This window comes from Rhineura floridana, chromosome 2, assembly GCF_030035675.1.
Source record: "Rhineura floridana isolate rRhiFlo1 chromosome 2, rRhiFlo1.hap2, whole genome shotgun sequence".
Classification (NCBI taxonomy): Eukaryota; Metazoa; Chordata; class Lepidosauria; order Squamata; family Rhineuridae; genus Rhineura; species Rhineura floridana.
Genome location: NC_084481.1, coordinates 89,238,534 through 89,310,622, shown reverse-complemented (window position 1 = coordinate 89,310,622; position 72,089 = coordinate 89,238,534). Strand labels below are relative to the sequence as shown.

The 72,089-nt window shown below is 44.2% G+C and overlaps 1 protein-coding gene and 1 long non-coding RNA gene across 3 annotated transcripts; both read left to right on the top strand.

The window, feature by feature from the left end:
- Nucleotides 1-17,921: 17,921 nt before the first annotated feature.
- IGFBP5 (insulin like growth factor binding protein 5) lies at nucleotides 17,922-69,922 on the top strand. The gene is made up of 4 exons (XM_061609234.1): nucleotides 17,922-19,070; nucleotides 60,570-60,799; nucleotides 61,781-61,900; nucleotides 63,522-69,922. Exons 1-4 carry the CDS (start codon nucleotides 18,740-18,742, stop codon nucleotides 63,651-63,653), a joined length of 813 nt encoding a protein of 270 aa, XP_061465218.1. The 5' UTR covers nucleotides 17,922-18,739; the 3' UTR covers nucleotides 63,654-69,922.
- Nucleotides 38,125-46,235, top strand: LOC133376666 (uncharacterized). 2 transcript variants are annotated; one of them, XR_009760546.1, is made up of 3 exons: nucleotides 38,125-38,181; nucleotides 41,255-41,337; nucleotides 44,965-46,235. It is a non-coding gene; the product is annotated as an uncharacterized LOC133376666 (long non-coding RNA). The 2 variants fall into 2 exon arrangements; XR_009760545.1 differs by lacking the exon at nucleotides 38,125-38,181 and adding an exon at nucleotides 40,954-41,064.
- Nucleotides 69,923-72,089: the final 2,167 nt, after the last annotated feature.

Below are 72,089 nucleotides of genomic sequence, written 5' to 3'. Positions count from 1 at the left end.
GTTCCCCATTCTTGACTTGCAGGATATCCCGACTCTTAAGCTAGATAGACCCATGTTCTGACTCAGTACATGGCAGCTTTCTGTGTTGTAAGAGTGTTGCTTTCAAGTTCTAAGGGCACCATCATAGCAGGTGGGGGACTGAAGAGGATACTGTAGCCCAGGCAACTACCACCTTTTATGATTTTATTTGTTATATTCATACCCTACCTATCTTCCAATGAGTTCAAGGTGGTATACAGGATTCTAACACACACACACACACTATTTTATCCTCACAACCATCCTGTGATGTAGGTTAAGCTGAGAAACAGTGCCTGGCTCAAGATCACCCAGGGAACTTTGTGTCTAAATGGAAATTTGAACCTGGGTTTCCCTAGTCTTAATCTGACACTCTGATCACTACACCACACTGGACCTTGCAACTCACCATGCCAAACACAGCTCATAAGTTAAGTACAGTGACCCATCAGGCTGCAAAAACTGGCTGGGAAAAGGAGTGTTTGGCAGGCTGCTATGCATGACCATGTGGCTTTCTGGACACATAAGTTGGGCTAGTTTGCTATAAGCAAAATAATACGTCAGAGACTTAGAGTGCAATCTGATACATATCTGCTCAGAAATAAGTGCCACTGAATTCAGTAGGTGTCACTCCCAGGTGAGTAAAGGGTTGCAGCCTTAAAACCGATAGGGTTATATCCAACTATTCATACTCAGAGTAAACCCAATGAAGTCAATGCACATTACTCAAGTTGTAACCTCATGTAGATTGCCCTGAGCTGCTTCCAGAAAGAGCAAGATAAAAATTGCAGCAAGTAAAAGTAAAAAACACTTCCACGTCAAATATCAACATGAGAATCAAGCCTTTGGGGGGGCAGATTGACACCGAGCCATGATTGCAGCTTGACTCAAGAGCTCCCTACAAGGCCACCAAAATGACAATTTATTATGACAACATGCAACTTTAATGTGAACACAGTATGAATGATAGCAGAGATTGATTCTTGGGGGTATTTACAAAAAGTCCACACATCAGAACCACCATTTACCCGCTCAGCTTCTTTCCTGTTAGCTCTGCTGTCTAGGCCACTTTACTGTGTAGCACAAACAAGCATAATAGCAGAGGGCAGGAAACTACTAGAGCCCTTGTCAGTTTCACCACACTCTGATATTTTACAATAAAGAGTGGCAGATATCAAGCATCTTAAAACTGGTCTTTGGGGTGTATGGTCCGAAAGGTTAAATTCAATTGAAGAAAAGCTGACCACAGTAAATGATAAGACTGAACATATTACTAGGACAATGAAAATGGCATCTAAACAGGCCACCAGAAATACTGCCAAAATAAAGCATCTTGAAAAGCTTGAAATGGATATCAAATTAAAGTTTGAGGATTTGGAGAATCAGGCCTGCAATTGAATATTCACATCCATGGGGTGGTACAAGGGGCAGAAACTGACAGCATGCTGAAATTCCTTGAGAAATGGTTGTAACAATTGGTTCCAGACATTGCACTTACTATAGAAGATATCAAGAGCGCTCATAGGGAGCTTTTGACCAGAGCAGCTAAGGACAGGACACCAAGATATATAATAGTTTGCTTTGTGAGGTACAGTTTCAAAGAACATTTGCTGAAAGCTTTTTGGAAACTACATCCCATTAAATTTACTGGTGCCCCTGTACTATTTTTGCAAAATGTTAGGGCAGCAATCCTACAACAGATATGAAATCTGCATCCTTTTACTGCTAAATTATAAGAAGCGAGGATCAAATATCGATGGGAATTACCCTTCAGACTGCTCATACAAAGAGAGGAGGTCACTTACTCTGCAACAAATAAAGTAAAAGCTGCTCGTCTTTGGAAGAAGTGCAGATCAAGAACCCTATTGACATAGATCCTGAGAAAGAGGAGAAAGACCATGACTCCAACACAGATAAAGAAGTGTCAGGACAAGGCCCTCCATGGGAACAGCTGGAAAGGAAAAATGTAACTGGAATAAAGGGAAGCAGAAGCAACCACCCAATAACCCTTCTACTGTCAATGCACAACTTTGGAGTTCCACAACCCCAAGTTCCATATTATACTTTATATTTTGTGTCAACTGAAAGAGATATGGAATTAACCTTGGTGGAAAGCAGCATACCCAGGGGCCATTCGTTGTGATGATGACCCCTGTCACCACTAGCTACACTGTGATTGGGGCATGCCCTGATCTGATTGGTTCAGGCATTGAAATACCCTCCAAATTGCTGTCTATGTGGCAAAAAATAATATTGAAGTTTATCCACCAGAGTGCCTGACCTAGACTTTTGAAAAACGTTCTTTATAAGAATACCAGGCAGGGAGGTTGGTGGGAACCTTGCTTAGCACACTATCATGATGCCGTCCAACTCTGAAATGTAATTGTTTATGTGCATGACTTAATTGACAAGCTGTGGATGTCAACTGAAATCTCTAACTCTGAAAAACCAGTAAAAAAATAAGCAATTCTAGATCGTCAATCATTCAAATTTTTGAAAGACATTCTGAACCCTTTTGCTAAAGGTACCCTTCTAGTATGGAAGAGATGGAGGTCAAAGCTCATGAATGGAATTTCTTCTCTCATTCTAAAAGTGCTCCACCCTTCTCTTTATTGCACTGACAAGTTGGCACAGTTTAAAGTAATGGAAGGACAGAGGTTTGTTCTCCTCGGAGACTTTTATAACTATAGGCAACCTTCAACCAACGAGGGACTACAAAATAAATTGCAAAGTCTTCCTCTCAGTTGGCTTCATTTGCACCAATAACAACTTTTTATTACTAGACAATCTACAACATAATACAGCAGGATCTTACCAGGTTCAAGCATTTAATCTTGGAACATGAACACAGCACAAGGGGTCTGATTTCAAAACAATATCTATTATTAACTGACGATAAATCTCTCGATCCAAACTACCACCTCTTTTAGCATTCTGAGGGAGGTGTGGGAACATGACCGTGCAGGCTATTTCATGGATGAAACATGGGTTAATGTATGGACTACAGTTTCAGTTTAGTGTCAGTTAAATCTGTATCAGTGATGGTTAGGGAGTTATTTGAAATGGGCTCAATGTTGGTACAGTAGGGCCCCGCTCATACAGCGGGTTACGTTTTCGACCCCCGCTGTAAAGTGAAAACCACTGTAAAGTGGATCCCATTGACTTACATTGACCAAAATGGCGCCCAGCGGGAAAAAAACCACCATAAAAGCGGAACAAGCGCTGTAAAGCGGGGCCTTTCTACAATTCACAACCGCTGTATTAGCGGAACGCTGTAAAGCTAAGTGCTGTAAAGAGGGGCCCTACTGTACCTTACTCCCTTACGTTTGGCACAAATACCTGGCTCTCGAGGCTATGATTGTTGGAGGGGTTACAAGATTCGTGGTTGTTATATTCATATGTGCTGGTTTTGCCCCATAATTCAGTCCTTTTGGTCTACGGTCTTCAATACAGTTGTAGTTATTACAAACCAAACTAGGGCCGTGCATCAGATTCTGCCAAGGCCTGAACCAAATTGGGCTCACTTGGACATATTTGGGCCTCTCTGACAGCCAAGGATCACTGTGGACCAGATTCAATAACCCAGAGTGACCCGGGGCTGGCAGAGGGCAGGGCATCAGGCAAGAAGAGATAGCCATGCCTCTGCTTCCTGCCTGATGAGCACAGGTAGTGATCCTCCAGGTGCTGTTTTAAAAGGGGCTTTCCTGCAGGATAACTCTTTGCAAAACAGCATCAAGCTGGACAAATTGATTCCGCTCTCGGCCACCCTTCTCCCACCCCACCATATGCTTAATTAAGGTTTTTTTACCCTGAACCTATTCCAGAGTGGCTCCCAGCCATTCTGTGTACACTTTGATTGGCACTTCTGAATATCTGGGAGGGGGGTAATGAAGGCTTGCACTACAAACCACTGATATCTTTCCTATTACTGGTTGCTTGAATGGAAGCAGCCAAAAACTGAAACCTGGCGGAACTTCTCATGCACGAGACCTGGCTGAACAGACTGTGGCATATAGCCATGGTGGAAAAGTTAACCTTTACCTTGAAACTTGCTAAGGCAAAAGGCAACCTCTGGACTTTTTTGCAACCTGGCATCTGCTGAAGGTCTATATAGAGGCAAGTTGGCATACACTTACTATGTCAAGCACCTTTCTTCAACTTTGGGATAAGGTTTAATATTTCAACATATCACTGCACGAGATAAACTATGAAGGAATCTATGCTTATTCTTATTCCTTGTTGTGATCGTACCTTTCTGCATGGAGATGTATTTCTTGTTGTATTTGTTTTATATCAGCCTTTCCCAACAGGTGTGCCTCCAGATATTGTTGGACCACAACTCCCATCAGCCTCAACCATTGGCAATGCTGGCTGAGGCTGATGGGAGTTGTGGTCCAACAACATCTGGAGGCACCCTGGCTGGGAAAGGCTGTTCTATATATCTGGTGGACTTTGGGATTTTCTGGGGGCTGTTCGGGGAGGTTTTATGTACTTACCTTTAATTTTTGCTTGGTGTTCTCTGTATACTTAAAATATCAATAAACGTATTTCAAATAAAAGTAAAAAGCCTTTGTGGGCTGTGTTAATCAGTTTGGGCATTCTTAGATTCTCTTGCCAGTAAAGACATTCCTGGGAATGGGTGTGTGGGTATGTAGTCATCTAGTAAAGATACTGGACTGTATTTGAGAAAGTGCAAATTCAGTTTTCTTAGTGAAGTATAAGGGTATTTCTCATCAGTAGTGTAGTGGCAATTCAGCAGTACAGGGTCTCTTCATGTTAGTCACAGGCATGCCCCCCCCTTTTGCTGCTGGGTTAAGAATTAGAACCTTTTAAAACCTTCTCGCACAACAACATGAGCCAATCAGCATGAAAGAGAAGTGTGTCAGCTGCTGAGAAGAGTCTTATCAGTGGCTGACTCATCTCCTTTCACTCTGATTGGCTCCAATCAGCAGGAAAGAACAAGGAAGCATGCTAGAAGACTCTTCTCAGTGACTTACGCACTTCCCTTTCATGCTGATTGTCTCATAGGATGCTGGAGACATAGGGACCCTGCTGAGACCATGCTCCAAAAAAAGTAAGGGGTCTAAAAAACCCCGAGACCCTGGATGACTACACCCATTTCTTATATTCTACCAGCAGAGTACCGGATCAAAAGAATCCTGATTTCCTATCCTTTTTTTATATGAATTTAGTCGAAAGAGAAGTATCTCCCAACAGTTTGTTTCACTTGAGTGAGAGTCCAAACTACACAGTGAATCATGAGTGCAGTGGTTCTATGGTGCTAGTGACCAAACATCAGTGTGTGTATTGGGAAATTCTAATTATGTATGTAGTAAAGCTGATACCTTTCAAGTTACATATTAGTAACCCAAACACTGTCTTCATGGCTTGCTTTGCTGTGTTTACTTGTAGCCATGCATAATGCTGCTTGCAAAGACATAATTGGATTCACCATAGTGTGTAAGGCTGGATAAGAACTTTGAGTTGCAGCTATAGAAGTTGTGATTCCACGATGCCCCCTAGCCCTCATCATCACGATTACACTACGAAAGGCCTAATAATGCTCCTGCTGCAAAGTGAAGGCTTGCATCATGTAGATATTCTTTGGTTTGCTTCAAGTATTAAACATACAAACACAGAGAGAAAGAGCAAAAGATGCAGTGTTTTCTACAACTGTTAGGGTTAGTAAATACAATTATGCTTTAAAAATAAAAACAGCAAGCAAAATGTGTATGGTCAGGGAAGCTTTGGTTGTTACTTTTTAAACCAGGGCATAAAGTGGATTAATGGAGATATCTGAGTAATTGATTAATTTAAAAATGTCTATTATTATCAAATTTTTCATTTGCAAAAACAGACCCGTTACTCATGATACTTTTATTAGACCAGTGCTCCAGTCCTGTAGGCTGGTACATTCAAAATGGCTCAAGATGTGAACCCAGAGCTCCACTGAAGAAACAGCTCCTTGTCTTCATTGTCAGGGTGTATTCTGGGAATGAGTGTGCAGATTAAAGGGCAATCCCTGCATACATAGAATTCCGTGCACACATCTGAGAACCTCCTCAGCTTTGCATCATAGCCCATATAATAGTTTGATGCATCTGTGCAATTCAAAGAATGCATAACAAGATCTTTCTGGACAATCAGATTTCAGTATAATAAGTATAATAATAGTCAGCCATTTGTATACCCAGAGGTCTTTCTTTCAAGCAACTTTTCTGTTGCAGTAACACTTCAGTTTCCCAAAATTGGGTGCATTATATTTGTGCCCCTGGGGAATGCAGCCCTTCCCTCAGTTACTATATCCACTGCTATTGACAGCAAGGCTACCAGGTTCCTGCACAGCAAGGCTAGCACCTCCCCACTTCCCCATCAATTACTCCTATGACACCAAAACTAGCTATTCACTCTTAAGCAGCTGGATTAGCCTGAAGTGTTTTCAGAGATTTGAACACAATGTTTTAGAGCAGTCATTGCCAATAGTACACATTCATTTGTGTGCATAAATCCCATTATGATATCTGGTCAAACCAGTTTTCATAGTGCTTGAAGCTGTAAGCAGAAAGTCAAAAGTAGCCCCCAAGAAGCATGGCTAGCAGTCTTGCAATAGACATTGTGGTAGGCCATTACTGACATATTTACAAAAGACTCAAATTAACCCTTCAAGAAAGTTACATAAAACAATGCAAAGCAACCTCTCATTTTCAGCAATGCTCCACTGTGCAAGAACTATCTGTGTTTCCCGTTAGTTGTTCATTAGGGGTACACCTGGACCAGAAGCTGCTTGTGTGATCTGGCCTGGTCAATTTCACCACTCCATTGCCTTGCACTGGACATGGGGAGGCAGCTGCAATCAGGGGAATGGAGCAAACTGATTTTTTCCCTCATCCTTTCCACGAAAGTTGTATAGTTATAAACAACTACTGATGTTGGATCACAGCAGTTATCATCATAGCGATGAAGAAATAGCTCCTGTTGCTTCATATAAATAACTATCTGCATACACTTGTGATGACCTTCCAAGCAATAAATGATTTGTGTTCCTTAGCTGGGGGTGAGGGACAATGTCACATTCATTCAATATGCTTTAAATATGACCTGGACTGAATACCCTTATACCTGGTTTCATTTCTCACTTCATGCATTCACGGTAAAAGCAGAGGTTGCCAAGGTGATGCCTTCCAAGATGTTGTTGGACTACAACTCCCATCAGCCACAACTAGCATGGCCAAAGGTCAGGGATGATGGGAGGGCAACATCTGGAGGGCATCACCTTGGCTACCCCGAGTAAAAGGAAGCTGCTGTACTTATAAAGTATCTTAAATAATTTATAAAGCATTCCAAACTGAAAGGCATTAAATACCATTTTGTTTGTTTTCTTTTGGCCCTGTCATCAAGCTTAGCTAACTGACTTCTGATGGTCAATCCATTTTCTTATTTATTTTCTCCTATCATTGTCCCCTCTTTTACCCTCACACACTGGCACTGTGGTCTGGCATTTCAGGGTCCAGTTATTTAAAACTCCAAGACACTTTAATCCTTGCCTTTCTTTTCCATTGCATTAAAACTTTCTTTTTCTTTTTCTTTTTTTCTTTCTTACGCTTGTAAAACGTAACTTTCCTGAGCAAAACCATTAAAAAATATATTCAGTATTATTCTTATTCTTTCCCTTTTACCAAGGTAACTGGACAGAATCCCTTCCAGATAAAGTCAGTTTTTACCCATAAGTCATCCATGAGCCTTTCTGGATGCCCCGCATAAAGAGTGATGTGTCAAGTGGCACCAGAATACCCACATCAAGCCAAGCTGTCTAGAAGATATAAGCTTTATCCCTTCATCTCAAGTTTGGAAAGCAAACACTTTTATGCATTATAGCCTGAAGCTAGTTGTGGAGCATGCAGCAGATGAGGTATACTGAACACCAGCCATTTCCCCATAACTAATAAACAGGCCATCTGTGATGCAGAATGTGACATCAAATTAATCTAGTCCATTGCCCCAGAATCCCATAGTTTAAAAAGAGAATAAATGATTGTGCAGGAGCAAAAAATAGTGAAATGAGGCCATGTGCTCATGTCACAATAACCCTTTGTCGCTGGCCTATCATCATTTATCAGGAATGAGCCACATGCTAGTGCATGCAGTCTTCTCACTCTGGCTTTGTTCCTCCCTCAGTGTAAGTGGGAGAAACAAACCAGGAAGCTGCAGTTAATCATTGTGCCATCCAGAGCCGGGATCGCTAGCCAACCTTAAACCATGGTTTGTTGTTGGCTTACAAATCCTGGCTTGTTTGGGAACAACAAACCTGCCTTCAGATGTCACAACAAGCTGAGCTTCATTGTGGCTTTCTGGCTTGTTTCTCCTCCTGCGGAGGATCAAAGTGGAAGCTATCAGGCTGTGTGCATTAGCACACTAAACCAGCAACTTTAGGTTTTCATGACTTATACACGCTACTCTAGGGATGGTTTCAGTTCTCTCAGGTTCTCATCTTCCCAGTCTTAAATTCAGCTCTCCACATTTTTGCACCAATTTGCTTAAAACAAAAACCCTCAGGAAAATTCTTCAGCATTTTAGTGTCGATTTCTCTTAATAAACACATTTTTGTATGCAGTTTTGACTAATGCACACAGTTTTGCAAGCAATTTCTCCTAACATAATGCATTTCTGTATGTTTTTCACTAATATATTCATTTTTATGCACTTTTCCCCTTAATATATGCATTTTTGCATACATTGGTTGGAGAACTGCATTGCAAAATTTGGCTAAGTGCAAATGTTGAAGGATGGCCTTGTTTCGGTTCTCATATTGATTCCGAAGGTGTGAATTTTATAGATCCGGCTTTAAATGCAAATAGAATTTAATTTCTCCCCATCCTTATATGCCCCATTTTAGCAGTTTCAACTTTCTATCAAACTAGGAAGAGTCAAGAGGCAATTGGTACTTCAACAATCAGAATAGTTCTTTTTACTTCCCAGTTCAATCTCCCTCTTTCTTTCTCTGTAGGACTGCAGTTCAAGCATCTGGGTGGAAAATGGGCTTGCAGTTAGAAATTCAAAACTGATTTAAAGTCAACTCTTTTTTTTTTTTTTTTTTTGCTTTCGCAGTGTGCTGGGCATTGGGTGGAAACTTCAAATGGCGTCCCCTCACACAGCTGCCACCACAGCAACAGAAGCAGAAGCAGCTCACACTTTGCCTCGCCTGCCTTCACTTCGTTACTCCTCCTCCTCCTTTGACCTTCCTTTTCCCTCAGAGCACCACATCACACACGGCATGCTGAAAGCTTTGCACCACCAACCACCACCACCAATTCAGAACTGGCCTGTAGCCCTCCTCATTATGCACCCATCCCACCCCAATATTCCCTGCAGCCCTTCCAGCCTTGATGAGGGCCCTCCCTTCCTTTCTCATGCGTGCCAGTGTGCCAAGTAAGGTTAAGGCTTGGGGCAGCATCTAGGCCCAAGTTGAAACCTCCAAATGCTTCTGCCTGGGGAAATATATACAGAGAGGTGAGGGACAGAATAGAGCAAATACTAGATCCAAGGTACCCTTTAGTAAAATCCAATGGTGGCCTTGCCTTCTTAGTAAGTGCTTCTACTTGTCCAAGTCACGACATCTTTTTTTTTTTACAGTCTTCCTCCCACACACACACACACACACTACAGACCTCTATGCTGTATCCATTCTATTCTGGAGGGACCATCCCCCCCCCCCAGGTACAATCCAGACAAAACAGAAGTGCTTCTAGTTAGCCAGAAGACTGATCTGGAAATAGGGAACTTACCAGTGTTGGATGGGGTTACACTCCCCCTGAAGACCCAGGTTCGCAGTTTGGGTGTACTTCTGGATTCGGCCTGGAACCTGGAAGCCCAGGTTTTGGCGGTATCCAGAAGTGCTTTTGCCCAGCTAAAACTGGTCCGCCAACTGCGCCCATTTCTGGAGATTTCTGACCTAACGAAAGTAACACATGCCTTGGTTCCCGGCTGGATTACTGCAACGCACTCTATACAGGACTACCCTTGAGAACAGCCCGGCAGCTTAAATTGGTTCAAAGAGCAGCTGCTAGAATGCTAACAGGAGCTGGCTTGCGAGCCCATACAACCCCACTCTTACAACAGCTACACTGGCTACCAATCTGCTACCGAGCTCATTTCAAGGTATTAGTTTTAACTTTTAAAGCCTTACACGGCTTGGGCCCTCTCTATCTGTCGAATCGTATATCTTTTTATGAACCCTCTCGGCTCCTGAGATCCTCTATGGACCCTGGTCTTATGATCCCTCCATTTTCTCTAATTCACCAGATGGGCACTAGAAACAAAGCTTTTTCGGTGGTTGCCCCTACACTTTGGAATGCTCTACCGATGGAGGTACGATTGTCCCCCTCTCTTGCAACTTTTCGCCGTCAGGTCAAAACGTTTTTATTTCGCCAAGCTTTTAATTGTAATGCATAGATTCGTTTTAGAAATTTTAATTTGTTCGGACTAATTTTATAACTATGTTTTTATTATGGTATTTTTAATTTGTTTATATGACTGTAGTTTTTGTACGCCGCTCGGAATTCTTCGGAAATAGAGCAGGATATAAATGTATTAAAATAAATAAATAAATACAATGATCGTGTGTTCTTCTACTTCACAGAGGATAGTTCTCTACTGAAGGGCTCTCAGTTTGCCATTTGAAGAGCTGCTCCGTCCAATTCTGGTTTAAAGATAAAGAACCCTAAAAAGGAAGAGGAGGGACCTGTCAGACATTACAACAGTGCCAGTGATATTTTCCTGGCTTCTGAGCCATGTGGTACTAACTGACCACCACCAACACACACACACACACACACACCCATTGTGCCTGCTTGGGTGGGCAGAGAAGGGAGGGCCACATAGCCCAGAGAGGATGATTGTCAGGATGCCCATGTGTCCAACTTTAGAGAACAGTCCTCAATTTGAATGGCTGTGTGGTCCAAGTCTGGTTTAAAGAGAAAAGAACAGCGTATTTGACGTTGCCCATCTACAGTTGGAGCTTGGAGAGCAGACTGAGCAGGCCACAGTCCCTCCCCCCATGATGAAATGCATTACATTTCCATTTAAACTATAGTCCTTATTTTTAACCATTTTACTGCTTAATATAATAAAGATCTCTCAGCGGTTTACTAAAACCAGTAAAAATACAACAGCATTCAACACAGCTTTCTAAATACTAGACAAAAACAAAACATGACTTTATAGCACAAATTAAATGGAAAGAATAAATAGAAATTAAGAGTCAGAGTCTGGGAAAGCTTGAGTCGATACCTAAATTTTTAAGAGGCATTTAAAGGTCAGCACTGTCTCTGCCTTTTCACAAGTTACTGAATAGAAGGCCTTCCGCAGGGCAGGTGCTGTCATCAAGAAGGGCCACTTCTGCATTGTGACCAAGTGACAATCCACTGGTTATGGAATGGCCCTCAGGGTCTCCTCAGAGGATCTTCTGTACCACAGAAGCACATCTTGGGCCCAAGCTGTATAAGGCTTTAAATGTCAAGAAAAACCTTGCTCTTGGCTGGTAGCTAAGAGGCGGCTAGTGCGCGTCTTTCAACACCAGTGTAATATGTGAAAACTGGGTGTCCCACTAAGTACCCTAGCAGCTGCGTTTTGCACTAGCTGCAAGCTTCCAAACAAGGTGCAAGGGCAAAACACATTACGGTGGTCTAATTGTGAGGTTTCCAATGTATAAATTTGTGAGGTTTCCAATGTATAAATTTAAATCTATGCTTGTAAATTAGCATATAGGTATATATTAGCATATGCAGATTTATGCGACTCTCTCCCTACCCCCCACCTCCCTTTTTGGCGATGTGCAAGTGGCCAGCCAACCCTTAGAAGCAGCCATTCAGCAGGGATGGGGGGGCTTAATTGGATAGGTGGGATCTGCAAAAATTGGGTGCCCCAACTTGCATCCAGCTAGGGTGTTGCCTGCTAAAGCCAAGACACCATGAGCTACAACACTATGATTATGAGCTCCATTCTTAATCTTTTTTTAAAAAAAGAACCAAATTTTATTTATTTATAAAACTTGTAGAGATTTCCATTAAAAGAAATGTTTGAAGCAGTGGGAAATTAAAAAAAAGCATTAAAAAACACCAATTCACTAAAAGCATGACACATACACTCATATTAAAAACCAACTGTAGTGGAAAACCAATTTAAAACAGCTTGGCTATGGGCCATACCATACCCATTTTATATATTTACTTATTGCTTTAAAATATTTCTATTCCATCTTTCCACTAAAAATGACCACGGTAGCTATCAGAATGCGAACAATATCATCAAAACAAATCACAGAAGAATTATATACCTGTGAAAAATGCAATCAATGAAAATGCAGAACTGTAAAGCAGCAAACACCTTCTGAAAACCATTTATCTGCCGGCTTCTTCAAAGACAGCTGCATAAACAAGATTGTTTGCACTTTTGCCTGGAGAAGGCAGAAGAGAGGAGGCCAGGCTGCACTTTTTGCACAGAGCATTCCAAAGCCTAGATATCATTATGTATTTATTTGGAACATTTATTGACTGTCCAATCAACAAAGTCCTCTGGGCAGTTCACACATAGTATGTTATGTTATATACCACATGTCTGGTCCAAAGGCCCCCAAAGCAGTGAATAAAGATAGGGGAGAAATTTGATTCAGCTTACATTTATAGGTGAACCTATTTAATTTGCACTTTTCAAAAGAGTATGTGAGTCGAAACACAGCTATGCCTCAAAATAATTCTCTGAATTTTGCAGTGTACTTCTAATACCAAGTAATGTGTACAAAAATGAACACACTTAGGTAAAGTGTGCAGAAAAAATCATACATTAGTGAAAACTGCATACCAAAAATGCATAAGGCAAAATTGTATGTCAGGCAAAACTGCATACAAAGTGAGGACTTTTTTAAATTTCCAAACTGATGTAGAAATGTGGAGAACTGAACTTTAGAGTGGAAAAATTAGTGACTGAGAGAAACTGAAACTAACAGATTCACCCATCCCTAGCAATGCACAACATATAAATACAGAAGCCACCAAATGCCCATCAATCACACTGCATATATATTTGTGAGTTGCATCCATGCTCTTATCACATACACAGCTCCCCAGCATTCTACCTCTCACTAACTAAGTTGGTATGGGAGAATGAAAAGGCCTCTGTGCAGAAAGTATCTTAATGGAGGCAGGTGGGCCTCATTGGAAAGGGCATTCTATTATCAGGGTGCCACCACTAAAAAGACCCTTTCCTTAGTAACTACCCACCTTACCTCTTTAGGTGAGGGAACCCGGAGAAGGGCCTCATCTCATGGTCTGGGTGGAGAAGGCACTCTTTCAGGTAGCCTGCCACCATGCCAATATGGAGAAAGTCCTGTCACTGTTGCAAGTGGGAGGATCTAGAACAGGTAGGGCTTCTGATGGTGATCTCAGCATACTGTTCATATCGAAGTAGGCAGTCCTTTAGGTATCCTGATCCCAGATCCAGGGCTTTAAAGGTCAGGACCAGAACTTCAAATTGCACCAAGAAAACAGCTGGAATTCAGTGTTGTTCTTAATCATAGGCATAGCACGTGCATTGCAATAAGTCCCAATTAACAATCTGGTTGTGCACTCTGGACCAGCTGTAGTTTCTGAACACTTTTCAAAGACAGTCCCACAAAAAGCCTACTACAGTAGTCTATTATGGGCGCATTGATAATGGTGATTTACTATATTTCTGCAGGCATGGGCTCAACTGGGACACTAACCAAAGCTGAAAAAAGGTGCTTCTAATCACGGATGGCCCCTGAGCATCTATGAGCAGAGCCAATAGCCAACCTGCCAACCTGATCCTTAGGGGGAGCAGACCACAATTCCATCTAGAACAGGCCAAACACCAACTCCAGAGTCAACTCCAACACCAGCCACCAGAACACCTCAGTCTTCTCTGGAACGCATTTCAGTTTGTCAGCCCTCATCCAGTCCATTAATTATCCTTTCCAGAACATCTAACTCCTCACCTTGATTAGATGGGAACGGCATTGAATATCATTGATGACCTTCTCCCAGTGATTTGAATAAATGTCAACAGCACGGGAGGCAAGATGAAGCCATGTGGGCACATCCACACACCACTTGTCACTGGGAGAAGCAAAAGCTGAGAAACTGCATTCCGAAACCTCACCTGGGTAGGAATAGAATCAATATAATGCAATGTCTTCAGTCCCAAGTCCAGCTAGGCATCCCAGAAGGTTGTCCGGGTACCATGGGAAATGCTGTTGAAAGTTGCGAAAAGGTCCAGGAGAATCAGGAACGTCACATTCCCCATGCCTTTCTGTTACCTTAGGTCGTCTACCAGGGCAACCAAGACCGTCCCGAAACTTGGTTGGGCACCAGATTGAAATAGATCCAGAAATAGACCACACCAGAGGCACATGCACCTTACCCTTGAAAGCACTTTGGAGACAGGCTGGTAATTTGGCAGATATCTGGATGAAATGTTTTTGCCATTTCTCCCTCTTTCAAAACAAAACTTGGCCCCCATCTCCCACCACTTCCTCTAGTCTGCTTTTCTGTCCTGGCAGACTGGCAAGCCAGACCACTGCTCCTTTCCTTGCCTTTTCCCAACCCATGCATAGATGGCACAAGAGAGGATTGTAAGACCATCATAAAGGAGCCAGAACAAAGAGAATCCAAGCAATGCCAGGTAAATCAGATCTTTCCTAGGAGCAAATTCTATTACAGCTAACAGCAGCTAATTTCTTATTTCTGCTGTTTTAAAGTAAAAAATGCTTCTTTGCTGCGGGTGAGAGAAGCGAATTTGACAAAAAGAGCAGATGGGCTCTGATGGGCTCATATCCATTCCTGGTGTGGAGGATTCAGCTTTATGGGCCATAAATTGTATTCAGAATATTTCTAGTCCAGCTCAGTTGTGATACTCATAAGTCTGTTCTGTCCTGTTTCCACATTAATATGTGGCTTTTTTAAAAGGTCCTTACGAAAATTCACACTGAAATTTAAGTATTTAAAGCCATACACGCACACATACATTTTATCTCAATGCACGTATCTCTAAAAGTATTTTATCCTTAAAAACACAGCTTTTTAAAGGCAAGAGCTCTGTTGCAAAATTTGGAGAGGTGTGAAATCCAAAGGATAATTACACTCTGATTCATTTATTAGTGCAAAAAGTGTGGATTAGGGCAGTTTGTTTAAAAATATGGATTAAATGAAATTCCTCTCCATCCCTAATTGTAAAGGCCTAGGACCAGGGAGATGGGCAAGGTTGCCAAGTGTTTAATATACCCTGCTCCTCTGTCTTTATCCAGCATCTTGATTTACAGGCATGAGCAAGTGGTCATGCTGACCGTCATGCCACAACAAATTTCCTCTGCTGGTTTCTACAGATCAAGCTGCCTTAGAGACACAAGAGCAGGCCAGGCTGTACTCTCTCTCTCTCTCTCTCTCTCTCACACACACACACACACACACACACACTTACATTGCCAGTAGGCAATGGGAGGGGTTTTTCAAATCCCTGCTCATCCAGGAATTATTTTGCTGGCTTTGAAAAAGTTACTGTTATCGGCATCTGTAAATAATGGAATATGAATTATCTTCCTGAGTTTTGTGGAAATAAATGAGGCTGCAATCCTATATGCGCTTACTTGAAAGTAAGCCCTATTGGACTCAGTGGAGCTTACTTCTGAGGAGGCATGTGTAGCAATGTGCAGCACCTTGTGTGCAGCAGAATGACAAGTGAATATTAATAACAAAATGCTCATATCACTGCTGGAGTATATGCAGAGAGAGGGCTTGTGTCCTGTGAATTAGGGGATGCAAGTCCCGAGGGGGGAACTAACCCACCTACTGTCAGGGGTGGAGGGCACATTTTGCCCTCAACACAAGCACAACTCTGTCCTGCATGGAGATATAGCATTAGAAAAAGCTGCACCTATTGGATTTCTGCCTGTCACACAGTAGTTAAACGTACAAGCTGGGGGAGTCTGTTAACCCCTTTTTATGTTAATCATCAATGGGTGTAGTATTCCATGAACTTCTGCATGTTTTTCTAGCATTCAGATACTTCAAAAAGAGGGGGATGGGGGCAGGAATTGACAGCTCTTGGACATTTGAAAAATCGATTTCTGAGGATTCCAATCATTCTACTGTATGTATAGGTATCAAGAGTGAAAATGTAAGATATTAAGTAGTCAGTGCAAATAACATTCAAGCAACGCCAGAAAGGGGTTAATTTTTTTAAGCAGCAAGTCCAAGGACTTACCATAGATAAGGGTGCATTCTAGTGGCAAAAGCAATGCAATGCAGGCATATTCAAGACAGTAAGGAACACTAGTATGAATCTACCTTGAAGCAGAAGAAGGGAGGGTGGCTACTTGAGAATCTCCAACGAAAATGACAATTGTTCTCAGTCACTCAGCCGCCCTCCTGCTTTCCTTTGTTCAAAGGTAACACTGGCTGCTTAGCTTAGAGATTATTTGTATGCAGAAGGGAAAAATTCAGAATGCTGGGCTGTGGTTCCAGATCCAGATATAATGTGTTTTATCAAAAGGCGTATTTGCATTTGAGCATACAGGGGAGACCGATAATAGACATGTACTTCCCAGCCATTTTCATCTTCACAGTCCATGGTCTTTCATCCATGAAAATATGAGAAGATCGTTTGTTCTCTAACATGCAAGAATATCACCTGAACCTTGCAGAGGGGAAACCTTTCCTTTCCAGACATGAGATTTTTTAAAATCCTTTTTCAAGGTGAGAGGTCAGAAGAGCACTGGAAATGGGAGAAGAGGCAAGGATGTCTTTGCAGTCTGTGAAGTGTGGCTCTTTTATGTGGCAAACGTCCTCATATGTGCCGCAAACATTTTTCTAGTGTACTGATTAGATCCACCCAATGGTTTTGTTTGTTTGTTTTTGCTTAGTTCATGTTTTGGGTTTGCATAAGCTGTTGGTATTTGAGAGGTAAGGAGCTTTTATGCACACCCAGAGACGACCAAAGTCACTCCCGGAGAGTTTTGCTGAACACATCAGGGCCTGTGACTCCATGCAGATTATCAGCCTGCAGCAGTGATGTCATGCCATGTGCACATCGACACCTGCCATGTTAAAACCTGTAGGCACGGGTTGGTAATAACGGAGTTGTCAACCTAATCCTGCAAACAGCTCCTTGGCCTAAAGCAATGCCTCTCAACTGCAAAATGCAGGATAATACGCAAACAAATCCATGCTGGATTACTGTAACACACGCATACAAACCTGATCTTGTGAACACTCTTTGGCATGGGACAGCCCATCGTTATAAAGAGGTACAGCGAGGCAACACTCTTGTAGATGGCATTGCCAACTGACCAGAAAAATGATCCCTGACCTACTGCTCTGCCTGCATGCTGATCTGCAGAAGTGAGTAGGTAAAGCTTTTCATTGCATGGCAACCTGCATTATCATCTGCTGAGTAGCAGCTGTATATCAAGCTGCTGTTAAGAGCACAAAAGCAGGGATCAATAATAAAGCTGGCAACTCCGCATGCCCCTATGCAGTTTACTCGGATCAAAATCTCCACTGAGTTCAAGGAGGCTGCTCCCAAATAACTGAGTGCATATGATTATAGCCTTGGGCATTTTTTTTTTAAAAAAAGACACAAATGTAGCCCAGAACTCTGACCATTTTCAACTCTTCCCTGCCGTTTGGAGCGAAGAGAGCTTTATTTCTTCTTGCCCGGCATAAAGAGAGGCAATTGGATGCCTTTGGGGGTGGCTTGAGTGTGTCTGTGTGTGTGTCCCTCCCTGCGAACAATAATGTTGCTGATCATTGCCAAGGCTCTGGAAGCCTAGAAGTCAGAAGCTGCTCAGCCTTCCCCACACACACACACATTTGGAGTGTGCGTTGATCTTGCCCTGGTTACTGGCACCCATTCAGGTTGAGGTGTCATTGGGATCTCAGATTGCAGCGAGGGGCTGGCAGGCAGCCAGGGGCAGTCTATTTAAGACATGCCTGCTCGGCACTATTCAGTCTCTTTAGAAACTTCTCCAGGGGAAAAGTGTTGGGAGATCTACAAAGTGGAATTTCCCCCCCTTCTTTTTCCCCCTCCTCCTTCGTTCTCTTTTCTACTGCCGACTTTGTAAAAATCCTCCAACTTTACAGAAAACCTCTTTGTTGTTCTTAACCCAATCTAGGAAGAGGAGGATAAAAAAAAAAATTACAGCCAGCCAGTCCCAGGCTAAAGCTCTTCTTGACAAAGCACTACCTGCTTTAGTGCTACTCTAGAGGTTTTTCATTTGCTGCAGATAATATCAGGACAGCCGAAAAGAAGCTTGCTCCCTTCTTTGCTTCCTCCCTAGTCTCTTGCAGACGTTGCTTTTTTTTTTTAAAGTGAAGCGCGTGGATTATTTTTCATACCTCTTTGTGCAGCTTCCCCAAAGCAACCTTGCTCTTCTTCCCCTCCTTTTCCAGCGGCTCCCCCCTCCCCAACCCCCAGTTACCAACCTGTTGCATCTGTAATTCTTGCAACTGCATTGCCTGCAGATTTTGACAGCCGGGTTTTGATTTTAATTCTGATCCTTACATCATTTTGAGGTGGAAAGCTGTTCTGGAATTTAAGGAAGGAGACACTTTTTTTTCTTTTTTCAAAAAAGGTTTTTTTTTCCTTTTAAAAAAGGACAAATAAATACTGCCTTGGGTGCCTGCCACATTGCGCGCCTGCCGGTGCCTTGAAGATGCTCCTGACCCAGGTTTTGCTCTTGTGCCTGTGCCTGGGGCTTTCCCAAGGGTTGGGTTCCTTTGTGCACTGTGAACCTTGCGATGAGAAAGCTCTGTCCATGTGCCCTCCCAGCCCGGTGGGCTGCGAGCTGGTGAAAGAGCCTGGTTGCGGATGCTGCATGACGTGCGCCCTGGCCGAAGGGCAGTCTTGTGGGGTGTACACCGAACGATGTGCCCAAGGCTTGCGCTGCCTGCCACGCCAAGGTGAGGAGAAGCCTTTGCACGCCCTGCTCCATGGCAGAGGGGTCTGCCTCAATGAAAAGAGCTACAGGGAGCAAGCCAAGAATGGTGAGTCCTGCCCTGGGCCTTGGCTCGGGGTCAAGGGGTATCTCTTTATTTTGCTCTGCTGCTGCTTTATTTTGCTTGCTTGCCTCTGCGCATCCCCGCCTGCCATGCTCTAAGCACCCTCTGAACATCTTTCCTTATTGACTTCTTGGATGCATCACCTATCCTATCAGGCCACCTTTTCAATCCTATTATGCCTGGGTCACCTCCTCTTTTGCATTTTCCTTACCACCTTCACGCATGCACCATCCATGACATAAAAACCTGTGCAACCTCCCCACTGTCACGTTTCTCTCTTGCAGTGCATCTTCCCTTAACCTTGGTACACCTGCAATTACGTTTTTCATTCTTGATCTTTGCAAATCTCACCAGGTCACTCTCTTTTTTCCCTTATCTGCCATTGCAGAAACTTTCCCCCCTCTATTATCATCATTATCATCATCATCATCATTATTATTATTACATGCCAGGTTTCTCACTCTGATGAATTTTCTACCTGTTGCATTTCAGCCATCATGTCATGCTCATTTCACACTCAGTCTTCACTGCACTCACTTCCCCACTCCCACCTCCTTCTCCTTTGGAACTGCCTCTTAGATTCCTCCCCAACACACTTTTACCCCTCCACAATACTGTCACATTTTAGTAGCAGTCTGTATTCCTTGACTTTATTTAATGCTCTGTGTCACCGTCTATGTGGCAAGAGCACACAGACACATACAGTCGAGTCCTATTCAGTTCAGGCTCCATACCTGGTGAATGCAGCCCTGGCCCATCTCTGCCCCAACTTCAGAACAGCTTTTTCCTTGTAATGCTTCTGAATGTTTTGTTGGGTAAGACACTTTGACATAGACATGAGCAGGTGCAATGGAATAACAAGAGGACAGCTAGAGAAAAGAAGATTCTTACTCAGTTCTGGGAAGTGGGGGGGAGAACATGACATTTACTAACCAATATTCAATATGGACCTTTTTCTTCTTCTTTTCTCCACACCTGGACTCAAAAAAGATCCTTTCCTCTCCCAAAGTGCCATTGATTCACCTCCCTCTGCTTCCTATCTTCTGCAAAAACAGGCATCTGCTTTCTGCCAACATGCCTGTTGCATCCATGCAGTGAAGATTTGCAGTCACAACCTCTCCTTCCCGACACTCCATATATCTTACTGCTTTTATGACCCCCCCTCCCCTTCCTGCTGCTGCTTGAAGGCATTTGCTGGGTTTGGTTGTCATCTCATCCGGCAGACTGGAACTTTCTTTAAAAACAAAAAGAAATGTCAGGTGCTGCTTTTGGAAGAGGCTAAAGGCAAAGACGTTTTGCTTGGACCATTCCATAAAGTGGAACTAGTCTGTTATGTGAGAGGAAATATGACTCGATTTCCTGTCTTGGAACCCAGTAAACTGTGTTAACAATCTGCTCACACAAGAACTATGTGGAATATCCCCATTGCACGTCATCTACTCTGTGTGTTTGTGTGTGTGTGTGGTCAGTAATACGAACAATATGGCTAAATGCAAATACAGCAGCATGCAAAGCAATACACCCAGTTCTTCATTTAGAGTTGCAACAGTGCCACTTACAGACAGATAATACCAGCAACAGTTTGACTTTTTCATTTAGTCTCTCAGTATGCCTGAACGTTTTCTCTTTCCATCCCCCCTTCTCCCTGCTCCCCCTTCTCTCACGCTTTCTGATCCAGCTGTACAGCAGGTGCTCCAAGATGGTCTATAACAGGAATAGCCAACTTGGGGGGCCACACTGCTCTTTAGACTGCCGTCCTGGGGCTCAACGTTTGTTTGGGCAGCTAAACCATGGGTTATTGGGCATGGTAATAAAGTCTCAGATTAGCCATCAGCAAAAAAACCCCAATCCTTGCCATCCTGTAATTGAATTTTAGTTGATTTCCTGGAGACCAGCAAGTAAACATGATTGGTGGGCTGTGTCCAGCCTACAAATTTCTGGATGGCCATTGCTAGTCAATATGAATGGGCCACTATTTTTTTAAAAAAAATGTGTTCCTTGTTTGAGTTTCTTGCAAATTATATCTCAGTTGACTTTATAAAAAAAAAACCTACATAGGCACATAAGAACCCTTCCCATCTAGTCCAGCATCCTGTTCTCACAATGGCCAACCAGATGCCTGTGAGAAGCCCACAAGGAGAACCTGAGCAGAAGAGCACTGTCTCCTCCTGTGGTTTCCAGCAACTGGAATTCAGGAGCATGCTGCCTCTGACTGTGGAGACAGAGGTAGGGCGGATGTGCAGGGGTGGATAGGTGGGGAGACCTAAAAAATGGCAGTTCAGTTCTCCCCAATGAATTGGACATGAAACTATTCATTAGGTTGCAGGAGGCTTGTGAGTTATTAGGCTGCCAACCTGTGGTGTGCAACAGGTTCAGAGGACTTCAGGATCAGAAGTGGCTGCTGATTCAGAACCAGACTTTCTGTTGGTTCTTACAATTATCCCGAACTGTTGGCATAACAAGCCTGTATTCTCACTGCTGTTGAAAATTTCAGGCATAGTGGATGCTGTGGCTGTCAGGTGTCTGCCATACTTCAAATCAAACATTGCTACTGCATTCTAAAGGGGCTGCGAAGTTCTGGGCAGCCCTTCAGAAGAGAGGCCATTGGCTATTCCACTTGCTTGCTCCCCATCTCATTCCCTTTTCCAAGACTTGCAAATGAATTTCTAGAAGTCTAGTTTTGCTCCTCAGTTAAACTTTAACCCAAAAATGTTAAAAGTAGTCACTGAAAAAAATACCAAAGTCACCTTTTCCTGGAGACAGGCATGTGTTGGGAATAGACAGCTTGGGTATAACTTTGTGCCTGCAAGAGGTTTTTAATAATAATATCAACAACAACAATAAATAACCAGGAATTTCTGAGGACAAGGCATAGGGAAAATAAAAGCTCTTGGCACCAGAACAGTAGACTGTGAGAACGGAGAAGTATATTTTCATAGGCATGTTTCTAAGCAACTGGCAAAAGGAAAAATGAAGTTTGACTTGAACTTGAAAGCTTGTGCCAGGTTGGCCAGAAATCCAAGGCGTGAGCGCTCAGGAAGCCATTCCCGGCTGTGGTCTATCAATGACCAAAATTGGCCCAGAGCTGGAAACTGAAGAGAGGGAAAAAAGTCAAGACTGTATATAACAAATTAAGCACAGGTGGGGAGAGACAGTTGATTCTTTCCTGCTCGTAAATGTTCTTCTGCTTGTATTGATTTTAAAGTGGGGTTTCCTCCCTCTCTGCCTGCTGTTTCCGGCTCTGGGTGGGCTTCCATAGACTGGGACTGGCAACAGATGTTCTGTCTGAAACAGAGGCTAATCACGAATGCCTCCACTTGCCTGCGCCCAGGGGTAAAGGTGCATGATTGCCAATACAGATAGAAAGAAATAACTGGACAAGCTCACTGAAAACATCTAGAACCCCTGTGCATTCTAATTGATATTGCATTCTGTGCTCCAGGGTAGTCCAGCATCCTGCGCCCCAGACATCTTGCCCCTACAACCTTAGTGCCCATATGCAGTGCATGCTCAACTTCTGCCTGCCATTGAACAGCAACCTGCCAAAAGCTACTTCCGACTATAATGCTTTGATTTTACCCCCTACTCCCACTCCATCCGTTTCCCACGTACCTTTCTGACCATTTGGTTATTTGCTTATGCTCTTACAGACAGACCATTCCATAGTCTAGTCTATAAGCTTTCTTCTTACCATCATCACCTGGAAGCATGCAGCAGAAAGATCACAGGGTACTTCCTTCCTGGGACTGAACCATAGTGGAATGCAGGAGTGTGTGCATGTTCACGTGACTGAATACTGCTCCATATTGTTTTTTTAAAAAAACAATTCCTGCACATAGAAAATTAGCAGATCTAGAGGAAGACTAAGTTATAATCCTTCTTTCTGATATGCTAGGCTTTTGTGGTTCTTTTGTTTAAGACAGGAGAGCATTCAGTCATTTGATCTCCTACCTGCATTTTGAAGTGGTACACCCCATGCAGAGAGTTTTTGAGACGGGCCAGGGGAGGGTTCATTCTTTTACTGCTTTTTGAAATAATACAGTACCGATAGAGCTTCCTCAGGTTATTCTACTGAACATGTTGCTAACCTCAGATACCATCCCCACCCTGGCAACTTTACCTGAGCAAAGAAGGCTTTCTGGGTGACCTACAGTTGCCACAGAAACATCCCCCTGGTGGGCACATGCAGAAACAACAGCTGCAGTGTAGAAACAATGACTAATGGGAAGGCATGGGGTTGTAATCATCGTCAGTGTGATTTCCTTAGGAACGAAGCAGTGACTACAAAATGGCTAAGGATATTTCTGTTTTTATTTTTAATTAAAAGTAGCATTTACGGGAATTGAATGCTAGCAAAAGAAAGTACTTCTTCACACAGCCCATGGTTAAACTGTGGAACCCCCTCCCGCAGGAAGCAGTGTTGGCCACCAACTTGAATGGCTATAAAAGAGGATTCGACAAACGCATAGCGGATAAGGCTATCACTGGCTACTAGCTACATTGTGTCTTCATGGTCAGAGGCAGCATGCTTCTGAATACCAGTGCTTTTGCGCTGAAGTCCTGCTTGCGGGCTTCCTGTGGGCATCTGGTTGGCCACTGTGAGAACAGGATGCTGGACTAGATGGGCCATTGGTCTGATCCAGCAGGCCTCTTACTGTGATCTTATGTTCAAATACCTGTTCTGGTCACTGGGGAAAAATGGTAGTCACTTGGGATGAATAGTCAACTGGATATTTGCATGGCCACTTCCGAGAACCACAGCCAACAAAACTGAATTCATCTTCACAAAGAGGCCAATGAAATCACCTACAGGAAATGTGAGAGATGTTGATTATGCAGGCCAGCAGCAGACATATATTCTTGGGTTCCGAGTGTCTTCATATATAGAGATGTGGTAATATTCCTAGTGGAGATTCTAAGCTATGGCCCTGCAGTGTACTTGAGGGAAGTAGATGCAACAGGGAAGAAATGAAATGACAATGATTTTTAACATGGCTGTTCTGGATTTTTTTAAAGACATGTGGCTGCTTTTTTCCACTGCTGGGTCTCGCCTAGCCACATCACACAGGCAGTTTCATTTTTCTGAGGGAAGGCAATTAACAGCCCACTCTTTCCTATGCATGTTTCTCAAATGGAAAACCTGCTGTGGGCTACTTTCACGCATTACATCTCACACCTCTTTTTGATTGATTGCTGTTTACTTATTAATGCAACATAAAACAGTGCTTATTCACATATAATTTCCAGAAGATAAAAAGACATTACATTTTCCACATGAACATCAAAAGGGAAGCCACCATGGCACTGTGCTTGAGTGCATGCTTTGCGTGTGGAAGGTCCCTGGTTTGGCTCTCTGCATCTCTGTCCCCAAGAAGGATTGCAGGCAGCACAGCGTTGGAAAGGTCTGTATCCTTGGAGGGCTGCTGCTTGTCAAAGTAGACTGGGTGGGATCCGGTGGATCTAACTCAGTGTAAGGTGTGCCCATGTGCTTTTGAAAGGTGTGTGCACAGGTCAGGGAACTGATGTTTGCTCAAGGTTCCATGCCAAGTGGTCACATCTTTAACTTCATGGCTTTGGTGCCTGTGATGTGTGAGGCATGCCTGAGGTGAAGGGGACTCATTACTTTCTAAGCACCCACAGGCATTGCAGCTTTAAGTGAGCCAAAGTAGGGTTTGCTACCTGGATCCCCAAACCCACTTAAAGGAGAACTAATTCCTAGAAACCAAATGAGAGGTGCCTAGTTAACTATAGCATTCGCTCCTGCAAGAGGTAGCGATGGTCACCAGCTTGGATTGCTTTACGGGAGAATTAGACAGATTTGTGGTGGATACTATTGGCTGCTAACCACAGTGGCTATATTACCTCCGGTATCAGAGGAAGCATGCTGGGAAATATGCATAAGAGAGGACTATTGTGCTCTTGGCCTGCTTGTGGGCTTCCCATAGTCATCTGGTTGGCCACTGAGAACAGGCTGCTGGACTAGATGGGCCACTGGCTTGATCCAGCTCCAGCACTCTTCTTATGTTGCCTCAACATTCTCACTCTTCCATCATGCCCCTTTTAAAAAATCTTCTTGAAATAATGGAGAATGAACTGATGAAGCACTGGTGGGCTGGTAAGCCAACAATAACTGTTGGTAGGAAGGAGGGAGTCTTGGAAACTAGCTTTTTTTTTCTTCCTGTATCAGCTTTCACAAGACAGGCGAGAAGCAGCGACTTGAGCTTAAGTTTCCTGCAGCTAGTAGTAGATTTAATATTTTATCGTTCCTTTGACATGCTTTCCCTTGCGCTCCCTGCTCGAATGCGTTTAACACGGGGCTGGGTATGTAACAGACACACAACAGCTGCAACAGGGTGTCTGGGTTATAAAGGGGGGGCAGGTGCACAGCTAGAAACTGAGGAGGGAGGCTCTGGGTGAACTGGGGTTACACCGGGTGAGGGTTGGGGCCAGGATCATGGGAGCAGCAAGTTGCGTGTGCGTTCTGCAATTGCCAGGATGCGCTGTCCGTCCCAGGGCATAACTGGCAACCCTTGGTGAACTGTTCTCTCTCTCTCTCTCTCCATGGAGCCAAGACGTCATCACAATCCTCCAGACGTTAAAGCCAAGGCCAGTAGCAACAGGCCTGTGGCTCTCTCAGAAACTGGAAAAACGCCATTCTTTTTTTTCTTTTCTTTTCGTTTTTGATCTTCAACGATAGGGGAGGGAGGAGAGCCAGACGTTTACTCCATCAGGTCCAAGCAAGAAAGTTGAGTTTCTGTTATTTTGAGGAAAGACGACGATGGAGGGCTCCTGAGGGAAAAGGTGGCACATGGATTTTAGAGGAGGAATGGATTTAAGGAAGGGATGTGAGCCAAACGTCAGAAAAGGGAGGGGTGAAAAAGAGGGACAAAGGCAGCTGCCTTGTCCCAAGTCAGGCTGTTTGTCCATCCAGCCCAGGTTTGTCTGCTCACACAGGCAGTGGCTCTCCAGGTTATCCAGAAGAGGTCTTTCCCATCATCTGTTCTCTGGTCCTTTTTATCTGGAGAAGCCATCAGGGATTGGATCCAGGGCAAATCATGTTCTGCAAAGACAGAATTTTATGTCGGACACTGACCGTGCAAAATTAGCTTATTCGCATGTTGTTGGATTTTACATGCATAAGCCGTATTCTGACATCACACCCTGACATGGACATCCAAGGGCATTGGTGGTAGGGCAGGTGGGCTGAATGGGCAGAGGCGACAGGTATGCCCGTGCTCTCCTCCATATATGGGGAAGGGCCATAGCTCAGTGGCAGAACACCTGCTTTGCATGCAAAAGGTCCCACATTCCATCCCCAATGGCAGTTCCAGGTAGGACTGGGAAAGATTCCCTGCCTGAAACCCTGGAGAGCTGCTACCAGTCAGTGTAGACAATACTGAGCTAGATGAAGGGTCTGACTCAGTATAAGCCAGCTTCCCATGTTCCTATATATATGGATCTGATCAGGGAGAGGTGTCATCCGATCTGTGTGTATAACGTTTACTGCATGGAATCTGGGTGTAATTTGTCTCTGTGCATGTGTTTTACATTTGGGTCTCTCCATCACTTCTGCAAAGTCATGCCCCACTTGCCTGCATCTGACAACAGACTTAAAGGGCAGTGTCACCAAAATAGCAGCCCATAGGCGACCAACAATTGGGGTGGGAATGTCATAAGCTGCTTCTATTTTCTGCGTGTATTGTGTGTGTATCATCTGCACCTGATGGGCAATTGTATGAGAGACGGTGGGCCACCTCTCCCAGACATGCACACTGGCTGACTTATCAGTGCTTGATTTCTCAACACTTGAGCCTTTTTCGGTCATGATGCTGTTCCTCCTCTATTCATTCCATGGGAAGGTGTGTTTGGGTGGGAGGAGTGACAGGTGCCCCTCCCACATGCATCAATTGAACGTGTAAACAGGCCCCTCTGCATCCAGCTGTATATTCAGTGGCCATGCACAGATTGGGAGCAGAGCCTGGCACTCCAGCGATAAGCTGCCAACGCGTGTCCCTTGAATGTTGGGAGGAGCGGCTAATGTCTGAAAAGACCTCACAGTTAGATGTGTGAACTGACGCCATCGACAAGCACGACAATAAACTTCAGGAGATGATATAGAAGTTTTGTCAGTGGTGTCGGACACATGATGGTGCACATGATGGTGCTGGTGCAGGCTACAGACTTATACAGCTTTACTTGGGAGTAAATCACATTGAACTCCGTGGGATTTACTTCTGAGTAGACATGTATAGGATTGCACTGGTAGCCACCACTGCTAAACATGTGTTTGTCCTGTGTGGACCTTGACTAATTGCATGACATGCTGAATTTATGAGCTTTGCACCCTGCCTGAGTATTTCTGCCTGGCTGGAATGTGTCCTTGACATCGCACAATGCCTCTTCTTTGCCTTGATGGACAGTAAAACTAGCGTGTAGAAACTGGAAAGGTAACATTCACATTTAATGCTCTGCCCACTTTTGCCTCTGGCCCTGCCTGCCAATAGCATGTGGCCCCTGGAAGGTTGCCCAGAAGGGAATGTGGCCCTTGGGTGGAAAAACATTCCCTACTCGTGCAGTAGCAGAGGAGCAACTAGGAAAAGCCACACTTAAAATTGGCTGCCAGCATTCATTCCCTCTCATGTATTTATTCCGTGCTGTGTGGCAGAGCCAGGGATACTGTTCATATCATGCACCACTGCAGAGTTTTGACACAATTTATGACGGGCATTCCTAGGATGCATTCCTTAACTGAAGCAATGGGTTGCTTAGTAAGTACATAGGGATGTCGACATTCCTCTTGACCCTCTCTTTTGTCATCCTCTGAAGAGGCCGAACAGTAGAAATACCGCCTCGGGATTTTGGCAGCAGTATCCTGACCATGCTTAATTTATCCCCAGAGTAAGCCCTATTGAAGCCTGCTGTATACATGCAGTAAAATGAGGTGGGAGGATGCTGAAGTGGTAGAACGGACAATATTGCTCCAGGTTGCAGGTGGCGGATGTCACTTTAGAATGTTCCCACATGTCAAAATGCTCTCTTCAAGCAACACATCCAAGAAAGGGTCTTTCTGGCATGCTCCTTGCTCTGTTGGTTTTCTACTTGAAGTTTTATGAACATGTGACACCCCAGCCCCAGTCTGAAGTCTGGTGTGGTACTGTTCATTCTACTATGGGGAAGGGGAAACTTTTTGGCTCAGCGGGGCTGATGGGTAGTGACTTCAACCCTGCTTTCTGCAGAGATCAGCTACCCAACTGAGTTCCCATTGGGAACTGGGTCATGCAGCTGATCCAACTGCATCTCTGCCTGTCCCCCACACCTGTCCTCACATATGATGTCAGGTGTGGGGCAGGTGGGTGTGGTTTGGGGGAAATGGCCCACAGGCCAAATTGGGCCCTATCCCTATTCTACTACCCCAGAACTATGCCACCTCATTGTTGCAAGAGTAGCAGACCTGAATTCAATGGGACCTAATTCCTAGTAAGAGAGTTTAGGGTTATAGCCCAATTTCTGTTTGGGGTTGAACTGGCTAGTGGGGCTCCTGGCTTAATAGTTGGTGATCATCAGAGATTTCCCAATCCCATAGTTTCATGGTTTTTTACACTTTCTGTGATTCTGTCATACTGTCTTAACAAATGGGCATTCATGCTTTTTGCAGAAATCATAAGGTACCAGAACCTTTTAAAAAGAAACAAAAGACTAGCGAAGATGCTAGTTAGGTAGGAAAGATTCCTTGAAATCCAGGAGCTGTGTGATTAGGGTTGCCAGGTTCAGGGCCTGAGACTGATCCTGTATCTTTAGGAGAAGAGAAAGTCAGCCAAGTGCAGGTGTTCTTGCAACACTCTAATGGGAAAAACCACAAGGTGGAATTCTCCCTTCCCCCTGCACAACTTTTAAAGATACAGAAGACCTCTTGGAGGCTGGGCCTGGCATATTTATTTTTCTCAACCCTCCAGAACAGATTTGGGGATGGCACAGGGCACACAAGAGGAGAGAAGAAGTAAGGAGTCCTGTTGTGCTGGTGCTAATCCTTGCACTAGCAAAATCCTTTAGTCGAATATTCCCCAAAGTAGTGATAGCTCTGGCAGAAGGGTTTACATTAGACTGAGGGTTCAATGACCAGGTAATTTGCCAACTCTTGAACCTGTTCCTGTAGCTGGCCCTTTCAGAGCAGTTTTGTCTACAGCAATGAGCAGCTAATAATGTTTAGCTCCATACTCTGAAAAGCCTCAACTGTTTACTGCACATCAAACCTCTGCTAAAGAGCAGGTCAGGCTGTTTATTTTCCTGGATAGTTAGCAACCCTAGTTTATTTTGCAAGGAGGCCAGCATGAAGAGGTGAAGGTGCCATGTTCAGTCAGCAAATGCAGACCGAGAGGAAGATGGCGAACAATCTTTCATCCTAGAAAAGATTAGGATTCCTACCTATCCCATAGCTTTTCCCTCCCGATTTATCCTCACAACAACCCTGCAAGGTAGGCCGTGCTGAGAGACAATGACTGGCCCAAGGCCACCCAATGAGCCCATTGGCTGAGCATGGATTGGAACCCTGGTCTCTCAAGTCGTAGCCCAACACTCTAACCACTGTAGCACACTGGCTCACAATTATGCTACAAGAGGAAAATGCATGCAAGTGTGCGTGCGCACACACACGGCTTCTAAGGGCGATGGGACTACCAAGAAGACCCACTCTGCTGATCTTCACACCCGTCTTGCTGTAATGTAGCTGTGAAAAGGGGCAGTAGCCTTGTCGGGGAAAAAGAGTCCTTGACATTTCTCAATGGGAAGATGAAACAAGTGAGAAAACGGGGAGTGTGTCAGCTGTATTGCCTGATCCTAAGGCAGAAGTGTCATCAGTGGTGTAGTGGTACACTTTGAAGGTAACTGAGCTTTAACATGACAGTCCCCATAGCGATATCCCAAAAGAGAGCCCCACAATGTAGGCAGCTGGGTGAATCCATTATTTAGGGAAAGGGCTGTAGCTCAGTGGTAGAGCCCATGGTTTGCCTGGAAAAGGTCCCAGGTTCAATCCCTGGCCTCTCCAGGTAGGTCTGGGAGAGTCCCCTGCCTGAAACCCTGGAGAGCCGCTGCCAGTCAGGGTAGAGACATACTTACTGTTGCGCTGGTTCCAATGTATCTCCACCTCTCTTTTCTGAAAACGGGCACACGATGCTAGTTAAACCCTGCCCCTTTGTATTGTAAAAACTGGTGGGATCAGCTTGAGTGCATATTTTTTTAATACTCTTCAGAGGGATTTCCCAGCTGATTGGCAGATCGACCTGTTTCCCATCCAGGTGTGGCCAATGGAAATGCTTTGCTGTAGGCAACTTGTCTGCTCATAGCCTCAGTGTAGATAATACTGAGCTAGATGGTCTGTCTTAGTATAAAGCAGCTTCTTATGTAGCAGGAGCAGGAGGAAGCATAATACCCAATTTATTGGAATCAGCATGACTGCAATCCTGCGCATAGTTTTCTGTGAGCAAGCTCCACTGAACTCAGTGGTGCTTGCTTGTAATTGTGTAGGTTCATCTCGTAAAACACACTGAGCTTTAACAAAAGATCTTTAGTCAGCTGAAATCCAACAGTTAGATTTTAATTTGCGTGTAAACAGTCTTGCAAAGAAGTGTTGCTATTGAAACTGCTAGCACAAAGTAGGACCCTATCAAAGAAAAGGAAAGAAGTATCTAGCCTCTGCATTACCCTTTTTCCTCATTCTCCAACTTCCTCTCCTAAGCGTTCAGAAACAAACCTGAAAACCTCCCTATCATCTTAGTTGTTTACCGCTCTGGAAAAGGGTCTGTCAATTGCATTGGTGCTTTGGCAAATGATGTAATCATCTGTGCTGTTTAAAAAAAGTCCCAGAGTTGCACCCCAGTACATTCCACATATAGCACATGGGAGAGGGGGGAATGGAGCCCTGGGAATTTTGAGCCTGGTCTGGCCTTCAGTCTGCATGTGGTTGCTGTTCTGGGGGCAGGGAGCCATGTGTCACTCATCAGCTGTGCCGTGAAGGTGGCTCTTTTTCTAACTTTTGAGGATAGACAGATGGGCAGCTGAGCTGCCACTGCTGTGCACGGTGCATCATGTTGCAAACTAAAAGCGCAAATGTCCCTGGGAAGAGTGGAAATGCCGTTGTTTCCGTGTCCTTTCCAAAGGACTGTGCTTGGGAAAAGAAATGGTTCCCTCTTGTACAACATCCCTCGAAGGGAAATGGAAATGCACTTCTCCCCAACCTCCGAGCATAGGACTGCTTTCTACAGGGATCAGCTGTCGATTGAATTCCCCTGACCCAGCTGTGTCTGTGCCTGCCCACATATCACATCAGGTGTGGGGCAGGTGGGCATGGTTTTGGGAAAACAGGCTCACAGGTCAAATTTGGGCCAGAGGTTCTCCACTCCTGATATCTAGGATCTGGCCACCACCAAGTGGCATGCACTCCAGAGGGCTTTTGAAATTCAGGTCTCTCTCCAGTTTGCATCTAGGTCTTTCCCTTTGTGTCTGTAGGCAGTGTTTTTGCTTGCAAATAAGTACCATCCTAGACTTTCCGAGAGATGCATGTATAGTTGAGGATTTCACACATTAGGAGCTAGACCCGATTAGGCAATCCCTCTCATCCACCCACTATGGATATTTATTTTTTTACAATTACATCATGCTTTTCTTCCATTATGGAACCAAACATATTGTGCAGAGGGTCACCCATCCCAGCAATTGGGCAGACCCAGACTTGCTTAGCTTCAGCAAGGGGGCAGCCTCATGTCCCTTCAGACAGTACCCTGGGCCCCGACTTTAGTGAAAAGGACTCCAGGTGTGCCACCCAACATGCATAGGAAAAAGGACTGGAGGGGAAAATAGGCAGGTGATGGTTGTTGTTGTTAATGTTATTTTAATTTAATTAATTAAATGTCTATCCCGCCCTTCCTCCCAGTAGGATGCCTTGTTCTCCTCTGCCAATGAGTCTGGCATATTTAAAGGGACAAAGGAGGCTCTCCAGACTGCAGCCTAACATCCTAGTTGGATGCCATCACCAAGCCGTTAATGCCTCTCTTCAGATGACCACCCAATCTTACCAAGTGGCTTTAAGTGCACACTGAACAGGAGAGAAGAGAGAAATTTGTAAGGGGTGTGTGTGCACGCACACACATAAGGAGATGGGGGCAACCACTGCAGGTCACTGCAGGCTGTCAAATGACAACTGCAGCAGAGGAGCAAGAGAAAATGCAACAAGATGTGTTCCTGGAAATGGAGAGGCAGAAATCTCGATCATACAAGGCTATTACATTAATTGTCCTATCAGCCGCTTCCAGAGACTGTCACTATTTTGGGATCTGGTTGAATTGTATACCAGCAAATTTAGGCTGAACAGTTAAAGCTGATGTGGAGCATTTCCACAACAACCCACTGCCCCCAAATACTGGACTTTTTATTATGTGGGAAGTGATGGGAAAATGCACTGGAAATGTATGTATTTCAGGTACCTCTTGCTTTGACGCAATGGCATCTTGCCTCCCCACAAACAAATCAGAATGAATACAAATGAAATAGCCAACATTGTCTAATCTCCCTGCAAAGAAATCAGGATGAATGCGCAACAAAGAGGTCATCTGGAAGCATCCTTCATCTAGCATCCATGTCTGAGCCTTCACAAGATGCACTGCATGTTTGCAGGCTTCCCATGGGCATCTGGATGGCCACTGTGAGAACAGGATGCTGGACTAGATGGACCATGGGCCTGATCCATCAGGCTCTTCTTATGCTCTTGGCCATTATGTTGTCATATATACTAGCAGGGAACTCTTTTTTCGGTGTGTGGATGCTTACACAGCTAACCTGGCACCATTCATGCACAAAGGGAGATTTCGCAGAGACTTGAGTGAGACCCAACATGTGCAGAAGTGGGTTTAAAAAAAAAAAAAAACATTAGTAGAAAAGGGTTATTGAAAGGGAGGGGGAGCCCAAAACAGTCTAAACTGAGCATGTTCAGTGGCCACTTTGGGCTCATCCAGACGACTGCAAAATGTGTGACGCCCTCTATGTGTGTTCATTATTTTTCAGTCGTCCAAATGACGTCTCACGCTGTTACGCATTTTCGTGGGTTAAATCCGTTCCTTGCAATACCAGCAAAAATGCAATTTGCTGTTTAAAATTGGGAATCATCCACTGTGCCTTCAGGAGTTAGGATGCAACACCGCAGACTTTACAGCTGATGGGCAGTTCTTGGGCGTTTCCCCTTGCCCCTTCTCATTCCAGCCAATCACGTATCTGCACTTTTGTGCATGTGCAAGAATAAGCCCGGGAAAATTGAACCAATTATCGCAATGGTGGGGTGTTGGGGGGGGTCTGCAACTACTGCACAGATGCATTTTATTTTTTGCCAGCCTGCAAACTGGGCAGCCACTCTGGGTGAGATCTGAAATGCGAGAAAGGGGGGGTGGTCTGTTTCAGCCTGCCTCCCAAAGCCTTGTCAATTTCATTCTACTTGCTGGGGGTTTTGCTTCAAATCAGAAAAGCATACATTCCTTTAAGTGTAATATGGCAAATGCAAACAAGAAAAGGGCTTCTGGTCCGTTTCAAGCCTGCCCTGAAAGCTTTGTCAATTTCATTCTCCTGGGAAGGCAGGTGTGAAACTGACCAGCAGCCTTTCCTTCCCAGGCAAGAACTCCTTTACAGCCATATTGTGCTTGGTTGCAAAGGGGGAGAGGAGCATACCTAATTTTTTTGCTGACCAATTGGTTGATAGGGGAGGTTTTAGAGGCGGAGCTTGGAAAAAGCAAAAAGAATGTAGGGGTCTTACCTCTGTTTGTGCGGGTGCAAAAAAGCGTTCTTTTTAATTGGGAAAGAGCGAACTAAAAGGCAAAGTGAGGACTATCAGATGACAAACCGAATATGGAAACCGTGGATTATCCCGCTCCATTTGGATAAGCCCATAATGTTTTAGCTGACTTTTTGGGGGTGGGCGAACAGAAAGCTGAGTGGGAATGGAAGACAATGGAATATTGTGAGAAAGGGCATAGAAGGCTATTTGGGTCCTGAACAGGAGCACTCTACATCACAACATTCTGTTTCAGCGCTTAGTTATATTTACATTGCATTTTCCTTCTCTGGAACTCAAGGTATCATCCCCCAAGGTTCAAGGTGATCTTCCATTCAGGCATTGACCAGACCCAAGCCTGCTAGGCTTTAGCAAGATTCTGTATCATGTGCCTGCAAACCATCTCCTGGTCCATAATAGCAGCTACAGGGAGGGAGGGATTAGATAGGATCACAACACTGGGTGGGGATTAACCCTTTTCCTCTTGTGCCATTTTCCTGATTTAAAACTGCTCCACCCTGAAGCTCCTATGGGGGGGAATCATATGGGTACCTATAGGTTTTCTTCTGTAAACAGTAGCATTGGTGAGGGGGAGGATTTCGTTGGGAAAAGCAGCACAGGGGGCAGGGCGGAGGGTTATACTGCCCTTCCCAGCAGTTTGTTCCCAACCTAATTAAGGGGCCCTGCAGCAGGTTGTTTTTATGTTGTTTTTTAATTGTGGGAGATCCTAATCATAGATCTCCCACATCATTTCTAGCCTGCCCCTGCATGAGCATGGACTCAGTCAAACCCTTGGATGGGAGATGATTGGTGTGAGTGAGATGTAATTGTGATCAGTTTACTCCCCCCCCCCCAAAAAAATGGAGATTCAACTGGGGGGGGAGCAGAATCTATTTCCTACCTGCCACATCATTGTTGAAGGTACAAAGCCTTCATCTGTGATCAGGTATAATGCTGGCAACATAGCTCTTATGATCCACTTCGTGATCACTCCTTTTCTTAATTCTTCTCCTGCAGGAAGAAGGGAGGCTTCTGCAGAATGTGGCATCCAGGTGTGAAACCTACCAGGGCAAATGATTCAACAGCATTTTATGGTTTTTTCTTCCCAGTTTGAACAGAGCCAGAGAGAAGGGTGGGGATTGGGAAGAATTTAGAAGAGGGTGGGGATGGGGGTGGAAAACAGGGTCCAGGAAAAACAATTTATTTATTTGGCAAGCTTTTGAAGATGCCCACATAATCCAAAGAATCTAAAGTTTCTGTTCCCTTACATTTTTCTAATTGCAAACACAAGCCAAAGGAGTTTAAGTTGGGAGGTGCCGCAACTGCTTATTTCTAATGAGTAGTCTCTAGGCTGCTGACCAGTTACATGTTTAAAGTGGATTTAGAAGCTGTTTTCACTTTTTTAAAAAAAAAATAGTAGACAGTATGAACATACGCGCACTCCCCCCCCCCCCAGTGAACTCTATCCACTGTTCCCAAGAGACTTTGCTTGAGCTACTCTTTAATGTTAAACTGTGGTAGCTTCCTCTGATTCCTTGCAATTATGTTGTGCTCGTTGCTCAGAACAAAGTCAAAATAAACTCATTGTCCCAGGGCATATGCAGAGATCCAGTTGAACTGAGCATCTTGGTAACAACAGCTCCCACCATTCCTGGCAATTGGCCATGCCAGGTAGGGGAGTTGGTTGACAGTTCATTTCTAAAGCACAATTCAAAGTGCTTCTGTTAGTGTTTAAAGCCCTAAGTGACTTAGCTTCAAATATCTGTGAGATTGCCTCCTTCCCTACAGACCCTCTTGGGTGAAGATTGGCAGAGGGGGCCTTCTTGGTAGTTCCACCACCCTCAGAAGGTTGGGGTGGTGATGGCCTGGGAGAGGGCATTCCCTGTGGCACCTCCTAGGCTGTGGAATTCCCGCCCTACAGAGGTGCGCCTGGCACCTTCACTATACACTTTTTGTGGAATGCTGAAGATTCTCCTCTTCACCCTGGTCTTTGACACCTGAGGTGTACATTTTCAGGACCCACCCTACTCCTGTAACTGTAATTAGTTTTAAAACTGTTTTTAATAATGAATGTTATATTGTTGTAACCCACCCTGAGACCTTATAGTGAAGGGTGGGTAAGAATGATGATGATGATGATGAATGTGTCTGCCCAGGGTTCACCCATAGAACTGGTTAATGCTGTTTGACTGGAGGGCTCAGAAGGTAGTATAAGTTTAAAATGGGACCAGAGTTCAAAAGAGTTTGCAAATGATGTCCAAAGGGAAATGTCCTTAACAGATACAGTTTTTGTGTGTGCTTACCTACAGACACACCCCTCTATAGGGAATTCTTACCATATACTAGATAGAAGGGAGCCTCACTGATTGAGCGACCAGATGGTCAGCTCTGGCAAATCTGACCAGTATTTTTAATTAAATGCCACTGAGCCATTGATGGGTTAATGGTGCTGATTAATCAAGAAATGTGTTTAGACCTGGCAATTTCTGATTGAACTGTTGGCTTGGAAACGTGTCTAGTTCCCATTCTACCACTGCACTCTCTCCTCCCCCATGAATCCAGACGATTCTTCAGCTTTCAGTTGGGTAAAAATGAAAAATGAAATGGACTGCCTTCAAGTCGATCCCGACGTATGGTTACCCTATAAATAGGGTTTTCATGGTAAGCGGTATTCAGAGGGGGTTTACCATTGCCTCCTTCAGACTAGTCCTCTCCAGCTGGTTAGGGCCTGCTCAGCTTGCCATAGCTGCACAAGCCAGCCCCTTCCATGTCCGCAAGTGCCAGCTGGGGGCAACTGGGCTCCTTAGAATTATTGCAGCTTGCCCACGGCTGCACAGGCACGTAACCCCTGAGCCACTCACTGCGGGGGTGATCTTTAGCTGGCCCTTTTACACCCAGGAGACAGGAGCAGGGATTTGGACTCACAGACTCTGGACTCTCAGCCAGGCTCTCCTCCCCACTGTGCTATACCAGCAGCAGGAAATAATAATTCTCCTGTTCTTTTGAGACTAGGCCACGCTTTCTAAGGAGCTTACTGTTTCAAGTACCCACCTATTCGTCACTCGTCTCCCCCACCCCTTTCCAGTGTTATGCCTTTCAGGGATCTTGTTGAAATCCCCCCTTTCAGCCAAAACACAAGGACAGCAATACATTGTGTAAACAAACAGAGTCAATACATTATGAATGGGTTTCCCTAAGTCACCAGGTGTATGTCCTCCAAGCAGCTGCCCTGAGGGACCAATCGTGCTGAGTGCTGAGAAGTAATGTAACAAAGAGGGGGTGGGGTTGAGGGAGCTCTGAAACCTTGTGTGATTGAGATGTTGTTATGTTGGATCCTGGTCTGTCTTGTTTGATTTCTTTTAGAGGCATGGTTGCTGATGGAGACAGCCAGTCTGTGTTTGCCGCTGAAGGTAGCAAAGCAACCCAGGGGGAGGTTATTGAGAGAACAGCTGCACTGGGGGCTGGTAACAAGGAGTATTTTCTTTTGAGATGGCAGGTTTCATAAACGCAACTGAAATGAATGTCACATTTTACACACACACACAAACACCAAATCTAATCTAACCTGTATTCTTTTAAAGAGGGGAAGAGTACAACTTTTGGTGCAACTTAGTATGAGTCTGGGAGCCTTCCGTAACCTGTTGCCCTCCAGATGTGTTGGACTACAACTCCCATCAGCCTCAGCCAGCATGGTCAATGGTCATGGATGAAGGGTATTGTAGTCTAACAACATCTGGAAGGCATTAGGTTGGGGAAGGCTGGCCTAAGAAGCTGACTCAGAAGACAGACTCCTTTTTTGTTGTGTTCTTTATAAATTAATAAAATCTACAAAAAATAAGACGTCAGTCCCTTGAGGTTTGCTGCAAGTTATTTCCATTCCTAGCAAGTTCAGTTTAGGACTGCAGCCTTCATCAAAACTTCAGTACTGTCACAGGACTGGCATTGCTGGGCCTATCCCTCAACACTGCTACCCACAGTGATCCTCTTCCTTGATCTTGCTGCCTGTTCATCTAGTCTTTCCAAATGCCACAAATACTCCCCACAGCTCCTAGGGATAATCACCTGAAAATCATTAATAACAATTTTGAAATTGCCACGCTTGCCTAACATGGTATTGGCATCCATTCATTGTTAATACGGTTTGGGTTCCAATTACACGGAGGAGTGTCTCTCCCTGTATCTGCCAGCTTGAGCCTTGGACAGCCCCTACTTGTGGTGCCGTTTGTGAGTGTTGCTCATTTAGCAGCGGCCCAGGACACTCCTCCTAGAGAACTCCCTGCCTCTCAAGTAAGTAATAGCGTTGTGTCCAGACACCCAGCCCCAGCTTTTGGACACCAAGTGGATACAAATGGACACATAAAATTTAATCAATGAACCAAAAACACAAATTCAGATCAGAAGCCACTGAAACACTGACTATGGATATGAAATTTTTGTGAAAATGAATAGAAACAATAGAACATAGGGGCCCATTACACAATAATTCTTAGGGTTATTATTGCAAACCCCCAGTCTTTCTGAAAAACGTCTTAACAAAATTATCTCCCTGTGGTTCTCTGTGTTTTCATTCTTTTTTCCATAAGAATTCTGCTACAACAGGGCATGGATCATAAGTAACAGTTTTTAATTTTAAGCTGCTTTTTAATTCATGTGTTTATTGGTGGGCGGGCAGGCTAGTAAGAATTTTGCTAGACTAGTAACTTGTGTAAATGCATTTGCAAGGCTGTATTCATTTCCTTTTTTTGTTCAGTTTGAACCACTTTTGCTTCAATCCAGATGCCAGGGCTTGTACACGTTACAGAGGCTTTCACTTGCAAGCCATTTGAATGGAAAAAAAAATGGACACCCAGGAACAGTTCCTTAAAAAATGCCCTGCGGGCCCTTGAGGTACTGCTGGCAATGGCAGAGCTTCTGTCGCCTGTTGAAAAGGTATCTGTTCACTGAGGCCTTTGAACCGCCTTGTGATGACAGAGTGCGCCTCAGGATGTTTGCTTATTGGGGGCTGCATTATGGCTTTTGAGCTGAATTATGTTTTGGCTTTAATAAGGTTGTGTTTTACCGAAAGCGTTTTTTTTATGTTTTACTGTTAATGTGTACTGTAAACCACTCTGTGGTTAATGAAGGCCTGTCTATAAATAAAGAAAAAATAATAATAGTGAATGTTGTGAAACAATGGATTTTTAGAAGTGGAAAAGTTTTATGTGGAAGAAAATGAAGCATTACAAAACTTTATGCGGCAAATGTTCTGGCCTTCATCACTGCGTATGAGCCATGACAACAGCAAGGAAAAGGAGCTGCAGCCTCTGCTTGCCTTTCCCTCTTCTTTTTTGGGGGGAAAGAGACATAGCTCAGTGGCAGAGCATCTGCTTTGCACTCCAAAGGTCCCAGGTTCAGTCTCTGGCATCTCCAGGTAAGGCTAGGAAAGACTCCTGTCTGAAAGCCTGGAGAGTCGATGCCAGTCAGTGTAGACCAAAGATGGAGAATCTGGCCCTCCAGATGTCATAGGACTACAACTCCCATCAGCCCCAGCCATCATGGCCAATGGTCAAGAATGATGGGGAAATGAATTCCAACAGCATCTGGACAGCCACAACTTCCCCTCTCTGGTGTAGACAATATTGAGCTGAATGGAACTATGGTCTGATTTGGTATAAGGCAGCTTTCAGTGTTCCCCTATTTCTGGACAGTGGTGCAGATTGGACCCAAAGAGAGAGGGCAAGCAAATGCACTATAGTATCATGACAAGGGAGGGGGGCTCATTGAGGGCATCTTGCCCAAAGACCACCACTGTCACCCAAACAATCTGGAGCCAGTATTGCTAAAGCCTAATCTGTGTTATGAGATCCTGAAGGAAAAGCAATTAATATGTGAGTGATCCCTTTCCATGTAGAGTGCTGGTGGGATTTGGTGCCCACCCATTTGGCAGATTGTTGGCATCCCTTTTTATGTCACAGAGAATGATAGACCCATAATATTCATAACACATGGTGAAATTTCACTGCTGTAAGTTTCTGCCATGTTACCCAGTGCTGGCTATTAAAATACTATCTTAACAAACTTAACAGAGCCTGGACTTGTTGTGAGGTCAAAAGGGGATTAGAGTTGTTGGTACCCTTACTTAGCTAAGTGTGTGTATTGTTTTCTGTGTGTTTTGTCACCTAAGTTGCATTTCATAGTTTCACTATATTTTGGAATATGGCGGGGTCTGTTAGGGTGAGATCTGTGTATTATTGCTTCAAGCATGGAAAAAATGTGCTCCCCCACCAGCACTGTGAGAAGCATTTAGTGGTGTGTGTATATTACCCTAGTTTTCTACAAGGTATTCAAGTCATTTTACAGTGACAAAATTAAAATAACATAGTACAAATGATTGATAGATATATATATAATGTATCATAGAGACTAATGTATTATTAGTCTCTAATGGAGACTAAAAATACGGCAGAATAACCCCACACACACAAAGGTGCAGTGGTAGGAGAAGTTAAATTTCTGCTTGTCACACAGCTGTCAAGAGTCACAGGAGCCCTGCCAAACTAGAGAGAGAGAGAAAGACAAGTTGGCAACCCTACACTTCACACATTGCATTCTTCGCAACATGCAGGAGTGACTCAGCATAATCCAAGCAGATTCTTCAGAGCTTAAATAGTCCCTTTAGAATGTCAGGAACGCTTTTGGTACTCAATATAGCACAGCACAGGCAGTGAAATGCATTGTGGGATTTGTTTGGCTGGCTTTGAATTATTATAAGTGGGTCACCACCACCCCACACACCAACAGAATCTGTGTCTTTAACAGCTGTATTACTGTCAGAACCCCACAGGTGTACTTTTTTCCCTTTGATGCATCCCCAAGTGGCTGGACCACAGTTGATTTTCTCCTTTTCAAGCAGTTGTTAAAGGCACAAAGCCTCTGGCAGAAAATAGGGGTAGGGGACCTGAGTTTTCAGTGACTTGATTGGTACCATAATATTCTCCACTTAAGTGAAATTTTGCTATGAGATGGATCTACCGTATTACCTAGTACTAGCGACTAAACTCTCACAACTCACAGTATTGGGGGACAAGTCTCATAGACTTATAAAGTCAAGATGAGATCACAGAGGATCATCATCTGAAACTAGGCTTGAGAGTTATCCAGAAACAGATAAGGCTGGAGAAACAGACTAATGTAATGCTCAAATTACAGAGGGCTAGTGTGGCTGCCTGGGCCCTCTTACCTTTTGTGATGGCTCCTTTTCCTACTGCTTTTAAAGAATTGCGGAAGAAGCATAGTTTGGCTAAAATGGGAGGTGGGTGTTGGAAGGTGGGGCTTGAAGATTCCAAATGTTAATGAATGAATTATTTATTTAACTTTATAGTATGCCGGGGTGAGGAACCTATGGCCCTCCAGATTTCAACTCCCATCATCTGGTGCTGTTGGGAGTCCAGCAATATCTGAACTGTAAGTTTCACATCCCTGCGCTACAGAGATAATGAGAAGTAGTGAAAGTCAGCTTTGTTCTGTCGATGAGCAGTGATGGCTGGTGCCTGGTGGGACTGGTGGGGCAGAAGGCAGGGCACCTAAACAGTAGGTGGAGCCAGAGGTAATGACAGGCAGAGCCAACTAATTCTAGGTTTGCCCCATCCTCCTCTCTGCCGAGGAGGAAGCTGATGGCCCGTGCCACCCCTTGGACTGGTTGTGAGTACGAAGGCAAGCAGGCGGCGCAGGCTGAAGCTGGTGGGGCAGTGCCCTGTTTGCCCTAATTGACCAGCCTCTATTGTGTATGAGGCTCCTGATAGTGGGAACAAAGTTTAAGAGCTCCAGGTGAACTTTGCTTGGACTCCTTCCAGCCCTATCCTGTTTGCGGTTGTCATTTCAAGAGGGTATATCATATTTCAGTGTAACTTCCCTTCATTGAGATTTGCAGTTCTTGATTTGCTTGCTTTTTCATCTTCTGTGTGAATATGATTTTGCATCGATTTCTGTTGTTTTAAAAAAATGGGGTAGAGTTTGGGTAAAATTCAGATACATTTCCAAACTTTAAGAACAGATCTGTGGTGGAATAAAGAGCCTGGGTAGGCTGTGGAATCTTAATTGGCTGGAGGTTTGACTTTGGCAAGGTGCCATTAAGGATGCTTTAGGTGTGGGATTTTCTGTCTTTCGGTTGCAGGATGACCCAATGAGTCTTTTTGAGATCTGTGTGATTTTAGCAACATTTTGCTTCACAGATGTTGCCAGGTGGAGTGTGAGTCTTCCGGTCTTTAGATTCTGGTTTTGGACATTGTTGCCTAAGCTAAATTTGCACTTGTGTGCATAACAAATCCTCATGTCAGTGCCTCCTTTTGTAAAGTTCTGGCTCATTCTCCTCCCCCACCCTATGCATAAATCCTTCTTTATTCCACTTTGCAAGTCAAAAGGTATTTGCATTGATTGCCTCTTTTGGTCTGATAGCTAGAGATCAATATATGCCATTTCATAGTTTTACCTATAGCATGATGATGCAGGGAGCAAGACCTCTAAATCAGCATATCAGAGCCCCTCTGTGCAAAACATGCCCACAGGGAGAACACAGGTATTTTGCCTTCATCCTTTTGTGCTTCTCCATTGACCAAGAGACAATACTTTCTCAAGATCGCATCTCTTGTCTCCCCTGAGACCTTTCAGTCTATGGCCTTTCTAACAAGGGAGGGACCCAAACTGTATTAGTAGGGAGGGGTGCAGTTTGTTAACACAGACACTTGACCTCTAGGAATTGAACTGTGATGGATTCTCATACCCTGTCCCCCCTAGCTGGGCACCAAACAGCTGTCAGCCGATAACAGCTTTCACTCACCACTCACATGGCTGGGAGCCCAAACCAGAGCCTTAGAAGCAAAAGATCCCTATCCAGTTTCCACCCTTTGGAGCTGATTCTAATCTTGTGTGTCTATCCCCCCCCGCCACCCCCAAAAGCCATTTTTAGCTAGCAGAGAGAGACACTTCTAATGGGGATCCCGTCCTGTGGAATGCCCCCTTCCAAGTCTAGACAGATGTTGACCATCTATCTTGAATCTCGTAACAGAGAATAAAGATTGGGACAGGGGGAGAACACAAGGCATTATTGCAATACCACAGAAGCGCTGCGGCAGTGCCGAGATCTTGGGGAAGGACATAAGAGGGGAGGGCACAGTGATGCAGTCTTGGCAAGCTGATGCTGCCAATTCCCGGGGGGAGGGGGCGATGTGAAATTCAGGAACAAGTGACCAAGATAATGATAAACCAGTCTTTCCCAAACTGGTGACCTCCTGATGTTGGGCTCCGAGTCCCATCATCTCTGACCCTTGGCCATGCTGGCTGGGGGAGCCCAAAAACATCTGGAGAGCCATAGGTGCCCCAATCCTGTCCTAACCTCACCTCATCACTTCCTGGTCAGGACTGTGCCCCAGACCGCTAAGGCAAAGGACCAGTCACTACCTCCACTATGAGAGACAGTATGCCTCTGAATACCAGGTTGGGCAAGGCAATTATTTAATGTCAACTTTCAATGTCCAGTAGGACTGCCAACCAACGGGGGGAGAGGAAGCCACCTGTCTGGGTTTATTTTATTTACAGGCCAGTGTGGGGCAAGGTCAGTCTCTCCCACCCCACCCCCAATTACTTTTGCTTAAAAGAAACTAAAAAAGCAGGACATGCTTTAGGAGAATAGGCAACTTTTGTGCTCTGCTGCACCAGGCTGGCTCTACCACTTGATTTGCTCAGGTTCCACCCCCAGGACTCACCCAATAGCAGAATGTTTGATTTTAAGAGCCAGCAACCTTATCTCTGGAGATTGCCAATAATACATTAAACAGTCAGTGAAGGTACATTCAAACCTACTTTGGGCACACCAGATGTATGGTGTTGTTATTATTATTAACCTGATCTAGACCAACCAACATTTCAAATCTGTCATTTCATAAAGCAAGGCCTGAACAAGACTTGTATATGAACAAACTGACTTTAGACAATCTGAAGGAAGTATATGCCTAAAGAAATCCTTTCTTAATATTGCGGCCTTTCGTTAGTAACTGGAATGTTAGGTTTGCAGAACGGTTGTAACCTATCAATCAGTGGTCTACATTTTGATATGATTTACTGGTGTTCATGGATGAATGGCTATCTTTATTTCACGATTACAACAGGTTTTTTTAAATCTGCCCCCATGGAAATGGGGAGAAAAGTCTTCCATCTCTTATCCAGTCCTACCCCACATCTACACACACACACACACAGAGCCAGTTTATTATTTGTTCACCTGCCTGGAATGGGAATGTGTCTTGTGGTATGGTTCCCCCAGCCCTTTACCAGCTACGTTTTCAAGAATTGTTGGCCCAAATTCCTACTTGAGATAAATCTGAAAATCCATATTTAAATGAATGTTGGATCTTTTGACTTCCACCAGCTGACATATTGGCAAACTTAAAGTCACAGATGAAGAAGATCTAGAAATGCATCAGACTGGTAGCATTGATAGATTGGCCCCAGATCACAAGAGATCCTCAGTAGTAAGTTGAGGCTGAAATCCTTAACACATTTACTAGGGAGCAAGCCCCCTTAGACACAGTGAGATTTACATCTAAAACATGCATAAGATTGCGCTGTTGGTGATGTTTCTCTGCCAAGTACAAATTGACCCAACAATACCTATGATCAAATTGTTCCTTCAAGCAGAATCAAAGACATTTCAGTGCCTCATCATGTAACACTTTGACTGGGATGAGCATATTAGGGCCAACCCGCAAAATATTCCGGTGGATAGTTTCTCTGCTGTGCATTCTAAATATTTAACTTTGCCTCTCCTTCATAGTTCTAAAACTTCTCTGAGCACCTGTGAGTAATCCTGTTTGGTGCCTACCATCTGCCGATATTTCAAGCTCATTAAGAATATTCATTGGTTTTCTCCTTAATGTCCTGTAAGCGAATCAGTGTCTTTTATATTAGCAATATGTGCATTGATACTGGGAATTAAAGGTTGGGGGTGAACAGCAGAGAACTGAAGCCTAGGACAGCAAGAGTTACAGTGAGTTGCAGTCTTCTTCTCTAACATAATTTCATACATTTTCTTTTCAGCAGCAATTTCTGCAATAGGTGCTCAATGGAATCAAACATCCTTGTCATGATATGTATCATAATTGGACTCAAAGGACTGATTTCCACAGCTGTACGCGTGCAAACTTGCAGATGGAATTTTTTAATCTTCCTATATATCATCTCATGTGTTGGTTTTTCTCATGCACGGCCAAGAATTGTTTTGACCCTTCTCTGCAGCTCTGTCAAAACTGCCACAGACTCTTTAGTATTGTACTCTTTTTGTCAAGTTCCTTGGTTTGGTTTGGTTTTTTCTAATGATATTGCTCCCAGTGCATTGTTAGTTTTAATTTTCTTGGGCTGCCATAGTGCTTTTTGTGTTATTCTTCCCAGTTTAGTGTTATGTGCAAGTATTGTTCATTGGTCTGGTAGAAATGAGTCCTTTGGTTTAACCATTGGCCCATTCTATGGTTTGTTTAATGTGATAACCTTCTTGAACATGGAGATCTCTGAATGACATTTGGTATAGGTGTTGAGGACACCGTTCTAGGTTTCACGCTCAGATACTAGCTCTACCTCCAATCCTGTTTTTCAAAGAGGCAAGGGTAAATGGAAAATGCATTGTAATGTGATCTCTGCTTTCAGCACTGAGATAAACAGAATTAAAGCTGGTGTGCATGTTCAGGGCACCATATTACATGCCAAGTTCAATCCCAGGTCCATGACCCCCATCCCAATCTCTACACTCCCTGCTTCACAAACTCATGAATGTTGACAACCAACACTTGAAGAAAATACGACTGGCATCCAGAGCTTTTTCCCACCCTTTGGGTATGTGCTGCTGCCCTTGCTAAGAAGCCAAAAAGTCCCTGGGACTTGACCATAACTCATTCTTTGGCATCATGAGCTATGCCTTGGCAGTGAATTCACCCTTGGCATGGTGAGCTGGAAACTTGACACTGATGCTCTTTTGGAAATTCAGAGGTGTTGACATCACCAGCTGACATCATCAGGGTGTGGATCTCGAGCGTGATCCTAAGAGGTGATGGGTTGTCATGTTCTACCTGATCCATATTCAGCCGCCCGCTAACTGTCCTCATGGCCTTTTCCCTTTCTCCTCTAACTCAGTGACAGCCAGGATTCTTGATTCATGCCTTGTTGCCTTAAGGGCCTTTCCAGACTTTCTAGAATGAAGTCTTTTGTTTGAACGTGTTATTATCTGGCTGTAAAAGCTCCCTTTCTTGGCATCCAGAGGGACTGCAGATTTCAACTGCTTGTTCTGCTTTTCAGTTAACTCAAGGTTGAAAGTAAACAACAACAACAATTTTGACACAACTGCTCAGGCAAAATGTTGCATATTATTTCAGTGAATTGTCTGGTGTGTTTGATAACAGGGTGAAGGACCTTTTGTTATGTAGTCATAGTGCTAGCATGAGCTGAGTGGGGCTGATGGCTCCAAGGAGAACAAAATTGTATCTCCTTTGTCTTAATATTAGGTCAGTATATTTTTCATCAGCTCTGTGGATGCTTGAACCAATCTCTGCGAGCATGTGCATAAAAAAAATCTGTCCTAATGGGTCATCTAGGCAGCTTGCTCATAAGTGATCCCATTACTACAGCTCTCCAGGGAGCCAATCTGAGTGCAAGGGATATCGATGATCAGGTGATTCTGATGACCCATTCAGATACAAGGTTTTCTTATGTATCTGTATAAGAAGTGGAATAATAACTGCTAAATCAGAAATTCATGAGGAAAATCCTGGTTATCTGGCTGATCGATTTTTTAAAAAAAAATAGTAACATTAGTTTCTGTCAGTGGTGCAGTTATGCTATCTTAGTCTCTAGACTTAATGGTCTTATGGGGACCCTCTTTGGTTGATAATGGCCTGATTCGCCCATCATGTTAAGACAAACCATGGCTTAGCACATATGGGTGGGCTCTGAAAAAGGAGATAACAGCTAGTTTGCTCCTCCCTGGACATTCTGCTGCTGCACTGCCCTAAGCTGTGTTTTGGCTTAGCGTTTTGTCCCAACCCAGGCTCATGATTTAGCTCTCTCCAGATGCTGTAACCCACAAGCTGTGACTGAGGTTTGTCCTATCATTTACAGCTTGTGGTTTGCCCAAGAGAGCAAACCATAAGCCCAGGTTCAGGCAACAGGCCAAGTCAAACCATGGTTTGTGGGAGAGTACAAGCAGGGAGGAGCAACGCGGTCATGATCTCCTCGCTGGGAGCCTGCATGCTTGCATATCTGTGCTACACCATGGTGTGGCTTAGCATGATGTGTAAGCCGGGCATATGTATATTACTTTACTTCACAATGTGAGGAGCGAGCTCTGCTGCCTTGCAGGGGAGGGGGCTGGGGCCTGATCATTCTGCTGAGTGGAGCCCTGGAATTCCACTAAGGTGCAATGGGACTGCAGAAATTCATTATAGAGGACTTGAGATAATGAGGACAAAGGCCACATACTCAGGGGTGTAGTCCTCCAGGGTTTTAGGGGGTCTTAGACCACTTACTTTTTTGGGTAGCAGGGTCCCTATGTCTCCAGCATCTTATGAGCCAATCATTATGAAAGGGGAGTAAGTTAGCCACTGAGAAAAATCTTCTAACATGTATTTTTGTCCTTTCCTGCTGATTGGATCCAGTCAGTGACAGGAGGTGAGTCAGCCACTGAGAAGATTCTTTTCAGTAGCTAACCCTCTCTTTCGTGCTTATTGGCTCCTAGGGACGTCTGTTGTTGTGGGAGAATGCATTAACAAGGATCTCATAACCCAGCAGCAGAAAAAGAGGGAGGGCCATGGCTGTGTCTATCATGAAGGGACCCTGCACTTCTGAATTTGCTACTGTGCTACTGCCTACAAGCCACACAACATGAATGCAGAGTGTTAGCCACTGAGAAGAGTCTTCTAACATGCTTCCTTGTCCTTTCCTGCTGCTTGAAGCCAGTCAGAGTGAAAGGAGGTGAATCAGCCACTAAGAAGATTCTTTTCAGTAGCTTAACACTCTCCTCTTTCATGCTTTTTGGCTCCTAAGGATATCTGTTGTTGTGGGAGAAGGCATTAAAAAGGATCTCATTCCCAACCCAACAGCAAAAAAGAGGGGAGGGGCATAGCTGTGACTAACATGAAGGGACCCTGCACTTCTGAATTTATCACTACGCTACTGCACATGCTAATAACCACAAGCAAAGGGAGAAACTGGAACAAGATAAAATTGAGCCTGCTCTTTTCTTTAGTGCAGTTGCTCTCAAACCTTTTGCTTTTACGGGACCTTTTCCACACTGACGACTTCAAAGGAGCCTCTTGATTGTCTGCCATGGAACTCCTGCACATTGTGGAGGATTCTGGGAAATGTACTGTAAGTGGATGCTGCTCACTCAGTTGTTTACAGGAGGAACTGATGAGGTCTGTTGGGCCTTGCCACCACCCCCATCTGAACTGAGAGTGTATCCAGGAGCCCACTGGCATTTTCTGTGGCTGCACAATACAGGCATTAGGCGGCTCCATCAGCAAACTGAGCTGGGGTGTCATGACAAAGAAGCAAACCTGTTAGTTGTCTGGTTGATTATTATTGAAGGAGGGGTTCTGCTAGGGAGGGGGAGAAGACACTTACAGGATAGTGGTGGTTCCTGCCTCAGGTGCCAAAGAACTTGACCAGCCTTGGATACTATGTGCCTTGGAGGAGGTGGGGAGGCTCCATTGCTGTTCTTCCTCTCCTGTTCTTTGGCTGTAGCACAGGGTTGCCAGGTTCATGGCCTGAGACTGGTCCTGTATCTTTAGGAGAAGAGAAAGTCAGCCAAGTGCAGGTGTTCTTGCAACACTGTAATGAGAAAAACCACAGTGTGGAATTCTCCCTTCCCCCTGCACAACTTTTAAAGATACAGAAGACCATTTGGAGGCCTGGCAACCAAGAGGTCTTCTGTATCTTTAAAAGTTGTGCAGGGGGAAGGGAGAATTCCACCTTGTGGTTCTTCCCATTACAGCATTGCAAGAACACCTGCACTTGGCTGACTTTCTCTTTTAAAGATACAGGATCTCAGGCCATGAACCTGGCAACCCTACTGCAGCACCAAGTAATAAAATGCATCTTGCCTCTTACACACCCCTCAGAACCACTGCAGATTTCCCAGTGACTCTTTTTTTCTGTCCGTGCAGTTCAGGTCGGAGAAGCAGGAGGCTAGTGAGCACATGGAGGTTAACAACTAAGGGTCATGGAGGAGGACCTCAGAGATTGTTTAGATCCAGGAATGTGTAGTTGACATAGGTGGTGGATCCTGATTGCACCAAGTGAGGGTAGTGCAAAAGCCCAGCTGGAGAGGCAGTTCATGTTCAGGCAGTTTGAGTGAGTCTCAAGAACCAGCGCGGGGGGAATCAGGTAGCAGTGCGATGCAGTATCGGTAACACGGTCCAGGCTGACTGTGTGTGCTTCACCGGATGCAACCCGCTCCTCTGCATTCTAGCAGAGGGACACATGATCCCTGTATAATCCCACCAAGCTTCTGTGCAGGGAGAGAAAAGGAGGAGAGACCTCTGCCCTTCAGAATTCCAGCTCTCCATTCCTTCAGCTCCAGGCAATTTTTAATATCTGGGTTTTCCCCACTATCACACACCCTTTTCCTTCCCCACTATTCTGAATGTCTGTTTCGTAGATTTTCCCACTGACAGAGACCACCAAGGGTTGCTAACATGGCTAAATTTCAACCAGTCAGACCAGTTTGCAACTAAGGCTGCTACCTGGCTGGGTTTTCTTCTTCTTTTAAAATATGACGGCTGGTCAGAGGATGCCCGGAGTTCCATAGAAAATGTTGGCAGGATGCCCGTTGCTTGCATTTTCTTCTCCCACCACTGGCAAATGCGTGAGCCCGGGATCCAAAAGAGAGGTTGAAACAGAATTGGCAACTAGCATTAATAGAGAAATAGATGCAGAAGCTGAAGACTGCAAAAGGACAAAAATGTAAAAATACATTTGTTGCAGAGCAGTGGAGCTTTATATACCAGTGCAGTAGACAATAAAACAAGGTTCCCAAAGTTTTTCAAAACAAATGGATTTTGTACAGGTGACCAAATAATAACAGATTGTTTATTTATATGTTATAAGTGCAGGAAAATCTATCTTATATATGAGGTATCCCCCTAACTTGGTTTGAGTTCTTAACTGTATCAATAAAGTAAATAAAAAAATAAAACAGAATTCTCATTTTGGCATTACCAACCTGCACGCTTAGCAATGAATACTGCAAATGCGTCCATAGCTAATGCTCCAGAATAAGACAATGCCCTCTACCACTCACAATGGCTCTGAACTACCTCCAGGATCAGAAGTATAAGGGCTGTGTACACACCATACATTTAAAGCACATGACTGACCACAAAGATTTCTGGGAACTGTAGTTTACCCCTTCACAGAGCTACAGTTCCCAACATCCTTAACAAACTACAGTTCCCCGGATTCTCTGGGAAAAGTAATTTCCTTTAAATGTGCTTTGTGGATTCAGTGTGTATAGAGCCTTTGTCTCTAAATACCAGTTTCTGGAGAACATGATTGGGAGAGGGCGATTGTGCTCATGCCCTCCTTGTGGACGTCCCAAGGGTGTCTGCTTGGCCACTGTGAGAAATAAGATGCTGGAGCTAGATAGGTCTTTGGTATTATTATTATTATTATTATTATTATTATTATTATTATTATTTATACCCCGCCTTTTGGCCAAAGGCCCTCAAGGCAGCTTACAAAGAAAAGTAAACACAAGTATAAAAATACATCAATAAAAGCAATACAATTTACAAAAATTAGACCAAATAACAAATAACATTATTAAGAAAAACAAATGTCGAATAAAAATTTTGAACAAGTGAATTTAAAATGAATCACTCTCTGTCTTTGCCATGATGCAGCAGGGCTCCTTTTATGTTCTTGAAAATGGAAATGGACTGCCTTCAAGTCGATCCCGACTTATGGTGACCTATGAATAGGGTTTTCATGGTAAGTGGTATTCAGACGGGGGTTACCATTGCCTTCCTTCTGAGGCTGAGAGGCAGTGACTGGCCCAAGGTCACCCAGTGAGCTTCATGGCTGTATGGGGATTTGAGACCTGGTCTCCCAGGTTGTAGTCCAACACCTTAACCACTACACCACCACACTGGTGTTCTTAGGACTATTAAAAAAACACAACAATTTGATCAGGTTGCAATGCCTGTTCTTTCAAATTTCTGTTCCTTCCCAGATCTCTCTTTCTTTCTAAAATGCATTTTTAAGAATTGAAGCATTTATAACCCACCCTCCAACAATATACATGTCAGGGCCAGGGTAGTTGTGCTCATTTAAAGTTGCTGAGGGTCAGCAAGCCTGTTGGGCTAGTTTCAGTCTTTTTTAAAGAGCAGCTTCAGTTAACTATCAATAAATGTACAAATCCACTGGCAAGCTTATCACAAGCAAGCCTTCTTCCTGTTCTTTGTCTTTAAGGTAGTGAGATGCAGAAGAGGACAGAACTTTTAAACCTTTCAATAGTTGTGTAGAAGAGGGAATTTGCTGACATGCTCTTTTCTGCACAACTATTAAAGGTGTGGGAGATCTGCCCTCTTTTGCATCTGGCCACCCTTGGCACCACTAGCCAGTCTTGTGTTCTTATTTTTAATATAGTTACTTCATTGCATGCTGGACTCTGCATGGATCCACTCCCCAACCCCACCTTCCCTAGAACCTCAAGGACTTGCCAGTCTGAGCACATGAACTGTCCCTAAGAAGGAAAAGCTAAGACACACACGGGGCGGATGGCAGATCCCGTGAAACAGGTCAGGGTCTGAGCCGCCGCCTCTGCACCCCCACCCCTTTGCCATCTAGACCTCCTTACCCACCTACTCTGTGGTTGCTCTTATCTCCACTCTGATTACCAAAAGGAATTAGAACTTGGGCAGCACTTTCCTGCCCTGGCTTGCTGACAAATTCCAGGTTTAAAGAATTGTTTATACTTTCTGTAATTTATAACGTAGTTCTGTTTATATACCCAGATTATATTTCCCAGATTGATTCACATGTCGCTGGTGCCCTCTTCAGGTCACTCGATAATATTTCACCCCAGGTGTAGAGATTGTTTTCAGCAACTGGAGAAGGACTTAGGAAAGCGATGTGACGATTAACACACTACAGTTCTACATAAAAGTGTTGCTGCTTATATCTATGCATCTGGTTCAGTATTCTTATGCCACACTCATGACAAAAAACATGCCTAATCTGTGGCCCTCCAGATGTTGCTGAATTACAACTTCCATCATTCCTGGCCATTGGCTATGCTGGCTGGGGTTTATGGGAGTCCAGCAATATCTGGAGGAACACAGGTTAGGCACCCCTGCTCTACAAGGACACCACATGGGACAAACAACCAGGAGCCTTAAGCACTCTTTCCTCCCTCCAAGATGAGCCTCTTAGTAACTGAGCCTTTTTCAAACACGCACAGAGATGCTTTCTTTAAGTAGAAAAGCGAAGCAAAACTGTCCGGGTGATTAAAGGCTGCCTGCTGAACTGGCACTGTGACTAAAAACATAACAGCCCTGGTAGATCAAGCCAGTGGCCCATCTAGTCCGACATCCTGTTCTCACAGCGGCCAACCAGACGTCTATGGGAAGCCCACAAGCAAGACCTGAGTGCAACTGTACCCTCCCCACTTGTGATTCCCAGTAACTGGTATTCAGAGGCATACTGTCTCTAACAGAGGAGGTAGTGATTGGTCCTTTGCCCTGTGACGACTGCAGCAGCAAACAGTCCATGCACAGTACTGACCATGAAGTGATGGGGTGGGGAACCTGTGGCTCTCCAGATGGTTTTGGATTCCAGCTCCTATCAGCCCCAACCAGCATGGCCCAGGGTCAGGGATGATGGGAGTAAGAGTCCACCAACATCTGAAGAGGCATGAGTTTCCCATCTCTGGGTTAAGAGAGCGTGGTTTTTTATATCCATCCTTTACGGCACAAAGGAAAATAAAGCCAGGCAATGGTACCTTTTCTTTCACCGAAGCTGGATATGCACCTGTTGCCCTGAATAGCAGCTCTGCAGACCTGATGACAGCTCTTGGATTATGATGCTTCGACAGCGTTCCCATCCATTCGCTCCCAGTCCCTTGACTTTTCCAAGGTTTTCTTTGCAGCCTTTCTGCTCACCCTGTAAGTTGGATAGGAGAATACTGCTGGGGGAAGGGGAACTTCATCTTAGAGGGTTTGGCATTATTCCCCTTGATCATGTAGCACTGTAGTTAACAAATATCAAGGTTGCAGTGCTGTGCACACTTTGTTGGGAGCAAATCCCACTGAAAAACTGGGGCTTGCTTCCCAGTCAGCTCTGGGTATCCAAAGCATGGTTGTCTGCTGGAGTAGGATTCATAGAGTCCATACAAGAGATGACATGGGTTGGATTAAATAGAAAAAGTGGGGAAAGGTCCTTGCTTTAGCCCAGGGAAGAAGAACCTGTGGCCCTCCACATATTTGCTGGACCACAACTCCCATCATCCCTGACTGTTGGCCATGCTGCCTGGGGCTGATGGGAGTTGTAGTCCAAAACCTCTGGAGGGCACCAGATTGGCAAAGGCTGTATTAAAGGAACAAGAGTGGAACCAGTAAAGAAAGTAAAAAGATGCCAGCAGTCAATTTGTACCACAGCTACCAACATAGTGCAATCAAGGAGCACTCACACTGCAGCTGAAATTTACAGCAAAGTCAGAGCCCCTGTTTGGTATTTCGGGAAACATTGTGCATTGTTTGCTTGAGGTCAGTCAGTAGTGGCATCAGCATTGGTTAACATTCTGATTCTCCTTTCACAATAAAGTCACTTAACACAGAGTCACCATCACTCCTTCACATGATTTAGTCACACTCCCCCCCCCCCGACTTCAAGGCTAAGAGCGTGTGTATGAGCATGCATGCGAGTGTTTGTTTTGACACTCAGTCTGTGCATATTGATAAATGCCACAATGATAGGAATCTGATTCCACAGTACTGAGTGTGAGAACAGAACTACAGTGATAGATTTTCACAGAGCCAGTGTGGTGCAGTGGTTAGAGTGTTGGGCTAGGACCTGGGAGACCGGGGTTCAAATCCCCACTCAGCCATGAAGCTCACTGGGTGACCTTGGGCTAGTCATTGCCTCTCAGCCTAACCTACCTCACAGGGTTGTCAGGATAAAATGAGGCGGGGAAGGTGTGCGTTTGCCACTTGTTCTCCTTAGAGGAAAGGTAGGACATAAAATGTGTAATAATAAATAAAGTAAGATAATCCAGACTAAATGAGCATGTTTAGTTTTGGAAGAGTTAAACCTTCCATGCTTTTCTGGCCAGGCAGGGTGTGTGTGAAGCTAATATGGTTGATGTGAACCAACCAGAGGATGATTAGTAGTCTAACTCTATGCAATTGCTCAAAAGTCAACCCCATTGGGCTTCAAGCTGTCTGATCACAAACTGGAGAACATGACTGATCCTCAACATTCCCATACGTGGTGGGAGATGCAGGAGATGCCTGTTCCACCCTCCATCCTGTCATCACTCATTTCACTTGTAGGACCGCAAATTTGACTGTACAACAGTGGGAAGAAGGGGTGCATTCACACACCCTACAGACAGTAAACCGGCACCCTAATGGGGCTGATTTCCTAGTCACTCTGTTTAGGACCGCACGGTTAAGGGGTTCTTGGAAGGAAGTCCCATTGAAACCAATGGCACTTAACTTTTGATTCTGAGTAAGGATTTATAGGAGCAGCCTGTTAAACAGGCCAAGAAAGATCTGTTCTAGATTAAGTGCCCATAGATGGAGAAAGGGTTGTACTGGAAGAGGTGCAAAGGTGGATTATCTTCTCTAGCAAGCTTGCCAACACACGCTTGGCACAACTTGCATCATCTGTGACTGCTCAGATTCCCTGGGGATTTGAGGCAGTGAAGATGGTAGGAAGACTGTGTGCTTCCACCGGTACACAGGAAGCAAAGCTTCTGTTCTTCCTTTCTTCCATACTGTGTGCTTCCTTTTAAATGTATTCCTTGCCCACCCCACCTCTTAGGTGTCCTGGGTGGCACTATAAGTGGGTCTGGTGCAAAGAGACAGTGTAGGATTCCATAGAACTTTATTGAAATCTGGAACTAAAAATAACCCTCTTTTGCTCCAAGGGTTGTATTAAAGGTCACAAGTTAGCTAAGTATAGGCTATCACCATGTCGCTCCTATATATAAACCATGCTGGAGCTCTAAAAACAACCATCTGTTAATAAGATCATATTGGTTTTGATCAGTGAGTTTGAACACACAGAGCTGAGGAGGCAGGGTGTATTTCCTCTGGGGAATTCACTGCCACAGGAAGGTCGGAAGGCCACTAGCATAAATTAAATTAACTACATAAATACATGGAGGGTAGATGAGTGGCTGCTAGCCAGGCCCATGTTACCCTGAAAGGTAACATTTCATTTCAGTGGCAGTATACCTTGTATGATCAGACAGTGAGGATTAATAGGGGCTTGATAGCAGCATTTTGTCTGCTTGTAAACTTCCAGGGGTGTTTCTAGAGTTAGGACGCTAACTCTTGATCATTACCCTCTTTAATAGCAAACTCAGGTGCTTGCCTGAGGTCCAGTGACAGATTTCAGTCCAGTCTGGTGCGTATGAACATTGGGGGGCTTGCTCCTAAATACATTCACACGTTGGGCCATGGTGTTTACTGATGAGAACTGAGATCTGCTATTACTGAGAGGATTCTTGCCCACTACCAGCCCTGTTAGCCAGCCTTCCTTGTTTGGTGCAGGAGCTACATTTCTAGGTGGGGCATTTGGAGGAGGGAAGCACATGGCATCAGCCAATCCCCCCCCCACTGGTGGAAAGTATGAGAGGGACAGGCCAAATGAAGGGAAAGGTGCGCACTACTGACCTTCCCCCTCACTTCTCCTCTATGCAGAGTGTGTTAACATACATAGAGGTCAAGTTAACAGAAAATTTAGTATGGATACCAGGAATTAAATGACCAGTATATTTTTTGTTTCATAAGGAAAAAGGATGTTAAGGATACAGTGAACAAGGGAATACCAAAAAATGTTAATGCCTTGAGGGTCCCTCCTCCTAGTTTTGTTCCCAACCCTTAGATTTTCTTTCCTGTTGGACAATCAAGGGAAAATGTTTTAACTGGTTGCTATATAAAGGACTAACTAAGCAATTGGGAACTAATTGTGGAAGGCATTTGGAATTTTTTACTGGTTGCCCGGTTGATTTTTCTGCCCAGAAACCTTATGCTGAGCTGCACACATGGAGAAAAACAGAAATTAGGCCTGAGTTACAGCCTAGGTGGCCAGCCAGCTAGCTAACAGTAGTGCGCACCGCAGTGCTTCTATTCCTCTAGGGCTGTTTTCATCCTTTGCTATCAAGTACTCCAAAAAAGAGAAATAAATCACTATGATTGTGAGTAGTATAGTGAGTGCTTTAACATAGTGAAGAGTAACTTAGGGTAGATATTTTTTCAGATCACTTTAAGTTATCTCTTTATTTCACCCTTTAGTAATAAGCACCCAATCCTGCTCTACTCATCATAATAACTACAGAATAGACAAAATCTTACTTCTTATTACAGGCAATCAAATATGCTTCTTTATTGCTGTCTGGATAGAAAACACAACTGAAACTGAAAAGCTGAGCAAAGGAAAGTCCAAGGAGTGGAGTTTAACTCTAGTCCATAATACAAAGTTCAAATATTAAACTCTTCAAGGGTTCAAATACAGGCTGTTTTTTTCAAGATCACTTAAGTACTTATAGGGTGATTGTGATCAGTGGGTTTTTTTGGTGAAAAATTATAGGGCTGTGCACAACCCCCCTGATCCGAATTGTGGCTCCAATTTGTAAATACAGATCAGGCCCAATCTGGTCTGCCCAGATTTGGACCAGATCCGACCCACTTTGAATCCAAATCCAGATCATAATCCGGATATTACTAATCTCCAGAAACCCCACTGCAAAACAAAAATGGTCGTAACTCTGTTTTTGAACTCGAGACATGAAATCTGGAGATGTTGTAGCTGCTACATTAAGAGATTAAACCTCAAAGCTTTGGATGGATAGCTGCAGGGGTTTTCATGTTAGCCACCTTTCATGTTTAAAATGGTTTAAAATTAAAATGGACATAATGGCTTTGATTTTTCACACAGGGACATGAAATTTGGTGACATGGTCGCCCTATAGAGGGGATTAACCCTGCCAGATTTCAGGTGGGCTGCCTTTAAGGTTTGCTTTTTCAGAAACAAAAATTAAAAAGAGTGCTCCATTGTGCCAAGTCTCATGCTCCTGTGTTTCCCTTCTTTCCTTTCTTCAAATTTTTGGGGAAAATAATTTTTTTTTAATTAGGTTTGCAATACTAGACATGAGTAGGTAGCATTAGGCAGGCATAGGCTGGCAGCACCATGGAGGTAATATGCACGTGGGGACATGAAATTTGGGGACATGGTAGCTCCTATAGAGCAGATTAATTCTGCCAGTTTTCAGGTGGGTACCTCCAGTGGATTTCATGCTAACCACCTTTAAAGTTTGCTTTTTCCAAAAAAGATTTTTTTCAAAAGACTGTGAGCGCTCACTCATGCCATGCTCCTGTGTTTTTCCTGTTCGTTCTTTCAAGACTTTGAAAAAAATTTGAGGGTTTTTGAAAATTAGGTTTGTTACACTAGAATGTGTAGGTGGTATCACACAAGCATGGGCTGCCAGCTCCATAGGGATATGAAATTTGGGGACATGGTAGCCCCTGTAGAGTAGCTTCAAGTGTTTTCATAGTAGCCGCCTTTAAAATTTGCTTTTTCCAAGAATGCTTTTTTTAAAAAGAGACTCTGTCATATAGGGGGCAGATTGCCAACAGCAGTAGTGAGTGAAGGGAAAATAAAAATACTGTTCAATATTAATAATATTCACTGTGGTTAGTAATTAGAAATTATGATGATGATGATGATTCTTTATTCAGAATGCTGGGTAATATGCCCACAAGGTTTGGCTGGCTAGCTAATAATGATAATGATAACAACAATAACAACAAAAACAAAAACAATAATAATAATAGTGTAACCACACAAAATGACTACTAAATACATAAATAAGTATGGGACTGGGATTGATTGGGAAAGAACAGGAAACATACACAAGCTGAACAATGCCACCCAGCCCCCACCAAATATTTATAAGAAACAGAACTTACAAAAGATTTCTGCATTGTAAGACTTCATCCCTTTTAAGCACTGTAAATGAAAAGTGTTGGGTGGCATAATAGCATTCTAGCCTTTCTCCCTCTCAGCTCACTCAGGTGTTCTCCTTTATGGTATTGTAATTGTTCCATTTCAAAGACACCCTGTCTGGGTTCCTTAAAGACTTGTTTTGCGCTACAGATCTGTACAAATTGCTACAGATCAATTTGGGACTAGCTGATCTGCTCTGTGGAGATTTGTAGCTGCTTCAACCAGAATACAAATCACCCCAATTTGGTTTGTGATTTGTACAAATACAGTGCACAGCCCTAAAAAAATGAGGTTCCAGTACTCATATCTTGATAAAAGTGCTGTGAGTCCCAACACAAAATGATTGCCATGGAAGTGCTAGTATTCCATACCAATGAGTTCTATCACAAAAAAGCACTTATTGTGATCATGAAAAATCTGCCCTCAGTCAGGAAAAGCCTTGAGTGAGGACTCTTCCAGATGAGGCTTTCGTTGTGCACTTGCCCTGCCTTATTCACTGAATTTTTCAGAGGGTCCTTTTCTTAAATTGCTTCTGTTTTTAAAACAAGCTGTCATTCTTTAAATAGAGGCTACCATTGTCTGTCATGTCACAAATTAAAAATACAATTTCCCAAAAACAGAAAATCATAGTGGGGGGCAAAGCACAGGTCTGGGGGTAGAAGGAGGTGCACTCAATTGGCCCACCCTGGCTTCAGGGCTGCCTACCACTTGGCAAGTTCTTCCCAGGCAGCAAATCTGCCGCATCTCTTGAGGAAGGACCTTTCCCAGTAGTCAACCGAGGGGGACAACTATTCCTTGCAACATCTGTTTTGACCTTGTATGGAACATCATGAGCATCTCTTTAATGAGGGCATTGCTTTCCCACATTAAGATCTAGAAGCAGAGTATTATCGTTGCCCACTGTGAAGCAACTGCACTTGTTTCTCCCAAGACATATTCCAAGAAAAATGTTCTTGTGAAAAAATGTGATTGTGATCCCTCAAGGGCAGGAAACCTTTCTCAACCCAGTGGCCACATTCTTTCATTGGCGACCTTCCAGGGGGCATCCACTGGGGGTGAGCGGGGCCAGAGGCAAAAGTGGGCAGAGTATCGGATGCAACTTTCCTTTGTACAGTAGGCTACACTTCAGCCATGCTAAAGTCAAAAGGTTATTTATGCTTAGATGCATTTTGTTTGGCACTTAATATAGTCATTGTGTAAATAACTGTGGCAGCCACAAGAGCTGGGAATTTATCACATTTAGCACAACCCCCATCTCCAAAAAATAACCCTGGGAGCCCAGATCATTCTGTCTTCTGCCGTCTGTTTTGGCACCAGAGCCACACCACAGTGCACTGTAGCTCACAGTCACCCCAGACAAGCAACACTGTATTCAGCAACCTTGTATTCAGCAACAGGCTGGACTGCTGTAACGTCCTTGGAACAGTTTCCAGGGCCATCATAGTCTTTGCAGCAAAAACAACAAAGACGTGTTCTAAGACAACCTACTTACTGAGCATTCATCCTGACTTGTTTGCACAAAGTTTGTGGGGAGGTGGCAGCACACACACCATACATTTAAAGCACATGACTTCCCTCAAAGAATCCAGGGACCTGTTGTTCGCCCCTAACAGAGCTACAATTCCCAGCACCCTTAACAAACTACAGTTCCTAGGATTGTTTGGAGAAAATAATGTGCTTTAAATGTATGGTATGTGTGCACCTGATGCCAGCTGTCTGTTGAGCATTAATTCTGATTTGTTTTCAGGGAGGTTATGTGATACTGTGTCAAGCAAGTGTTATCCCACACTTGCCAGGGCCTTTTCCTGTTACTTTCCTTACTGCAAACAGTCTGATTTTGGGGGGAAGTATGTTTGTTGCACAAGAGCTCCAAATCAGCTTTAATTGCGCAACCTGAATTTCCCAGTTTGTGATTGAATCCCATCCAAAAATAGTGACAGTCTGGAAGGGATGTAAAGAGCAGGGTCAAAAGGTAATGAAATGCACCAATTAATACTGTTGTGAACAGTCATTTAATTGAATTGTCCTAGATTGCATCCCATTTTTGCATCTCATTTCTATTTGATCCCACTCTTTACATATTTCTTCTCCTTTCACCCACATGTGTATATACCTGCCCACTGAAGACATTTCATGCATCTGATGAAGTGGATTTTACCACCTAGCCTAGAATTGTTAACCTTTAAGGTATTAGAATATTCTTTATCCTTGTGAAACACTGTAGAGGCCCTGGTTTAGTGCCAGACTTTACTAAAGGCATCCCAGTTTCTGTAGAGCACATGTCAGGAACGTATCCCACAGATGCTGGATTTCCTGTATATTATTACTTCTAGTACAACAACACGCAAACAAAGAAGTACTTTATGATTCAAGCAATCAGTCCAAGTGTATATTGAACATTCTCTTTCTTGTTTTCTCCCATGCAGAAAGGGAATCCCGAGAGCATGAGGACCCAACCACATCAGAGATGGCAGAGGAAACCTACTCACCCAAAATATACAGAAACAAGGGACACGAGCGCCTCTCTGAGCTCAAGGCACAGGCCCTGAAGAAGGATCGCAGGAAGAAGTTGACTTTATCAAAGTTTGTTGGTGGGGCAGAAAACACAGCACACCCCCGAGTTGCTGCCCCTGAGCTGAGACCAGAGTTTGAACTGGTAAGTGTGACCCTCCCCAGAGGTGCACCACTGATGTTTCCCTTTCCTTTCTCTTTGTTCCCAGGCTCCATGTCTTGTCTTGTCTTCTCTTGTTTTCCTACCGTCTGTGTTTCCACCATAGGTGTCATGCCAGCAGGGGATGATTAGAGAGAGAGTTTGCAACTCATAAGTGAGAGACTGGGAGCTGGTGCACATATTTCTAGTTTAACCCCCACTTCACATAGTGACTCTCACCACCACCACCACCACTGGCAGATCTCTGTTGTGTTCAGCAGCTCATCACTTAGTTCAGCTGGTTTCTTCTATGCAATATGAGTTCCAGGTTTTGCCGGTCCCAGATGTTCCCTGTGTGTGCCTATCGCCTCACCACTTTTGCCTCTGCCCATGTGCTTGCCTCTCAGCCCAATCTGTACACCCTCACAGAGATAAACATGCAGAAAACACTGCTCTTGCTCCTTTTTCCTTGGCTTGTCTGGTTCACTCAGAAATGTCTAGAGGGTACCAGGCTAGGGAAGACAGGCCTAGACTAATAAAAAATGATGTCACACGCTTAGGTTATACAATGAAACTCCAAATTAAGCAAACAAAAATCCTAGAAAGTTAGGTAGCTCTGAGACTTGCATTCTAGTTAATTTGACCTTATTTTGGGAGCTCAGTGCTTCATCTTCCTCATTGTTGGGTCTCTAGGCACCACCTGCTCGCAGTGCCTAATTGTTTTCATAGAAACAGAATAGTAGAGTTGGAAGGGGTCTATAAGGCCATCAAGTCCAACCCTCTGCTCAGTGCAGGAATCCAACTTAAAGCATTCCTGACAGGTGGCTGTCCAGTCGCCTCTTGAATGCCTCCAGTGTTGAAGAGCCCACCACCTCCCTAGGTAATTCGTCCCATCTAACCGCTCTAACAGTTAGGAAGTTTTTCTTGATGTTCAGCCGAAATCTGCCTTCCTGCAACTGTTCTCTCTCATGCGCTCTCTGTTCTCAGGGTCCTTGTCGTAGACAGATGGAGGCATCACTGCAGGAGCTCAAATCGAGCCAGCGCATGATCCCCCGTGCCGTCCACCTTCCCAACTGCGACAGGAAAGGCTTCTACAAGAGGAAACAGGTACATGCTCTGACTGAAGTCAAGATGTGCTTTGCAGTCTAGGGGTACAAATGGAGACAGCGGGGTATCTTCCCTTTCACCCAGTTTTGGATCAGTCAACCCAGTCTCCTAATAGTTACTTCTTTACAAAGCCTAAACCAGTGTTTTTTAGCCTCGGGGCCACAGATGTTGTGGGAGTACAACTCCCATCATCCCTGACCATTGGCTAATCTAGCTGGGGATAATGGGAGTTGTAGTCCAACTACATCTTGGGGGTTGAGGAACCCTGGTCTAAACCAAGGATGTGGCTTATGGGTCAAAGACGACGTGGTGGAGGAAGTCCATGAATAGGATCTCTGGGTGGAATCCAGCCTTGCATGAGCAGACTTCCTGTCCAGACAACAGGACTTCCTTCCTCTCCTCCCTCCTGCAGTCCCACACTGCCCTCATGTATCTGCTTTGGAGCATCCTCCCACAGTCTGTAGTAGAGCTGGAAAGGACGTAAAAGTCTGCAGGATGGGGGAGAGGAAATCCTGTTGCACAAGCAGAAGTCCATTTCATTCATATATAAACACCACTGGATACAACCGTCTCAGTTCTTTTTAAAATGAAAAATTGCATTTGGAGGGGATGGATTCAGATCGAGAATCACAGCTCTGGAGGAAAGGGGGTTACTTATTTACCTTAATCATTTTCCTGATTAAGCTGATATACACACCAAAGCTACTAGTTATGGAAGGGGTGGGTGGGAAAGGATAGGTGTAAAATGGGTACCTATATTTACCAATGGGGTAACAGCAGCTGGTAGGAGTGATTTAACTGGGGAAATGGCATGGAGTGCTCTCCTAGTGCTATAGTCCCAACCTTAATCACACACATCCCTTGGCTGCTATTAACACTTTTTAAAAAAATTATGGGCGATCTTATTCATACATCTTCCACATTATGTCTAGTCTGGCCCTACAATAAGCATGCTATATGATAAGATGAATATCTCTGCCCTCAAACAGCAAGTAGCTAAATCCTTAAAAGTAATGGAGCTCATATTGGTGCAAGTTCTTGAGAGTTGGCACCAATTGGAGTTCCCTACCTACAACAACACTAACCGCAGTGCAGGAAGGAGGCAATATTCATCATGATCATAAGAGGAAAGAAATAAAGCATCCTGCACACTGTGGTCCCGTTAAAAATGCCCACCCTTGATTAAAATAAAAAAATTATAACACGATTGCAAGTGATAGAATTATCATCCCATATATTGTCAGATAGGCAGGCCTACAGCAGACCCAGGATGATTGCTAACTTTTTAACTGCTCTTTTGCCTTGAGCTGCATCTTGATCTGCAGAAATTAACACTCATCTCCATGCTGGGAAAATCTTCATGTGCTTATTTCTTCAGGTTAAGCTGCAGTGAAAGGTGCAGGACAAGGCTAGGCCGGTTTCCACCTCTGTCACTATGATTATTCGGCAGCCATTATTCAGAAGCAAAACTCTGCTTATTTAGGGTTCTAATCAAGCTAAGGCCTTACTTAGAAATCCTAAGTTAATTTCCTCTGAGGTGAGAAAAGATATCTCCTTCTCAGGGGACGAGTGACCATTCCCAGGTGTCTTCACTGTTCATCCTTTTTGTTCCACTCTCCAGTGCAAGCCATCTCGGGGCCGAAAACGTGGACTGTGTTGGTGTGTGGACAAGTATGGACTGAAGCTGCCGGGAACGGATTATGTAGCCGGAGACCTCCAGTGTCACAACTTTGACAGTGGCAACACTGAGTGAATATCCCTCTTGCTTCTCCCTGCCAGAGCCCTTCCCCACCCATCACCCACCCACACCTCACGATGCCCCAGGAGACTGATTCCTTTCATCTCATTTAAGAAACTGAGGACCTCGGAATCTACAGTCTGTCATCAGCTTCTCTCAATGGCAATGGCAGAGACTAAAGAAGAAAAGGCAACACTTGAAGCCTAAAATAAATAAAAATGGAAAAGGAAGGAATGAGGAAGAAGACGACGACGATGACAAGCAGCCACCTCCCTTGGGACATGGCCCTCAAAGAATTCCATAGGCCGACGTGCTTGCAAGTCACTCCACCCAGCCACCAGACTGCACCACTGTAGGAAGCTCTTAGAAGCACTTGAATTATGTTTTCTTTTATTCTTTTCCTTTACTCTTGTGGGTTTAAAACCTTTTGAATTTGGAAAGTACTTAGTCTAACCAATAGAATCCTAGGACAAACAGGCCTCTCGCTATTCAATCCATATATTCTGTCATGTTTCATTTTTAAATGTCATTTCTACCCCTTCCCCCAGGGCTAAAGTTTAATTTCTCTTTCTCTCCTCTCTCATTTTCTTTTTACTAAAATGCAAGTGGGTCAGAGAACAACAGAACCTGCAGCAGGATAAAGTAAAGCCAAACGCTTTCAGTCCCCACTGGGACCGTTTCCCTGTGCAGTAAGTAAGAAGTTTGATCTGATTATTTAAGGTGTCATTGTCCATCCCTTTCCTGTGTAAATACAGCTGTGGCGCACATGTTTACTCTTTCTTGAACGAGCCCCTTTTCTTACCAGCAGAACCCTTTGACTTTAATCATGTAAGAAGCCCCACAAGCTTCTTTGCAGTTACTTGTGCAAGTCAAAGGTGTTCGAGGTTGTGTATTTGCAGGGTCTTCATGACCCAAGGTGGAGCAAGAGTGTGCCAGGCATCCTGCAGGTGCTTAAAGCATATTTTTGTTGTTGCTTGTATAAACAGACCTGTGTATTTTCACACCCTGCTAGGTAAGAAAATATTATCATCCTCTGCTTTTTACCATAAGGGTGTGAATTGGGGGAGGGGCAGCAGAAAAGACCCCTCATATTTTATTCAAGTATCCTAAATAGTTGTACAAGCACAATTTGAAAGAGTTAAAATATGCTTCATAAAATCATACACACTAGATTTGTAAACCTGGTACACAGGTAGAGAGAAACATTTTATCATCTTTCAGTATCTATGAAATATCTGGAAGTCTTTGTAGAAGGAGGCCTCTGCTCTTTCAAAGTGTACCTGAGTAACTGACCGAGAGGAGGTTTTTTGTCATTCTTTTTCCTGAAAGAGACGCTGACCCTTTAACTACTGCAGAGCAGGTAGACATTCAGCATGCGATGATTTATCCCCATCACTGCATCTTAGTGGACACAGAGCCTCTTTCAGGAAAGAAAAGTTCCTAACTCTAGTTACATGTCCAAATAGATGGCACATGAGGAATCACCCACAGAAACCATTGATTTGACAACTTTCACATTAAGGCTTGGGCAGACCACTAAAATCATTTATCTTAATTATTGTTATTATCTAACATTTTGTCCCTATGGAAACTGCCACGAGTAAGGTCTTTTCTATGCCCATGACAATGAGTGAAATGCAAGAAAATAACGTGAGAGAGAGAGAGAGAAAGAGAAGAATGCCCATCCAAAGTCACTAGTGTTGGGGGGATATCATTGAAATAGTGAAGCATGCAATCTACTGGCAGGTGCAAAAAGAAATGGAGCCCTTGGCAATGTCCTGGAGGAGGACCCCAAAGGAATCAAGGACACTGGTGTGGCTGGCTGCAAACACTTCCAGACAACGTGCTACTCAGAGACATGGAGAGACAGAGAGAATTGTTTTCTTGCTTGTGGGCACATGGGGAACCCCACTCTGCCTGCTGAGCATCAGAAAAGAGTGCTGTTGATAGGAGAACCAGAAGGACACCCACGACACTCTACACACACACACACACACCCGTAAGCACAGATGAAAGGGAAATGAGGACTCTTCCAGACTGCACAAAAATGACTGTGGTGGTTTTGCTTCTGCCCCCTTTGCCACCAGTCCAGCTCGGCTCCAGAACAAAGTTAAAAGCCAACAGAATATCAGGTCTTCCCAGGGCTGTGAGAACTGTCCAAGAAAATCTGGATCGGGGAATCCTCAAATGGTCTCAATGTTTGAGGAGTGTAGGTGGGGGAGATTTCTCCACATTTCAACATGCAGAAGCCCATCCTTTTGGGCAGACTCTGGGAAATATGGGGATGGTAATGGAAATTTCCTTCCAAGGTAAAAGCTTTTCAAGTCTGATCATTTGGGTGGGATCCCCACCACAAAATTGAACAGTGCAAAGAAAACCCACTCCATCCTTTGACCTCTATTTCCATATTTCATCCAGATTTTTGGAAAAGTGGAAATTACCTCTAGCTGTTTCATGTACCCCTTCCCCTGGGCTTTGGAAGCAGTGACAAGACTTTTATACCTTTCCCCCTCCAGATCGGAGCTAAACCTACCATGACCTCCTGTGTAACAGAAGGCTGAACTGTGTTTTGACTGGAACATTTTCTGCCATAATAACAGGTGGGCCCAAGTCTCATTTCCCCCCAACCCTGCTTTAGAGTAGAGAAAGGTGAAAAATGCCCCTTTGTTTGCTACCTGCATTTAGGTGGGACTATTTGCCTAAGCCTCTCACCTAAACTAGATAAGCCCTTGGGTGCTCTGCTGACTATGTAATCAGAACAATATAATCCTAGCTAGGTAGCTCCTCCCCAATTCCCTTGGAACAAGAATGGTACAGATCACTTATGCCAGTCAATGGAGCTCATAGGACAGAAAGAATATCACTGTCCCTTTTAGAGATTCTGTATTTACAAGGGTAGCATGAATGGGCTTCTATGTCACAAGCATGGGAACTGGGAAAGGGTACAGATTCATGGTAGTGACGGAAGGGAGGGGCAGTACCCCCTGTTGCCTTGATATTGGCAACTTTTTTTTACCAGCAATGGCCATAATCCTGATGTCCATGCAAGACACCCATGTGCAACATCTGGGCTGTCCCTGCAGCCTTCTACCAGGTAAGAGGAAAGAAATCATTTCAGGGTTTCTTTGGCAATAGCTTTCAGCATGGTTCATTCCTGTGGGCTGCTAAATCACTTGTGTTTTGTTGGCTAAGGAAAGGTCCTGACTGCATCCCTCCTTCCCCACAGAAGATCATGTGAACAGCCCCAGTGGTGTGTATGGGTCTCACTTGGGATAATGGCCAGTATTCCAAAAGGAGGACACCTAAAGTGACACCAAAAAGTGTATTTTCTTAAATTTGAAAACTTTTACCCATCTAGAAAATAAGAGCCCTTCTTACTCAGTAAACAGGGCATGGGGATAGCCACTTGATCTCCCACCTCCCCAGCACACACACAGAGTAAAGGTATTGCAAACAGGACAGGTGGCTTGGAGTGAATCAATGTTACCACCTAAACTGTTCCCTTGCCAGCTCACATTAAGGGTTTTCTGATAAGGGCAAAGGATGTCTCTGAGGACTGTTCCATTACCTGGGCGCAGACTTTGCTGGCTGTTGCCAGTCTAAATGCAATGGCTACAGCTGAGTGTCTAGAGTGGAGCACATCTTTTGTCCATGTTGCTTAAGTGTGGAGAACCTGAAGCAGATGCAGGCTTTGGTCATTAGAAGGTCAACTTAAGGATTTAAGATTTCTTAAAGAAGTACTCAAAATCTCAGCTGAAAGACAGGGGAGCTGCTGCTCCAGTCTTAACCCTGCAAAGCTACCATTGTTCTGGAGAATTTAAAAACTGCAACAGTGCACAGTCCCTTTTTCCTGACAGGTCCTGCAGAGGTGACTTTCAAAGCCTGAGTGCCGCTTGTATCAAGTGGAGAGCTCCACAAGAACCATGCCCCCAGCAAAAGTCCTAAATTTGCCCTGCTTCAACTAAAAGTGGGTTGACAGCGTTGAGTGCCCTTAAGAGGTCATAAGCTGACCACTGGAATAGCCTTTGCAGAGTTTTGACCACTTCCTAACAGCAGAGAAAAACTGCAGTTGCAATGCAGTTCTTGGGAACATCAGCGTCTGCAGAAGATGTAGGACATGGCTAGCAGGGGTGGCTGGTGGTTCCATGTCAGTGAGACAGTGGGATCTGTTCTGGGTTGCAGTGCAAGCTGAAGCACCTTGGACAGTTCCTTGAAAGTTTGAACTAAAACCCGGAGTGGAGCCACCAGCTGCCACTGATGACTAGAAATGGGACTTAGAACTTGGGCTGCTTTATCCATCATATGCATTCATACCTACCAATAAACTTTCACAATGCTCTGACTATCAAAAATAGAGGGATCTCTTTTCCAACCTGTAGATTCCAAGGTACCAGCATAAGAGACAACATGGGGGAGCAAAACCTGTTAAGAGCAGAAGCCAGTTTTTTAATTACTCAAGGGGATCTGCTATTAGAAGAAGGGTTTGTATTTTACCCCTCCTACCGATCTTCCCTATCTTTTAGCCTTTTATGTTACATTGGCGACAGTGCCCCCTTCTGGCAACCCACTCTTAAGAATCTCCCCGACGGTAAACTACTGGTGAGTCAAGTCACACAACCCACCATCTGTTTTAAAAACATGCTGAACTCAATTGTGTTACAAGCTTTAAATGTGGCATATTTGCCACTGAATGCACAGATTTCCCTCCTTCTGCCTTGCTGACCACGCTCTGTGTTTGAAATCCTTTTAATCTTCAGCTATCCATGATCCCCATTAAACTCCAGCTACCATTGACTACAGAGTAGGAGATGAAAGTTATATCGAAGTAGAAAAGTCACCTCAGGAAACAATCTCTATCGCTGACAAAGGAGAAAAGGCTCACTCAATTTGCTTCAAATAATAAGGAGCTTTCCTGCCAGAGTAGGGGGTGATGAGAAAAAGATGAAAGACAAAGCAGTGGGTAATTTCCTTTCAGAGACATTGATTTCAGAGACCGCACGGGAAGGTTTCACGTGGGTGTAGTTGCCCAGGGTCTTGGGGTCTTACACCCCTTACATTTTTGGAAGCAGGGTCCCTGTGTCTCCAGCATCCTGTGAGCCAATCAGCATGAAAGAGGAGTTTGTTAGCCACTGAGAAGAGTCTTCTAACATTCTTCCTTGTCCTTTCCTGCTGATTGGAGCCAATCAGAGTGAAAGGAGGTGAATCAGCCACTGAGAAGACTCTTCTCAGTAGCCAACACTCCTCTTTCATGCTTCTTGGCTCCTAGGGACATCTGTTGTTGTGGGAGAAGGTATTAACAAGGATCTCATTCTCAACCCCACAGCAAAAAAGGAAGAGGGGGCATGTCTGCGAATAACATGAAGGGACCCTGGACTTCTGAATTTGGCACTACACTACTGGTTTTGGAGGCCTTTTTCACAAGGAAAATGCTTAAGGAAGCATTGTTAAGCTCTCGATCTCCAAAGCAGTTTTCACTTACAGTGTTTGTGGGTGGGAATCAGGAGCATATAGAGATCTTTAGAGTCTTAGAAGGCCCCACTGCAGCTGATATTGCCTCTGAAGCACTGCATCAGGGGAGCAAAGGCCTTTCAAGCTGAGATATTCCTTGTCAGTGCTGCAGAGGACAGTTTTATTTTGAAACCACTAGTACAAGAGCATATTGCACTATTTCTCCATCTCTCACACGCACTCTTTTTAAACAGAGCATCTTTAACTTCAGCAGTTGACAGGTCACTGCAGTCCCAGGCCACCTTCCTGGTATGAGCATCTCAGGTTAAGCCCAGGGAGGAGGGGGGGTTTGCATCACTTCACTTCCAACTCCAGCCACTCCAAGCCCCTCCCACACCACCACTGGGACCGCTCTTCTACAATGCAGTTATAGCCCACAGCAGCAGTTTAACAACACACACACACAATTCCGAGTTTCCTACCTGGTTTTAATCATTATGCAGAATTACTCACTACACATTTTACGGTAGCTTTTAATAGCTTTACATACATACAGTAGCTCTGTGGATATTTTTTTTCTTTTTGCAGTAAACAAAAATATTCATACTCTTACCAGTGGGGGAGGGGGGGAGAAAAGCAGTTTGCGAAAAACTGACCATGGATGAGGAGTGTAATTGCTCTGTTTAGCATTTTGTACTTTAAAAAAAAATCTCACATTTTATTAAAAAGTGAAGATTGCTGTATACTATTTATTCAACTTATAATTTATGTTACTCTTTGATCTTTGTCTTTTCTTATGACAAAGCATTTATTTAATAAAGTTATGCATTCAGTTAGCCTGTGTGCATGGCCTGGAGCATGTCTGTGTAGTGCATGTTTGTTGGATGAATGCAGTTTGCTGATATTCTGTTAAGGGAGCCAACTGATAACCTTTTTTACATTTTGGGGGGTATAGCAAAATAATGCCCATCATTCTATGGACAGAAGGCTTGCAGATTGCAAGGGTATGTCATGTGCCTCACGGCACAGCCCATCCACATTTTTGTCAGTGAGGACCAGGCAAGTTTCATCCTCACAGCAACAGTATCTTCATCTGCAGCACTTTTTTTTTCTGCATAGGAGACAATGGCATCCATTCATTTACAAGGATGAGGGACACAGTTGGATATATTATTAGTTGGTTATTAAATCTACTCTGTGGTGACCCAGACAGTAAGAATCAAGCCTGCTCCTATTTGGAATATAGACCATATCAGAGATGCCTTAAACCATGGATTATCTGCTCTGAATTTTGATATAGGGAAATCATGTTTATGAGTAACACTTGGGTGCCAGACAAATTTTATCCTTTCCATCTTCCCCCTCCCGCTGAAGAGCAGTCATTAATGTTACTTCTGGGAAAAAGTGCTTCTGTTTTACACAAAAAATGCAAATGCATCTTAAAATTGTGAAACGGGGGTAGCAACTGCAGGAGGAGTGCTACCCCTGCCAACACAATGGGAAGTAAACCTTTTGGGGCTGTATTGAACTAATACATTCCGTCAGTGCCAGAATTTCCGCTTGCTCAGTGGGATTCCCCCTGCCCCTCCGTGCTCCCAGATCTGCTCTGGAGTATTAGGGGGTGCACAGCGGGAGTAGAGGTGGAGAACATTCTGTTGTGCAAGCAGAAATCCTTGCACTGACAGAACATTCACATGGCACTAAGGTGGATACAACCCTTGCTTTTTGCTTTGGTGGGCCTGCACTTGCCAAGAGGAAGCATTTCCATATCCTTCCCACTTTTTTTTTCCAATTCTGCTTTCATGTGGGACATACATTTTCTCAATGGGTATGAGAGATGGATCTGTTTGACCGATGGCTTTTAAAGTTTCAAAGGCAGAGCCCCCGTTGTTCCCTCACACAGCATGCCTTGCAGCAAACCAATGTTTTTTGACGCCAGGCCTAGTCTTCCTGAACCTGGTTCCCTCCAGATGTTGTTGGAAGCTACAGCTTCCATCAGCCCCAGCCAGCTTGGCCAATAGTAGTGAGGCTTGATGGAAGTTGTAGTCCAAACTATTTGGAGGGGTCTAGGTGGGGCAGTGTGGTGTAGTGGTTAAAGTGTTGGACTACGACCTGGGAGACCACGGTTCAAATCCCCATACAGCCATGAAGCTCACTGGGTGACTTTGGGCCAGTCACTGCCTCAAAGGAAGGCAATGGTAAACCCACTCTGAATACTGCTTACCATGAAAACCCTATTCACAGGGTCGCCATAAGTCAGAATTGAGTTGAAGGCAGTCCATTTCATTTTTCAGGTGGGGGAAAGCCTGGTCTAGCTAATTATGACCACATCCACTCTATACGTTTTCCCACTATACTATTATTCCACTTTAAACAGTCATGGCTTCCTCCAAAGAATCACAGGAAGGGTAGTTTGTGAAGGGTGCTGAGAGTTATTAGGAGACTCCAAATTCCTCTCACAGAGCTATAATTTCCAGAGTCCTCTGGGAAGAGGGATTGACTGACTGACTGACTGTTAAACCACTCTGAAAACTGTAGCTATGTGAAGAGAATAGGAGTTTCCTAACAACTCTCAGCGCCCTTCATAAGCTACACTTCCCATGATTCCTTGGGAGAAGCCATTACTGTTTAAAGTGGAATAATAGTGGGGGAAATGTATGGTGTGAGTGTGGCCCAAGGCTACAACCCTATACCCACTTATTTGGGAGTAAGTTCTCTGGCACCTACTTCTGAACAGACATGTATAGAATTGTACTGCTAAGTCGTTAGACCACAATCTCCATTCCATTCACGAGTTGATTGAAGTTGTTAAGATGCCTCCTAGTAGAAAAATACCCAGGATGACTTTCAGTATAAAATTCAGCACTATAATATACAACGTGTTAAACCAAAACCTTCATATAATTATTACCCGCGCAAAAACTATCAAGATCATTAATCTTAAGATCCAAATGAAGAGCAGACTGGGCTTTTTCACCATGCCCACGTACACCTCTCTGTTTT

What these genes read in the sequence shown, in the direction of transcription:
- IGFBP5 (XM_061609234.1), top strand. Translation starts at nt 18,740, where the DNA reads ATGCTCCTGACCCAGGTTTTGCTCTTGTGCCTGTGCCTGGGGCTTTCC. An exon ending in CAGGGAGCAAGCCAAGAATG is followed by an intron (nt 19,071 to 60,569) that starts GTGAGTCCTGCC and finishes TCTCCCATGCAG; the next exon opens with AAAGGGAATCCCGAGAGCAT. An exon ending in GCTTCTACAAGAGGAAACAG is followed by an intron (nt 61,901 to 63,521) that starts GTACATGCTCTG and finishes TCCACTCTCCAG; the next exon opens with TGCAAGCCATCTCGGGGCCG.